Here is a 72,089-nt window from a genome sequence, read left to right as displayed (position 1 = left end):
TTGCATGAAAAGTGCTTTATAAATAAAGTTTATTATTATTATTTTGACGGCATTACAGATTCTACCATTAAAGAGGCAGGCTTGTGACCAAAAGGGTGGCCACTAGAATCCCACAGAGAGTCTTGTAATGCAGAACAAACCCACAGAGAGTCTTGTAATGCAGAACAAACTCACAGAGAGTCTTGTAATGCAGAACAAACCCACATAGAGTCTTGTAATGCAGAACAAACCCACAGAGAGTCTTGTAATGCAGAACAAACTAACAGAGAGTCTTGTAATGCAGAACAAACTAACAGAGAGTCTTGTAATGCAGAACAAACTAACAGAGAGTCTTGTAATGCAGAACAAACCCACAGAGAGTCTTGTAATGCAGAACAAACCAACAGAGAGTCTTGTAATGCAGAACAAACTAACAGAGGGCCTTGTAATGCAGAACAAACTCACAGAGGGTCTTGTAATGCAGAACAAACTCACAGAGGGTCTTGTAATGCAGAACAAACCCACAGAGAGCCTTGTAATGCAGAACAAACTCACAGAGAGTCTTGTAATGCAGAACAAACTAACAGAGGGCCTTGTAATGCAGAACAAACCCACAGAGAGTCTTGTAATGCAGAACAAACTAACAGAGGGCCTTGTAATGCAGAACAAACCCACAGAGAGTCTTGTAATGCAGAACAAACCCACAGAGAGTCTTGTAATGCAGAACAAACCCACAGAGAGTCTTGTAATGCAGAACAAACCCACAGAGAGTCTTGAAATGCAGAACAAACACACAGAGGGTCTTGTAATGCAGAACAAACTAACAGAGGGCCTTGTAATGCAGAACAAACTAACAGAGGGTCTTGTAATGCAGAACAAACTAACAGAGGGCCTTGTAATGCAGAACAAACTAACAGAGGGCCTTGTAATGCAGAACAAACTAACAGAGGGTCTTGTAATGCAGAACAAACTAACAGAGGGCCTTGTAATGCAGAACAAACTAACATAGGGCCTTGAAATGCAGTACAAACACACAGAGGGTCTTGTAATGCAGAACAAACCCACAGAGGGTCTTGTAATGCAGAACAAACTCACAGAGGGTCTTGTAATGCAGAACAAACTAACAGAGGGTCTTGTAATGCAGAACAAACTCACAGAGGGTCTTGTAATGCAGAACAAACTCAGAGTCTTGTAATGCAGAACAAACCCACAGAGGGTCTTGTAATGCAGAACAAACTCACATAGAGTCTTGTAATGCAGAACAAACCCACAGAGAGTCTTGTAATGCAGAACAAACCCACAGAGAGTCTTGTAATGCAGAACAAACCCACAGAGGGTCTTGTAATGCAGAACAAACCCACAGAGAGTCTTGTAATGCAGAACAAACTAACAGAGGGTCTTGTAATGCAGAACAAACCAACAGAGAGTCTTGTAATGCAGAACAAACCCACAGAGAGTCTTGAAATGCAGAACAAACACACAGAGGGTCTTGTAATGCAGAACAAACTAACAGAGGGCCTTGTAATGCAGAACAAACTAACAGAGGGCCTTGTAATGCAGAACAAACTAACAGAGGGCCTTGTAATGCAGAACAAACTAACAGAGGGCCTTGTAATGCAGAACAAACTAACAGAGGGCCTTGTAATGCAGAACAAACTCACAGAGGGTCTTGTAATGCAGAACAAACTCACAGAGGGTCTTGTAATGCAGAACAAACCCACAGAGAGTCTTGTAATGCAGAACAAACCCACAGAGGGTCTTGTAATGCAGAACAAACCCACAGAGAGTCTTGTAATGCAGAACAAACTAACAGAGGGTCTTGTAATGCAGAACAAACTCAGAGAGTCTTGTAATGCAGAACAAACCCACAGAGGGTCTTGTAATGCAGAACAAACTAACAGAGGGTCTTGTAATGCAGAACAAACTCAGAGAGTATTGTAATGCAGAACAAACCCACAGAGGGTCTTGTAATGCAGAACAAACTAACAGAGAGTCTTGTAATGCAGAACAAACTAACAGAGGGTCTTGTAATGCAGAACAAACCCACAGAGGGTCTTGTAATGCAGAACAAACTCACAGAGGGTCTTGTAATGCAGAACAAACTCACAGAGAGTCTTGTAATGCAGAACAAACTCACAGAGGGTCTTGTAATGCAGTACAAACTAACAGAGAGTCTTGTAATGCAGAACAAACCCACAGAGGGTCTTGTAATGCAGAACAAACTAACAGAGGGTCTTGTAATGCAGAACAAACTAACAGAGGGCCTTGTAATGCAGAACAAACTAACAGAGAGTCTTGTAATGCAGAACAAACTAACAGAGGGCCTTGTAATGCAGAACAAACTAACAGAGGGTCTTGTAGAGGAGAGCGGAGAAATACTTGAAGGCAATGATAATGAAAATAGGGAGCTGAATGAATGAATGAATGAAAACTTTATTTAACAGATTGCAGAATGGGTACAATACAGTACGGCTCAATACATACAATTGTTAAGGGGATGCAGACCTGAGAAAGACGTTTGTCTTGTTTCCATCAGGGTCCCCCATTTTCAATTCATATAGACATTTATGACATACACAACATACATGACATTTATGGCATAGGGACATATAGGTATTTAGTACTGATACATTTGTGACATAGGCGGTATTCAAATATACAGTACTGTTACCCCTAGATCCTGACAGAGTATATACATATGATGGGGAGGGGACTGTACATTAGGAGGGGGTGGGTGGGTGGGAGGGAAATATACATACGGCGGGGAGGGAATATATACATGCGGTGGGGAGGAGACTGTCTATTAGGAGGTGGTGGGGGTTTTGGGCATTTACGGTGGCCAGTTTCGAATTGCAGCCTCCCGTAGGTGCTCTTTAAGGGCGGTTTTGAATGTGGGCAGGGATTCACATTCCTTTACAGCTTTAGGTAGGGCGTTCCACATTGTTGTGGCATAATTGCGAAACGTGTTTAGTCCCTTGTTTGAGCCGAATCTGGGTTTAACATGATTTGTTGAGCTTCCTCTGGTGTAGTGGTTGTGGTATTCACTGACCTTTGGGAAGTATTTTGACATGTACATGGGCACCCCGGTCGTATAGTGTATCTTGTAGACCAGGCCCATTGCAAGTTGCTGTACTCTGTCGTCTACTCTAAGCCATCCTAGGTTGGCAAAGTGGGCAGGGGTGAGGTGGGTTCTGGGGTTCAGGTCAAGTAGTAGTCTGACCAGTTTGTTTTGTGATGTTTGTAATTTTGTTTTAAGCGCCTTTGAGGTGCTTTGGTACCATGAGGTGCACGCATAGTCATAGTACCCTTGAATGAGTGCTCCTGCCAGAGTCTTCAGGGTATTCTTGTTTACCAGAGAGGAGATCCGGTACAAGAATCTAGTTCGTTGGTTGACTTTTTTTATTACATTGGATGCCATTTTGTCACAGGAAAGATTTGCCTCTAGGATGGAACCCAGGTAGGTAATTTCGTCTTTCCTTGTGACAATATTGTCACCCACTGTAACTGAGAAGCCGTCGGTCTTGCTGAGTTTGTTATTTGAACCGAAGAGAATGGACTCTGTTTTGCCCATGTGTAATGATAGTTTGTTATCAGCGAGCCATATGCAGATTTTGCCTAGTTCCGTGCTGAGGGTTTTTTCAACCTGCAATTTGTTCTTGTCAGAGACCAGCAGGGCTGAGTCGTCCGCAAACAGGAACAAGTTGCAGTCACAGGCTGACGACATGTCATTTGCATAAATTAGGAAGAGTAGCGGTCCTAGTATGCTTCCTTGTGGAACACCACAGCTCACTGTGAGGGGGGGGGATAGAGTACCGTTTACCTCTACCATCTGTTCTCTCCCCTCCAGGTAGGATTGCATCCAGCTCACTGATAGGCTATCAAAACCAATTGCTTTTAGCTTGTCCATTAGAATGGAGTGATTGACAGTGTCGAAGGCCTTTTGTAGGTCCAGCATGACCATGCCGCAGTATTTGCCAGCGTCCACCTCTTGTTTGATGTGGTCGTTCAAATAGAGGAGGCATGTGTCAGTGGAGTGGGACGTTCTGAAGCCAGATTGGAATTCGTAGATTAGGTTTTTTTCCGCCAGGTACTTTTCGACCTGTTCGTAGACTATTTTCTCCATGACTTTCGAGATGGAGGTAAGAATAGAAACAGGGCGGTAGTTGCCTGGGTCTAATTTGCTGCCCTTTTTGTGTAGAGGGGTCACTCTCGCAATTTTGAAGTCCTTGGGGACGTGCCCCTGTCTTATAGAGAGGTTTATTATGTGTGTGATGACTGGGGTGATGGCGGCTGCTGCGTCTCTGAGGAATTTGGAGGGGATGTTGTCATGGCCAGTGGCCTTGTTAGGTTGGAGGGCGCTCAATTTTTTGAGTACCTCATCGGTTGTTACCATTTCAAGTTTGAAGTCGTCTTTGTGGACCCCTAGGTTTTTGTAGTATGCTACTATGTGTTCTACCCCATAATGCCCTGAGTGGGAGGGTAGTTTGTTTACCAGTGTTGTGGCTATGTTTGTGAAGAAGATGTTTAAGTAATTGGCTACATCCAGCTTGTCTGTGATGAGCGTGTTGTCCGTCTTTATGTTTATGTTTGAGAATCTGGTTTTAAGTTTTTTACTGCAGCCTAGTTGATTATTGAGTAATTTCCAAAGTTCGCGGGGTTTGTTTTTGTTTTCCTCAGTTTTGCCGTTGATGAAATTTCTTTTTGCGGTTCTGATCATGGTGTTTACGTCATTTCTTAGTCTGTTTCTTTGGATTTTTAGTTCAACCACGTGGGCTTGGAGTTCACTGTTTGAGCTTTTGGAAAGCTTTGTCTGACTTTTATGAAGTTCAGAGCATTTTTTGTCTCTGGTTTTCATAGCGGCCAGTATTTCAGTGTGCATCCATGCCTCAGCGCGATTTTTAACCCTGGTGGTTCTTATCGGTGCCATGTTGTTGAGTATTGCTGTGAATTTGGTTTTGAATCCAAGCCATGTTTCTTCAACCTGTGTACCACTGAGCTCATCTGACCAGTCCAAGCTCCCCAGTTCTAGGTTAAAGGCCTCTCTAAAGTAAGTTTTGAGGTCTCTAGATGTGACTGTTTTGTGACAGCCGGCCTTCTGTTTTAGCTTTTTGCGGGTACAGAAAATCATATAATGATCACTTAACCCGCATGCTATCACCCCTTTACTGGAGATCATGGACTTGTCAGAGGTCAAAATGAGGTCAATGGTGGTTTGTGTCGAATCGCATACCCTTGTGGGTTGTGTGATTAGCTGGCTGAAACCGTGCAGGTCAGAAAATCTACTGAAGGCCTTGAAGACGGGTGCTGATTTACGCAGCATATCCGTGTTCCAGTCCCCAATAAGAATTTTTTCTACCCCCTCCACCCCAGCTAAACACCCATCGAGTGTGTCATAAAAGCCACTCTGTTCTGGTGGTCTATAGATTGTGCCTACTAGTACTGGTTTCGCCCTGTCTAATAAGATTTCAATCCAAACAGTTTCAATTTCATCATGGTTAAGGTCAGTACGGTTGATGTATTTGGTATCCTTGTGTATATACACACAGACGCCACCTCCATACTGGTTCCTATCCCTCCTGACTATTGAGTAGTTTTCAATTTCAATCTCTGGATCCTGTACAGATGAGTCTAATTTTGTTTCTGTGAAACACAATATGTTAGCCTTACCGTTTAAAAACAACTGTTTGATTTCAGCCAGTTTCGGTCTCAGGCTATTTGTATTTAGATGAAATATGTGAAGTCCATTTTTGCTTGTAATAAGATTGACGTCGTCACAGTTGAGGTAACTCTGTTCAATTGTGTCCTGTCCTGTGGTGGGGGGAGGGGGGGCGTTGTTGCTGTTTGTGCCGTGGGTGGGGAGGGGGGGAGGGGGTGATGCTTTGTCCTTTGCTGGTGTCTGTATTCCTTTGTGTGAAAGCCCGCGATGTGGGGGGGGGGGGCTGGTTGATTACAGATATGTCTGATTGTACTCCATTGTGGGGGAGGGGGGGTGCCTTTTGTCCTGGCCTCGGCCCGGGTAGACTAGCTGGCATGCCGGCCTTGGCGGGGCCAGCCAAGCTAACCGTCGGGTCCTTGGTGGTCTCGATGTCCCGCGCCGCTCTCCCTTTAGCCACTCGCCGAGTCCGCTGGGGCTTCTGTGAGGGTATGTCGCCGCTTGCTGGTCGGCTGGTGCAACTGCTGGCTGAAGCGTCAATTGCGTGGATGCTGTTGATCTCCGGCGCCGGTGTGAGGAGCGATGCCTCGCTGTTTTGTCCCCGCGACGTGCTGGGCGCCTCGGTTGTGAACCCCGGTTCCTTCCCTCTCGCTGTGGCCTCTCGTGGGTTCTTTTGCAGAGGTGGCAGAGGAGGAATGTTGCCGTTGATCATGTCGTTAGCCGCAGTATGTGTGGGTAGCCGTTGATCTGTTGTGCTGGCTGCTGCTTCTTGGGTCAGCAGATTTGACTGTAGTCTCTGGTTCCGTGTCATTACGGGACCAGGGTTCTGATGAATGTCACCCGACATGAGCAGGTATAATAAAAACATTGATCTCTTATTACACTTGCCTGCCGGGGGTAATTTCTTTCGTTCCGGATTTGCAGTAAGTACTGTGTGGATGGTCGTGGCTCCGAATGCTGGATGTTTCCTCTCCGAGCCCGTTAACAAATAGAAGTCGCAATGGGACTGCTGTTTTACGTTTTCGCTACCCTCCACTTCTGTCTGGAGTTGCTGCTTGAGTTGTGAATTCAGGTACAAATCCATAATCCACAGGAGGGAAAGTAGAAAATGCGCAAAGTACTTTTTTGTTGTTGCTCTGTTGCGTTGGTTACGGGAGCTGCGTAAAATGCGACCGTCCATGTTGAAGCCGGATGTATATATGGTGGGTGAAGGTTTTTCAGGAGTTATATCATTTTGTGTCCTGTATTTAAGCATTACATCACGCGCAGGAGTGGTTTGTGACCAATAAACCATGCCTAGGGGTGGTCGTTAGGCCCGAGGCGCAGCCGAGGGTCGTTAGACCCCCCTAGGCATGGTTTATTGGTCACAAATCACGACTGCAAGTGATGTAAAGCTTTTATACAACTGCCAGATTCATCCAACCTTATTTCTATACAATAAACACACATTAATCGAAGATTTATTGAAAAAACCATCCGCCAGAAAAAGTAGTTCCCACAACTACAAAAAAGACAAGTTGCCTCCATGTGGAAGCAGCTTGAAGTGCATCCAACCAAACTAACACATCCAACTGTGTATTATTGGAATGATTGAGAGAAGTTGCCTCATGTGGAAGCAGCTTGAAGTGCATCCAACCAACTAACACATCCAACTGTGTATTATTGGAATGATTGATTGAAAATTGTATTACCAGATGCAGAATGGGTACAATACAGTACGGCTCAATACACACAATTGTTAAGGGAATGCAGACCTACTTTCCATAGAACTTCATTCTTAGATGCTTCTATATAAAGTAGGTAAAACAAATTAAAAAGTCTTCTTTGCCCTATAGGAAAAAAACGTTTTCTTCGCCCTATTCTTTTATTTATTTTTTTAAACCTACTGTAGAGGGCCTAAACTTAACCAGTTGGAAACCAAGCGTACAGTAATAAAATTAGCAATCAATCAATCAATCAACTCAATAGGCCATGCTCACTTAGAACAGCGCAGCACCCAGCTCTCTGACTATCCCCCGCGTTGCAGGCAGAGTGTGTGTGTGTGTGCGTGCGTGTGCGTGCGCGCGCGTGTGTGTGTGTGTGTGTATGTGTGTGGGGGGGGGGGTGTGGCGGTGGGTGGAGACTAGAGCGAGCGCTGACAGTCGAAAGGAAAAAGAAATTGAAAAAAAAATCGCGAATTAATCCATCAATCAATCCGCGATTTTTCTTTTGTTACAGAATGATTCAAGACCCATCAATTACATCATCCAACATTGTTTAAACGACTAAGACATTCGCTGTGACAGAATCGCTTGATATTTAGTCGTTTAGTCGCCATCAACATATCCATTTGTAAAGATTATTGGCCACCTTCTTGTGATCCGGCGGAGTGATGTGATGTGGGTCGGTTGTGGGCGGGTCCTGGGCCAGCAGCGTGGATTGTTGCCAATAAAGACGTGTAAAATGACTGTTTCAGCCAATCAGAATCGAGAAATTTGCATGCCGTTGTATAATGTGTACTTACAGTCCTATGCCACTAGGGTGAATGCAGGACAGTGGTAAAACAGTAGCAGAGTAACAGGGTGATACTGGTATAGTAATGAGAGGTGGTGGATGGATGGGGTACTGGATAACACCCTGGTACTTAATATACTCTGCTGGCCCAAAACGGAATCCTACCAGAACCCTCTCTCATCTGCCTCATTCCCCTACAAAGAAATATCATGAGTTGATTGTCATTTCAGTTTTACCATGCAACCAGCCATTGTATGAATAATTTACTGTGGTACTGCCATGGTCAAAATAACCACTTTGCACTTATGGTATATACTGGAATCCCATTTTAACCACGATACCAATGGTAATATCATGCTATTTAATACTGTTTTGGGAAATACCACAATACCTCTTTGTAAGCTGCGGTGTCATCATTCATTCAGCATTCGTAATGCAGCATTTTCCATCTACCAGTACAATCTAAGTAGTTGAAACTGCAGTGGAGTGCACTTTACCCCCCCCCCCCCCCCCCCCCCCCGTAGAACCAAGCGGTATAGGACCCCCAGTGACTTCACGATGCTACAGAGAAGCAAGGTGTTCTACGTGGAAAGTGCAGTCTTATCTTCACACCAGGATCTGAAGGTGTATTTGTGGTGGCAAGTCTAAAGAGGTGTGGGGAACCTTTGCAACAGTGACTCACAGTCTTATCAATGTTACCAATCTTCATGGAAATAGCCTAATTACTGCATGTCTGAAGGTCCCACAGTGCAATGCATGGTATTAATACATAAAGTGAGAATCATGACAGACTCTTTAGACGGCAAAGACCAAGGGCAGAGCAGTTGAGTTTATAGGACTAGATATTACAATCCCTTAGATAATCAGCACTTTTTTGAATGGGGTAGTGGTAAAAGCTTCACTGGGGTCTTCAGGTGGGCACCCTCCTTCATTGGTGTTTCGTTGACAGGCCCACGACACCTCCGAAGGGCTCAACGGCAACAGTACTGTACACACATTAAGGCCGCCAGAGTCGGGCGTACCATGAGCGGACTGCATGGTTGACTGTATATGGTCTACGGGGCTTTGCTCTTCTCCTAATGAAAGAAGTAATTAATGGAATAATAAGCCTATACTGCGTTCATTCATTACGCGAGTAGGCTATACAGTACTGCGCGCGCGCACGTGTGTGTGTGTGCGCGCGCGCTGCGGCAGGTGCACCGAGCTGTATATGATGCCAATACATTAATCTAATCTAATTTCGATGGGTCGCAAAGCGCTTCCGCGTCCATTTTCACACGACTGCATCATTAGTTGCCTTATAAGGAGCTCTGGAGGCGTTGTTTTGTATGCAAATTACCTGAACGGGGACATTCGCGTTTGAGACATGGTGCCATTCCCCAACGCAGATATCACAGGTGCGACCGTTTGAGCCACTTAAGACATATTCCCAGCACGTGACAAGAGTGAACTTGTCATTGATTCTGTCTCAGTCGGTTCCAAGATAAGTCTTCCAAGAGAACTCTTTGGAAAATATTCGGGAATGAGACCCAGTGTGCATGAGCATTACACTAGATGTTCCAGTAGTGGGCAGCTTGAATTGCCAGGTCCAAAAACCAACGCTTTAAGGAGATATTTTATTTTTAGAGCATTAACTCTTTGGAATAACCTGCCTCAAAACCTCTGCTGCATTTACAGTAGATTCACTTTTAAAAATAATCTTAAATTGTATTTAACACTGTAAAGTATTTTCTTTTGTTTTTTTTGTTTTCTGTTTCTGTGCTTGCATGTAAGTTTAGCCATCTTAATTGTTAGTTTCATTATGCATTGTGTGTTGAGTACTGACTTTTAATAATTTTGTTCTGCAATAATAATTGTTTTTGTATGTTTTTTTTGCGTGGACCTCAGGAAGACTAGCTGGTTGCTATGGCACCAGCTAATGGGGATCCCTAATAAAATAAAATCAAATCATGTGAACTATGAGTGGCCCTTGCACTGCAGGTATGGTACAGTATGTTAGATTAGGGCCCTAAAGCAGAGGGACATTCTTTTAAGATTAGACATTTGCATGTAATAAGTCACCTCAATATCATCCTAAACAATCAAAACAAATATGTAAAATGTTGACATTTTATATATGTTTTATACAGTTAAAACAGCCTGGGGTCAATTTGACCCCAAGGAACACATGCATATAAGTGTGTACAGGACATTGAAAAACACATCATCATGTTAATTTTATGTTTACCCATGCGTCCTCATTAAATTCGGAAAAGTCATGAAATAATGAGCAAAAGAATTACAATATTAACCATTTATTTAGATATGTTAAACGTTGAATGGAATTGACCCCATGAGGATAACGTTAAAGGAAATTATAAACAAGTATACATAGAGGTCATAACACATCAGTTATTGTGTCTTTTATTGATGCTACCAAAGCCTTTGATAGTGTTGATCATAGAACGTTTTTGTTAACCCTTTCACTATTGCACTACCAAATGGTTAACCCTTTCACTGCAACAATACAGAAGGTAAACCCTTTCCCTGCCACACGACAAAGGGTTAAATTGAGTCAAAGAGCGGTGCCCAAATACATTGTGAGAATTCTGGTTTACTGGTATAGAATATGCAAGTAAAATGGGGCACTCTGCACTCTGGTTAGATGCCAACTTAATTGTGTGTACTGTACTTGTGCTGACAATACATTGAATCTAATCTAACACCAATGATAGTGATGATGATGGTGATGATGATGTGAGTATTTGGCCTATTAGAAGGCTAATCCCACAGTCAATACTGGACAGCAACTAAACTAGCAGGACACAAAAACATTTAATAATACATAGCCAAAACAGCTTTTCTAAAATGGTTATATATACATATATACATATATACATAATGATGACATAGGGATGATGCAGACAATGTAGGCTACCAAACTCAGTACAAGATGGAAAATCTGCATTATTAGTAAAGATTTAGGGTCTATGATTAGAGCAACAATAAAAGTGATTCTAATAACTAACATGGTACCGTTAGTTAGTACCATGGTAAGACAGTACCACGGTCTGTTCCTCAAGTTTACTCACCCTTTAGGGACCCTTTCAGGTTTGATTGCATGATTTATTTGTAGTTATTGCATTACGTTTTCTCAAAATTCTATCTTGGTGTAGCACCCTGAAAATATGGCTATTATTCAGAAGTGCTGACTTGCCTTTTTATCTCCCCTGGTGCACCAAGACATACTAATTTCCATTAATATTCCCTCGAACAATGACGCAGGCTCCTCCTTGTTCTACCCGCTGGAATATGGATTATGAACAGTATCACTGGACCATATTCACTCACCCAGTTTTCCTGTGTGGCTAGTTGGCGACCAGCAGGGGGCGGTGGCAGGCAGAGAGCGTACGAGGGAGCCGGGGAAGCAAGTAAATGGAGACGGAAGAGGGAAGACGAGCCTCTTCGAGTTTGGACTTTGTTGTGATCAGACGTGTCTCGGAGAGCCCCCGTTTTGGAGCACATGGGCGGACGAACTGAACTTGAGTATGTGACGGGTTATTTTAGAAAAGTAATCGTAGTGGAGCATTGCATGTTTTCCCCACTGAATAACCCTAGTGATATACAACGAGTTATCCTAGAAGAAAGGCGGTGTAGCCAAGTGTGGCTTAAGTTAAAGATATTCCCTCTAGTGAGGTGCCCCGCCAGCGTGGCTTGAAGAAGACCGGTGTTTAGAGACACCCTGCGTCATTATATATCACGGCTAGCAGGAGGGCTGTTTGGAACCCAGAGTGTAGCTTCAGTGTCAGTGAGGGCAAGTGTATGGATGCGCGTCGACCCAGCACCGGCTGTCTACAACCAGTCTTCGCCGGCGTCAACGTCGGCTCTGCACCGCTTGCTAGCGCCCGCAACGAGAGCGTTCGACGCCATCTTGCTACCTGAACGGTGGTGGCGCGGCGAGGCCGCCATTTTGGTTGAGTACAATAAGAGCGTCGATGCTCCGGTTCTATTACACAATACACAGAGTGGTGCGGCCTATGGGCGAAGCTAATGGTTGCTAACTGCAGTTCATAGGGGTACCCCATATACATTCTATGCCGGCATTAGTATAGGACTATTGTTTTGGTACAGTGGGCCCACATTTTTGATTTCCTTTGAGTGTGATAACGTGTTGTGTCTTTAATAATAATTTCCCATCTAATTCCCCCTTTCCCAGTGGGGAGGTTACAGACTAGAGGTCTTATACATGGTACTGACCCAGACGTGGGCGATGAGTCAAATGCATTAAAGTATATTATTCCTGGCACTAACACAGAGGTGTGTGTAGAATATACGTGGACATAAGGTATTGAGTTACAAATTGGGTAATAGTAAGATTTCATTCTATTTGCCCCAGTGCCTTTATATTGTGTGTGTACATTGTGTCCTATATGTTACTTTATGTTTATAGTGTCCATTATGTTACTTTATGTTTATATTAGATATTTTTATATACACCGTGGGAAGGGGGGGGGGTCTTGCACATGAAGGAAAATGACAATAAAGTTGACGTTGACTTTGACTTAATCCAGAGCGGCTTCTAGAACGATGCCGGGTCCCACAGATCAGGAATACTATCTGGTATAATGGCTCACTTTGGTTGTTGAGGACGGACCCCCCACCCGGCCCCCCCCCTGGAACCCTGCCAGGGACCGCCCTTCTTGGGCTATCAGAGCCCCCCCCCCCGCCCCCCCTGCAGCAGGAATGAGCGGTTGTTTTGATGAGGAACGCCCGTCCCAGCGGTCTGCAGAGGCAACATGACCTCCTCCGCTGCACGCAGCCCTGAGACCAGCTGCACCCTCCGTGTTCCAGGAGGAGGAGCGCAGAGCGGCGTGTTCTACAACACGGTTAGGGTAATAATATAATAATAATAATAATAATAATAATAATAATAATAATAATAATAATAATAATAATAATAATAATAATAATAATAATAATAATAATAATAATAATAATAATAATAATAATAATAATAATAATAATAATAATAATAATAATAATGAGTCTGACGTGGACAGAGAACAGGTCTATAGACACTGAGTCTGATGTATAACAGAGAACAGGTCTATAGACACTGAGTCTGACGTGGACAGAGAACAGGTCTATAGACACTGAGTCTGACGTGGACAGAGAACAGGTCTATAGACACTGAGTCTGATGTGGACAGAGAACAGGTCTATAGACACTGAGTCTGACGTGGACAGAGAACAGGTCTATAGACACTGAGTCTGACGTGGACAGAGAACAGGTCTATAGACACTGAGTCTGACGTGGACAGAGAACAGGTCTATAGACACTGAGTCTGACGTGGACAGAGAACAGGTCTATAGACACTGAGTCTGACGTGAACAGAGAACAGGTCTATAGACACTGAGTCTGACGTGGACAGAGAACAGGTCTATAGACACTGAGTCTGACGTGGACAGAGAACAGGTCTATAGACACTGAGTCTGATGTATAACAGAGAACAGGTCTATAGACACTGAGTCTGATGTGGACAGAGAACAGGTCTATAGACACTGAGTCTGACGTGGACAGAGAACAGGTCTATAGACACTGAGTCTGACGTGGACAGAGAACAGGTCTATAGACACTGAGTCTGACGTGGACAGAGAACAGGTCTATAGACACTGAGTCTGATGTATAACAGAGAACAGGTCTATAGACACTGAGTCTGATGTATAACAGAGAACAGGTCTATAGACACTGAGTCTGACGTGGACAGAGAACAGGTCTATAGACACTGAGTCTGATGTATAACAGAGAACAGGTCTATAGACACTGAGTCTGATGTATAACAGAGAACAGGTCTATAGACACTGAGTCTGATGTGGACAGAGAACAGGTCTATAGACACTGAGTCTGACGTGGACAGAGAACAGGTCTATAGACACTGAGTCTGACGTGGACAGAGAACAGGTCTATAGACACTGAGTCTGACGTGGACAGAGAACAGGTCTATAGACACTGAGTCTGACGTGGACAGAGAACAGGTCTATAGACACTGAGTCTGATGTGGACAGAGAACAGGTCTATAGACACTGAGTCTGACGTGGACAGAGAACAGGTCTATAGACACTGAGTCTGATGTGGACAGAGAACAGGTCTATAGACACTGAGTCTGATGTGGACAGAGAACAGGTCTATAGACACTGAGTCTGACGTGGACAGAGAACAGGTCTATAGACACTGAGTCTGACGTGGACAGAGAACAGGTCTATAGACACTGAGTCTGACGTGGACAGAGAACAGGTCTATAGACACTGAGTCTGACGTGGACAGAGAACAGGTCTATAGACACTGAGTCTGATGTATAACAGAGAACAGGTCTATAGACACTGAGTCTGACGTGGACAGAGAACAGGTCTATAGACACTGAGTCTGACGTGGACAGAGAACAGGTCTATAGACACTGAGTCTGACGTGGACAGAGAACAGGTCTATAGACACTGAGTCTGACGTGGACAGAGAACAGGTCTATAGACACTGAGTCTGACGTGGACAGAGAACAGGTCTATAGACACTGAGTCTGATGTGGACAGAGAACAGGTCTATAGACACTGAGTCTGATGTATAACAGAGAACAGGTCTATAGACACTGAGTCTGACGTGGACAGAGAACAGGTCTATAGACACTGAGTCTGATGTATAACAGAGAACAGGTCTATAGACTGAGGGAGGAAGACATTCAGAACAAAGACAATGTTATTCTGAATCAATCTTGAGAGGAAAACAATGAGACACATTTTAGGGTAAAAAAAATGTTTCATAAGAAACAAAAAGGCAACAAAATCATTGTTTGAGAGGAAGTTAGTCTGACAGCCCGGGAATGTTGGTCCCCTGTGTTTTTACGCCTAAACATCAGGATGAATGAGTCAGAGGCTCCCACACTTTAACCCTCTAACACACGTTAACCCTCTAACACACGTTAACCCTCTAACACACGTTAACCCTCTAACACACGTTAACCCTCTAACACACGTTAACCCTCTAACACACGTTAACCCTCTAACACACTTGATGTTTAACCTCTCTCTCTCTCTCTCTCTCTCAACAGGTATCACTGTCATCAGTTGAATTCATCTGAACATCAGAAAGCAGCCTGTCCCAGCCATGTTATTTATGAGATAATTTATGACATCATGATTGATTGTCCCCACAATGCAAAATGTTCAGCCTATGAAACTCAAAGAATGCTGATGTGACATGCTGAGCAGAATAATGGTGATGTCACATGCTGAGCAGAATGAAGCATGTGATCTCCAGGAAGAAGAGGCTCAGCTTCAGTCAAAGTGGGTTACATCAGCCAGCAGACAAAGAGAGAAGGGGGAGGGGTGGAAAGAGAGAGAGAGAGAGAGAGAGAGAGAGAGAGAGAGAGAGAGAGAGAGAGAGAGAGAGAGAGAGAGAGAGAGAGAGAGAGAGAGAGAAAGGGGGGGGAGAGGGGGGAGAGAGATAGAGACAGAGAGAGGGGGGAGAGAGATAGAGAGGGGTGGGTGAGAGAGAGGGGAGAGAGATATAAAGATAAAGAGATAGGGGGGAGAAAGAGAGAGAGACAAACAGAGAGGGAGAGGGGAGAGAAAGAGAGAGAGAGAAAGAAAAAGAGAGAGAAAGAGAAGGGGAGAGAGAGAGAGAGAGAAAGAAAGAGAGGTTAAACATCAGTGCTACAGGGAACTTCAACCAAGCTGTGAACGACCTGAGAGACAAAGCAAGAAGGGCTTTTATGCATCAAAAGGAACATCAAGCTAGACATTCCAATTCAAACCTGGCTCAAAATATTAGACTCAGTCATAGAAGCCATTTCCCTGTATGGTTGTGAAGTCTGGGGCCCACTTGCAAACCAAGACTTCACCAAATGGGACAAACACCAAATTGAGACTCTGCATGCAGAATTTTGCAAATCCATTCTCCACACCCAACGGAAAACGCCAAATAATGCATGCAGAGCAGAACTAGGAAGATACCCACTAATCATCAAAATCCAAAAAAGAGCATTTAAATTCTATAATCACCTAAAGGAAAGTGACCCAGACACACTCCACAACAAAGCCCTCACCTACAGAGAGACCCTCGATAGATGCCCACTCAGCTAGATGGTTCTGGGACTCTGCTCACAAACACAAGCAGAGCCACCAGACAGAAACCACACTGGACTAAACCAAATTATAAGAAAACTAAAATAAATATAAACTATACTTCCCACAAATTGCAAACACAAACAAAATATGGCAAATAACTCAAAACTCCCATACCTACTGGGAGAAATACAACAATGTGCAAACACAGCAGCAAGATTTGTGAGCTGCTGTGACAAGAAAAGGACATCCAATGGAATACAACCACCATAAAGACTGTCAATCACACAAAGAATTTCTTCTGTACTGTACTGATTTCTTCTGATTACTCTGTTTGATTGTTTTGTTTGGCTTTGGCAATATAAACGTATGTTTTCCATTCCAGAGGTAAGACTGCTAGTCTACTAGTAGATTACTTTACATAGAGGTAAGACTGTTAGTTTAATAGAATATGACTTTACATAGAGGTAAGCAGGGAACAAAATAACTACACGCCATTCGCCAATGGCCTGTAGATTTACCATCTGGCGACTAAAAATAATAGCTCTGCCCGCCATCTGGCGTGTAGTTCATATCGATACTCTTATTTTGAAAATCCTGTGCGGGTCTCATTGCCGCCCCAAGCGCAGCTCCAGTCATAATATCTGGGCTCCGGTAGCTAGCAACGTTCAGGTTCATATGATACTCTTATTTTGAAAAACCCTGTAGCAACTCCGCGAGTCGTATGATATCCGCCCACTCCGTGTTTCTTGCAGAGCAGCGTTAACACAGCAGCGTTAACACAGCAGTGTTATTAGCATTGAACAGCTAACCGAAAACTAGCGTTAACTAACGTTAAAGGTTTAGCCATAACGTTACCTTGGCTAAAGTTGGGGCTATTCATAATCCAGAAATAATGGCTGCAGACCTGCAAGCAAAGTACAGCAAGTTGGCAAAGAAGTATTCCAACGTAAATCACATTTTCACCAGTAACGTTACTAGTCTTTCCATCTGCCGGTAGCTCATGCTAGCTAACAAGTCAAGTCAAGTCAAGTCAAGTCAAGAGTTTTAATTGTCACGGCATACAGGTATACAATGAAATGCGGCTGGTCTTGCCCGCGACGATGTGCAATACAGTGGTACAACATATAATAGAATCCAATAAAATACAGTGGTACAACATATTAATAGAATCCAATAAAACAGTGCAATAAACAGGTACATGGTGTGCCATCTCGGTATCTGTACATTAGTATTTACAGAGCATATAGGACATGCTAGGTAGCTAGGTAGCATCTATTTAACCTAGCTCACGTTAGCGTCGTCACTGAACCACCTCGCGTACACAATTAATGACATGTTGCGGACAGCCATATTGGTGACAATGTTTAGCTTTTAGTGCCAAATGATAAGAGTCTGAGGCGGAGTCTCAAAAGAGAATGTTGAATATTTATTGTGCAAAAATCACAACAGATCCTCTGCTACTTCAACGGAGCCTTGTAGACTGAGTAGGGTATATCTGCAGAGCCACTGGGTAGCGAGTGCAAAGCGAGTGGATCATTGGAGTAGGGTATATCTGCAGTGCTGCAGCCCCATACTCATTGATTAATGATACTAATACAAATATATACAATCACCTGTTGTTGAATAAATACCATTACTTTCTAGTTATTACTAAAAAACAGTATATATAAAACAGTAGCTGTATAAAAAAAATAAAAATAAATTATAATTTATATAATTTTTTTTTAAATGTTTATTTCTGTACCGAAAAAATACCGAACCGTGCCTTCAAAACCGAGGTACGTACCGAACCGTGGATTTTGTGTACCGTTACACCCCTAATATGTAATAATAACACATGGCGATATACTAAAAAGCTATTTATAATTTTTGGCTGGTAAAAAATCTGCCCGGCTGGTAGTTTTTAAAATGTACCAGCCAAATGGCTGGTAAGTCAAAAAGTTATGTTTGTTCCCTGGAGGTAAGACTGCTGGTTTACTAGTAGATTACTTTACATAGAAGTAAGACTGTTAGTTTAATAGTAGATGGCTTTACATAGAGGTAAGACTTAGTTTAATAGAAGATGACTTTACATAGAGGTAAGACTGTTAGTTTAATAGTAGATGGCTTTACATAGAGGTAAGACTTAGTTTAATAGAAGATGACTTTACATAGAGGTAAGACTGTTAGTTTAATAGAAGATGACTTTACATAGAGGTAAGACTGTTAGTTTAATAGAAGATGACTTTACATAGAGGTAAGACTGCTGGTTTACTAGTAGATTACTTTACATAGAGGTAAGACTGTTAGTTTACTAGTAGATGACTTTACATAGAGGTAAGACTGTTAGTTTAATAGAAGATGACTTTAGATAGAGGTAAGACTGTTAGTTTAATAGTAGATGACTTTAGATAGAGGTAAGACTGCTGGTTTAATAGTAGATGACTTTAGATAGAGGTAAGACTGTTAGTTTAATAGTAGATGACTTTAGATAGAGGTAAGACTGTTAGTTTACTAGTAGATGACTTTACATAGAGGTAAGACTGTTAGTTTAATAGAAGATGACTTTACATAGAGGTAAGACTGTTAGTTTAATAGTAGATGACTTTACATAGAGGTAAGACTGTTAGTTTAATAGTAGATGACTTTACATAGAGGTAAGACTGTTAGTTTAATAGAAGATGACTTTACATAGAGGTAAGACTGTTAGTTTAATAGAAGATGACTTTACATAGAGGTAAGACTTAGTTTAATAGAAGATGACTTTACATAGAGGTAAGACTGTTAGTTTAATAGAAGATGACTTTACATAGAGGTAAGACTTAGTTTAATAGAAGATGACTTTACATAGAGGTAAGACTGTTAGTTTAATAGTAGATGACTTTACATAGAGGTAAGACTGTTAGTTTAATAGAAGATGACTTTACATAGAGGTAAGACTGTTAGTTTAATAGAAGATGACTTTACATAGAGGTAAGACTTAGTTTAATAGAAGATGACTTTACATAGAGGTAAGACTGCTGGTTTAATAGAAGATGACTTTACATAGAGGTAAGACTTAGTTTACTAGTAGATTACTTTAGATAGAGGTAAGACTTAGTTTAATAGTAGATGACTTTACATAGAGGTAAGACTGCTGGTTTACTAGTAGATGACTTTACATAGAGGTAAGACTTAGTTTACTAGTAGATGACTTTAGATACTGCCTTGTTCTCTCTGTGGATGGCTACTCCATCTGCCCCTCCACGGAGGTAAGGAACCTGGGCATAATACTGGACTCAACTCTCTCATTTCACCCTCACATCAAGTCTGTCACCAGGTCCGCCTTCTTCCATCTCAGAACCATCTCTGCCTCCGCCCCTCACTCTCCGACACCTCAGTTCATGCCTTCGTCACTTCCCGCCTTGACTACTGTAACGGAATCCTTCTTGGTGCTTCCAAAAAGGTTCTGGATCGCTTACAGTACGTCCAAAACTCTGCTGCGAGGGTCCTCAACACGCACCAAACCCTGGCAGCACATCACCCCCACCCTGCAAAAACTCCACTGGCTCCCCATCAACTACCGAATCCCCTACAAGATCCTCCTCCTCACCTACAAATCCTTGCACGGGTTGGCCCCTTCCTACCTGAACAACCTACTCTCCACCCCTACACTCCAGCCCTACACACCATGATCAAAACCGCAAAAAATAATTTCATCAATGACAAAACAAAGGAAAACAAAAACAAACCATGTGAACTTTGGAAATGACTCAATAATCAACTAGGCTGCAGTAAAAAACGTAAAACCAGGTTCTCAAACATAAACATAAAGACGGACAACACGCTCATCACAGACAAGCTGGATGTAGCCAATTACTTAAACACTTTCTTCACAAACATAGCCACAACACTGGTAAACAAACTACCCTCCCACTCAGGGCAGTATGGGGTAGAACACATAGTAGCATACTACAAAAACCTAGGGGTCCACAAAGACGACTTCAAACTGGAAATGGTAACAACAGATGAGGTACTCAAAAAACTGAGCGCCCTCCAACCTAACAAGGCCACTGGCCATGACAACATCCCCTCCAAATTCCTCAGAGACTCAGCAGCCGCCATCACCCCAGTCATCACACACATAATAAACCTCTCGATAAAAAAGGGACACGTCCCCAAGGACTTCAAAATTGCGAGAGTGACCCCTCTGCACAAAAAGGGCAGCAAATTAGACCCAGGCAACTACGGCCCTGTTTCTATCCTTACCTCCATCTCGAAAGTCATGGAAAAAATAGTCTACGAACAGGTCGAAAAGTACCTGGCGGAAAAAAATCGAATCTACGAATTCCAATCTGGCTTCAGAACATCCCACTCCACTGACACATGCCTTCTCTATTTGAATGACCACATCAAACAAGAGGTGGACGCGGGCAAATACTGCGGCATGGTCATGCTGGACCTACAAAAGGCCTTCAACACTGTTAATCACTCCATTCTGATTGACAAGCTAAAAGCAATTGGTTTTGATAGTTTATCAGTGAGCTGGATGCAATCCTACCTTGAGGGGAGGGAACAGATGGTGGAGGTAAACGGCACTCAATCCCCCCCCCCCCTCACAGTGAGCTGTGGTGTTCCACAAGGAAGCATACTAGGACCGCTACTGTTCCTAATTTATGCAAATGACATGTCGTCAGCTTGTGACTGCAACTTGTTCTTGTTCGCGGACGACTCAGACTTGCTGGTCTCTGACAAGAACAAGTTACAGGTTGAAAAAACCCTCAGCTCAGAACTCGGCAGAATCTGCACCTGGCTTGCTGATAACAAACTATCATTACACCTGGGTAAAACAGAGTCCATTATCTTCGGATCAAATAACAAACTCAGCAAGACCGACGGCTTCTCAGTTACAGTGGGTGACAATATTGTCACAAGAAAAGATGAAATTACATACCTAGGTTCCATCCTAGAGGCAAATCTTTCCTGTGGCATCCAAGGTAATAAAAAAAGTCAACCAACTAACTAGATTCTTGTACCGGATCTCCTCTCTGGTAAACAAGAATACCCTGAAGACTCTAACAGGAGCACTCATTCAAGGGTACTACGACTATGCTTGCACCTCATGGTACCAAAGCACCTCAAAGGCGCTAAAAACAAGATTACAAACATCACAAAACAAACTAGTCAGACTACTACTTGACCTTACTCCTAGAACCCACCTCACCCCTGCCCACTTTGACAACCTAGGAAGGCTTAGAGTAGACGACAGAGTACAGCAACTTGCAATGGGCCTGGTCTACAAGATACACTATACGACTAAGGTACCCATGTACATGTCAAAATACTTCCCAAAGGTCAGTGAATACCACAACCACTACACCAGAGGAAGCTCAACAAATCATGTTAAACGCAGATTCGGCTCAAACAAGGGACTAAACACGTTTTGCAATTATGCCACATCAATGTGGAACGCCCTACCCAAAGCTGTAAAGGAATGTGAATCCCTACCCACATTCAAAACCGCTCTTAAAGAGCACCTACGGGAGGCTGCCATTCGAAACTGGCCACCGTAAATGTCCAAACCCACCCACCCCCTCCTAATAGACAGTCTCCTCACCACCGTATGTATATTTCTCTCCCACCCCCTCCTAATGTACAGTCTCCTCCCCATAATATGTATATATTCTCTGTCAGGATCTATGAGTAACAGTACTGTATATTTGAATACCGCATATGTCACAAATGTATCAGTACTAAATGTCCCTGTGCCATAAATGTCATGTATGTTGAGTATGTCATAAATGTCAATATGAATTGAAAATGGGGGACCCTGATGTAAACAAGACAAGCGTCTTTCTCTGGTCTGCATCCCCTTAACAATTGTGTGTATTGAGCCGTACTGTATTGTACCCATTCTGCAATATGTTAAATAAAGTTTTCATTCATTCATTCATTCATTCATTCATTCATTCATTCATTCATGGTAGTAAGTCATACTGGCCAGCAGTGTAACTAGTAAGAGTAGGTAAGAGATATGTACAGATATAGATATAGTATTAATATGTACAGTGATACAGGTATAAAGACACTATGGTAGTAAGTCATACTGGCCAGCAGTGTAACTAGTAAGAGTAGGTAAGAGATATGTACAGATATAGATATAGTATTAATATGTACAGTGATACAGGTATAAAGACACTATGGTAGTAAGTCATACTGGCCAGCAGTGTAACTAGTAAGAGTAGGTAAGAGATATGTACAGATATAGATATAGTATTAATATGTACAGTGATACAGGTATAAAGACACTATGGTAGTAAGTCATACTGGCTAGCAGTGTAACTAGTAAGAGTAGGTAAGGGATATGTACAGATATAGATATAGTATTAATATCTACAGATGTGTAAAAAAGATTACATGCATGTTGCAGAGTTTAAAACCTTGATCTTTATCAATCAAGTTGTACATGTTTTAATTTATTTTGTTATCCTTGCTTTTTGCCTTGTTGTCTCTTTGTTATGATTTTATAAGCTGTGTGATTTTATTAAGCTTGTTTGCTTCTCTCTGGTTGTACACTCGAAATAAAGTCCCCTGGGGTTCCATCGCTGTCTATATCCTACTATTGAGGAGAAAACAGCGGAGAAAGTTAACCCTCTGATTAGAAACGTCACTCTCATATTGATTGATTGATTGATTGATTGATTGATTGATTGATTGATTGATTGATTGATTGAAAACTTTATTAACAGATTGCAGAATGGGTACAATACAGTACAGCTCAATACACACAATTGTTAAGGGGATGCAGACCAGAGAAAGACTTTCGTCTTGTTTACATCAGGGTCCCCCATTTTCAATATCATATGCACTAACTTCAAGTGAATGAGACGGCGAAAATAAACTACTCCCCGTTTTTCCTGGGAACCCCCTGTATTCCCTCAATGACCCCTCAATGACCCCTCAGATGATGCTGCATGCCAAACTCAGCCCAAGTGTCCCGTCGCTCGAATGCTTTGATTGAAAAGTTTATTAACAGATTGCCTAGTTTGCCTACCATCCTCAACTAATAATATCCTAAATGATGTAATTTTCTTGAGCTAGATCCGTAATTGTGATTATTATGGATAGGAGTTTGTCACGGCTAACCTATCTGCATTCAATCTGAGGGTGTTTGATCTGATGGGTTATGACATCAGAACACAGGAATGCGCGTTGACCGGTCATTTCCAGGACGCTTCATTGGAAGCGGGTCCGGGGGAGGGGCGGGGGTCCAGGGGAGGGGATCCAGGGGGGGGGGGGGGGCGTTCCGGGTCGTGGCTATAATGAAAACAGTCTGTCGTGTCGTCGCAGAGTCTGTGAGGGAAACGAGACGGAGCTAAACATTTTGTGATCATACGATATTTGAAGTCTATTTTTCCCCTCTCTCTCTCTCTCTCTCTCCCGATGGATATAGTTCTCTAACAATAAGGACAACAACAATCTGTCGGCCTACAATGTCTCTCAAAACCGTTCTGTTACTTCTAGTGTGCGCGCGCACTGCCTCCGCCGCAGTGTACAACAGTAAGTGGACTTGATTACAGTACTCGCTGTTACAGTACAGATAAACGCATGATACATATTTGCAGCAGTTTGGTTTAAAGGCTTTAGTTCAATGTGTATTGGCTATAAGGGTAGCATAAAAATAGGAGGGGGGTAATAATATCTATTCTAAATACAAAATAATGCATTGTTTCAGAGTACACACTGAATTCTTGAAAACATTTGTTCTGAGTTTATTAGGATTAACACGTTGAAAACGTTTTTTTATATGACAGGAACAAAAAAATAAAAACTACTTCGTAGTATTGTAGTACTTCGTTACAATACTTAAGTACTGTTTTGGGGGATTTGTACTACTCGAGTATTATTATGGTTGTATACTTGTACTTTCACTCAATTACATTTCAGAGGAAAAAAAACATACTTTGTAGGTCTGCATTTTAAATGTAAGGAGTAAAAAGTCTGTTTTATTTCTCTGAAATGTACAAAGTACAAATCAAGTTTCAAGTTTCTTTATTAGTTGTCATACAAAAATACAGTACTTTTATATAAAATGCTTCTTTCTGTTTTGCTCCAGAGATTGTGCTAGATAAAAATAGATAAGTATAATAAGTATAAAATAGAAGTCGAGTACGTAGACAAAAGTGTTCAATGTAGGGGAGAACGGGGATCGTTGTCACACTTTTTACTCTAGTGTCAATTGCTCATCATCAAAACATCTTTAATCTTTTTTTTTATCCACTTTTTCTCCTTATTTTCTATTTTTCTCCCATCCCAATTTTCGCATTGCCAATTCTCCCCTCCAATTCTCCCCTCCCCTGTCTTGAACATTGCTAGACTATGCCTCCCACTGGTCGGCTGTAGTGAGGATAGAAGCCTTGCATCACGTGTCCCCTCCGGTACACGAGGAGGCAGCCTGTCGCATCTTTTCACCTGACAGCGCGGACTCTCAGTGGCGAGGAGTAACGCATGGGAGGCTCACGCTGCCCCCGATACTTCCTGTCTCTGCTGTGCAGGCGTCACCCAACCGACCTGTAGGAGTCGCTGTCCACAACGTCCAATCCCCACCCATCGACTTTCCACCCGCTACCTCTGCCAATTGAGATAGTATGACGACTGGCCCAAGCCACAGGCAATGCTGACTCGGGGAGTCGAGACCGGAGTCTCTTGCATTGGTGACGAGCGCAATCTCCGCTACGCCACCCATCTTTCAATAGTCATTCCTACATTAAATTGAAGCTTAAGATGTTGGCTTTAAATGTGTATCCCTCTCATTTTCCAACGTATTGTAACAAAGAGTTAATATCAAAGACACTCTGACACATTGTGACAACCAACCCCATCATGGGGAAGGTTGTCACACACCTTGGGGTTGGTTGTCACCATGTGTTTTAATGGGAAAATCTTAAAAAGAAGACAAGAGGGCAGAACTAAATTTGAACGTTGAATTGCATTGACAAGTTGACAAATACATAACTTAATGCATCTTAATGAACATAAACAGGAAACACATCTTTAGGCCATCCTATATAACAAAATAAGAACACAATAAATCGGCCTAACAATAATAGCATACACAACATGTGACAACCAACCCCAAATAAAATGTGACGACCAACCCCAACTGGAATGTCTTGATAGCATCAAGGCTAACAGCCATCTAACAACTAGTTAGCTAGCTAACAACAATCTAAACTATCGCTATCCCTTCACACTTTTTAAGGGTAATAATTGTTTCATTATAAACCAATTGTGTAAAAGCCTAGAAGAGAAATACTGAGGAGCAGAATATTTACAAATGGACATGAAAAACACAAAAAGTCCTCTCACCTCAAATGCAGCTGTTTCACTCCAAAGATGACAATGTAGGTGAACTCTGACCCCAATTCTGTACATTTAAATACCAAAGTATGGGAGACAGGACCCTCTGGTGGTGAAATATAATGAATGTGACAACGTCCCCCGTTCTCCCTACATATATACAATATACAATGCAGAGTATAGAAAAGTAACTGAGGTCCAAATCTCGCAGGTCCAACCATTTGTATTAGTATATTTCTTTCTCTGGCCGAACTAACATTAAAGTTATTAATCCTGCAACCGCACTTTATTTAAAAACAGCCAATCAAATCCCCATCAATGGAAAATGAACCCGCCCATATCCATGCTGATTGGTCCTTGTGCCAGACTGGAAAGCGGGGATCTTTGATTAAACACCTGCTATCAGAAGAATATGTGTTTGTAGCCAGATACTCTTTTGAGACGGTACCCATACTTTCACTTAAGTATAATTTCTGGGTACTTTTTACACCCCTGCACCCCCCCCTCTCCCCCAGAGAGACCCCACCTCTCCCCCAGAGAGACCCCACCTCTCCCCCAGAGAGACCCCACCTCTCCTCCACCTCTCCTCCACCTCTCCCCCACCCCACCTCTCCCCCAGAGAGACCCCACCTCTCCCCCAGAGAGACCCCACCTCTCCTCCACCTCTCCTCCACCTCTCCCCCAGAGAGACCCCACCTCACGTCTCTCTTCTCTCCCCAGAGAGACCCCACCTCTCCCCCACCTCTCCCCCAGAGAGACCCCACCTCTCCCCCAGAGAGACCCCCCCTCTCCTCCACCTCTAACCCTAACCCTCTCTTCTCTCCCCAGACAGCTCCATCGTCAGGACCTTCGCCAGGAGGAACCAGCTGGTCACCGACGAGCCTCTGGACCTGAGCGAACTGTTTCCGGACGACCTGCGGGACGATGAGCGGTCCAGCCTCAGTGACGGATCAGCCGCGGTCAGGAGCAACCTCAGCCGCGGGGTCAGAGTGGACCAGGTGATCTCGGACGAGGCCCGGCTGTTCCTCACCAGCCCGCTGTCCACCGTGCTCATGCCCTCGCTCTACGCCCTGGTCTGCCTCGCCAGCCTGTCTCTGAACGGCCTGGCGCTGCTCCTGTTCGCGCGGCGCGTCCGGCCCAAGAAGCCGGCGGTGGTCTACATGATGAACCTGGCCTGCGCCGACCTGCTGTTCGCCCTGGTGCTGCCCTTCAAGATCTTCTACCACTTCAACGGCAACGACTGGGTGTTCGGGCCGGCCATGTGCCGAGCCGTGACGGCGGCCTTCTACTGCAACATGTACTGCTCCGCCCTCCTGATCGCCTGCATCAGCGCGGACCGCCTCCTGGCCGTGGTGTACCCCATCGACTCGCTGGCCTGGCGGAGGCCCCGGAACGCCGCGCTGGCCTGCGCCGCCATGTGGGTGCTGTCGGTGTGCGGCTCGGTGCCCCTGGTCCTCTCGGAGCAGACCGTCTACCTGCCGGACCTGGGCATCACCACCTGCCACGACGTCCAGGACCTGGCGGAGCTCCGGGACTTCTACCTGATCTACTTCCCCGCGCTGTCCGGCGCCCTGTTCTTCCTGCCGCTGCTGGTCACGGCCGCGTGCTACTCGCGGGTGATCTGGGCGCTGAGCCGGGTCCCGCGGGGGGCGGTGGGACACTCTCGCAGGAAGGCGCGGGCCGTGGTGATGGCGCTGACGGTGTTGGTGTTGTTTGTGATCTGTTACGCCCCGACGAATGTCCTCCTGCTGGCGCACTACCTGCAGTTCAGCCGGGGGGCGGCCGGCTCCGGGGCGGACGGCACCTACGCTGCCTACCTGGTGTGTCTGTGCGTGGGCAGCCTGAGCTGCTGCCTGGACCCGCTGCTCTACTACTTCGGCTCGTCCCAGTGTCAGAGGCAGCTGGCCGCCGTGTTCGGCTCTCGGCAGAGAAGGACGAGTGGGAAGACACTGTATTCGTCCTCCGGTTCCTCCAGGAGCAGCAACACAGCCGTTCTTAAAGCCGGCCTGAAGACCAGCCTGAAGACCAGCTCTGCGGAGAAAACTCCCATCGCCAAGATGGACTCGTTCCACGCCGGCCTCGCAGGCCAGTACAGGAAGCTGCTGGTCTGAGAGCGACACGAAGACACTGACTCAGATACACGGCTTCATGGATAACCTGCGACTGAACTGTGTCACCGCCTCTGTAGGGCAACCCTAACACTAACACCAACCCTAACAATAACAATAACCCTAACACGGGAAATGTTTTCCTTATCTACAGAGGATGTTTATGTACGCAGTGATTACGTGTTTTTCACTGTTGAGGGTTGAGAGATGGTAAAGATGGTCAACAGCCAAGAGAGAGAAAGAGAGAGAGAGAGAGAGAGAGAGAGAGAGAGAGAGAGAGAGAGAGAGAGAGAGAGAGAGAGAGAGAGAGAGAGAGAGAGAGAGAGAGAGAGAGAGAGAGAGAGAGAGAGAGAGAGAGAGAGAGAGGGAGAGGGAGGGAGAGAGAGAGAGGGAGAGAGAGAGAGAGAGGGAGAAGGAGGGAGAGGGAGGGAGAGAGAGATAGAGAGAGATAGAGAGAGAGTGAGAGGGAGAGAGAGAGAGAGTTGAAATGGAGACAGACTGTCCTTATCCCCCAGAAGATACTAGTGCTTGAATGGTAATCTAGTGCCACCTACTGGGGAAGAAAGGTCTTGACTAGAGCTCAAATATAAGCACATTGCTTACATTGCTAACAGCTCTTCTGTTTCTATGTTTTTGTCTTTTACAATACAAGCATAGTCAACCACGAGACCTACCATGAATGGAAAATCTATTTGACAGATTTAAGTAGCCTATACGCTTTAGACACGAAGCGATTCAAGACTTTGGAATAGTCCTGTGTGTACAGGGTGTCACGAGAAACACGCTCAGCTGTAGATGAGTTATATGGTCAGGGTTAGCACTATTATCATTACAGGTAAGAGCACAGAAGGTCCTGGTTTGTTGAGTATTGTCCCTCACTGACCCCCCCCCCCCCCCCCCCCCCACTGTGTTACATTAACACACCCTACTGGACTATATACTTGCCCACTGTATTGTTACTTCATTCTAACTAGTGTATATAATTGTATAATTGACCACATCTGCCCAGTTGCACAGTCCTGACCTACTCCTGTTTTATTTTGACTTATAATTGTACCATATCTATCTATTGAGCTATCTTTAATTTAGTTCAGTTGTGTTCGAGTCCTCAGATGTGTTTCTGGGCGGGGAGGAGCTTGAACTTGTGTCAGAGTTCAAGTACCTCGGGGTCATGCTAGACTCAACCGTAACCTTCAAAAAACATGTGAAGAACACAGTCAAATTCAACCTTCAAAACTTCAAACATATTAGACCCTTCCTGCCAGTCAGCGCTGCTAGATCCTATCTTCACTGCATGATTCTATCACACATTGAGTACTGCTTCACAAACTGCTCTTGCACAGGTGTGACGATCCTCAAACCCATAGAACAGCTATACAAGAGTGCACTTAAAGTGTTCCATAAGAAACCTCACTCATATCACCACTGTCACATTCTTCAGAGGTACAATTTTTTTTGGAGTTTTGCCAATTTTAACGTTTTTAAACAGGCTATTGTTATATACAATACCCTGCATGGTCTGTGCCCGCCCCCTCTGAGGGAATTCATAGAAAGGAAGCCCGATAGAGGAATCAGCACTAGAGCAACCACTAGAGGGGATTTGCGAAGTGCCCGGCCGGCAAACCGCTTTCGGTAAAAACACCATCTCAGTCCAGGGCTGTTTAATCTGGAATGATCTACCTCTGACCATACGAGATTGTACATCATTTCCATCTTTTAAGTTCAATCTAAAAAAAAAATGTTACTCGACAACCAAACCTGTGACCATGTATAGTCAAATAGTATAGTATTGCACCCTGACAACATCCTACAACTTTATACCTTGTACTTTGTTTTTTGTATGTTTTTATGCTTTGTCTCGTAGCATGTTATGCTTCGCTGCCTGCCTGTTTCGTTTTTATGTTTTGTGTGAGGACTGCGGATGAAAACTAGCATCCTTGCGGTGTATTTACACTGCATTTATTTGTAGTGTCCAAGCCATTAATATGCTCTGTCCCGTCTAAATAAACAAATAATAAAATAAATTGTTTATATCCCACATAATTTTATTCAACCTCTTATACAGTCGTACAGGCCTGGCCTATATTTTATTTCATAAATAAGATAAGAGATAAGATAAGATATTCCTTTATTGATCCCCTTGGGGAAATTCAGGCATCATAGCAGCATGGGGGAAGGGGGGGGGGGTACAGGTAGTAAAAACAACACAAGCAGTGTAAACAAATAAGTCAATATAATTTACTATCTAACTAACTGAAATATACAGTATTCACAGTGTCACATAAGGTGCAGTATGCATAAGGTATATATACTATACTATAAATATATTATTAGATTGTGCTTAACTTAGCTCATATTTCATTTTTTCCCGCTAATGTCGCACCAGTAACGTCCAAAGCAAATGTCTTGTATGTGAAAAGTATACTTGGCAATAAAGACCTTTCTGATTCTGATATTATTGTTTAGCCAAATCTCTTATTATTATCATAGGTCTATTTAACATTGTATTTTGTCCACATCCTCTCAGTAGTATTACAAGCTTACAAACTGTAAACATCTTAGTTACACATGTATTTGAATATTCATATTTTCACATGTAAAAATACAAAAGACATTATTATGTATTAAGATATTCCTTATACAAAAGACCAAGGCAACAAACTCACCTGTGAGCTTATGAATGTTAATACATTTTTGTGATTCTGTTCTTAGGTTCTTAAGTTTCACATCAGATGATTATTAATTGATTCTGTTCTTAGGTTCTTAAGTTTCACATCAGATGATTATTCATTGATTCTGTTCTTAGGTTCTTAAGTTTCACATCAGATGATTATTAATTGATTCTGTTCTTAGGTTCTTAAGTTTCACATCAGATGATTATTCATTGATTCTGTTCTTAGGTTCTTAAGTTTCACATCAGATGATTATTCATTGATTCTGTTCTTAGGTTCTTAAGTTTCACATCAGATGATTATTCATTGATTCTGTTCTTAGGTTCTTAAGTTTCACATCAGATGATTATTCATTGATTCTGTTCTTAGGTTCTTAAGTTTCACATCAGATGATTGTTCATTGATTCTTCTGAATATCAATACATGCTGTGTCGGTGAAGTTTAAGTTATAATTCATTCATACACCTTTATTTAAACTCTGAGGTTTCCCTCATTTACAGTGACGTTGAGTGAACAACTAAAAGAGATAGAATAACACAAAGATAAAACATAAAATCAAGCAATTATAAAAAGGGGTACAATGGTTATTAATTAAAGCTATAAATTGTCCAAAGGCTAGAAGAATATCAAGCTTTAAAATGCATTGAAGGGCGTTCCAAGAGTACGGAGCGCCAACAGAGCAGGGCGTTCCAAGAGTACGGAGCGCCAACAGAGAAGGGCGTTCCAAGAGTACGGAGCGCCAACAGAGAAGGGTGTTCCAAGAGTACGGAGCGCCAACAGAGAAGGGCGTTCCAAGAGTACGGAGCGCCAACAGAGAAGGGCGTTCCAAGAGTACGGAGCGCCAACAGAGAAGGGTGTTCCAAGAGTACGGAGCGCCAACAGAGAAGGGCGTTCCAAGAGTACGGAGCGCCAACAGAGAAGGGCGTTCCAAGAGTACGGAGCGCCAACAGAGAAGGGTGTTCCAAGAGTACGGAGCGCCAACAGAGAAGGGCGTTCCAAGAGTACGGAGCGCTAACAGAGAAGGGCGTTCCAAGAGTACGGAGCGCCAACAGAGAAGGGCGTTCCAAGAGTACGGAGCGCCAACAGAGAAGGGCGTTCCAAGAGTACGGAGCGCCAACAGAGAAGGGCGTTCCAAGAGTACGGAGCGCTAACAGAGAAGGGCGTTCCAAGAGTACGGAGCGCTAAAAGAGAAGGGCGTTCCAAGAGTACGGAGCGCCAACAGAGAAGGGCGTTCCAAGAGTACGGAGCGCCAACAGAGAAGGGCGTTCCAAGAGTACGGAGCGCTAACAGAGAAGGGCGTTCCAAGAGTACGGAGCGCTAACAGAGAAGGGCGTTCCAAGAGCATGGAGCGCCAACAGAGAAGGGCGTTCCAAGAGCATGGAGCGCTAAAAGAGAAGGGCGTTCCAAGAGTACGGAGCGCTAACAGAGAAGGGCGTTCCAAGAGTACGGAGCGCCAACAGAGAAGGGCGTTCCAAGAGCATGGAGCGCTAAAAGAGAAGGGCGTTCCAAGAGTACGGAGCGCTAACAGAGAAGGGCGTTCCAAGAGTACGGAGCGCTAACAGAGAAGGGTGTTCCAAGAGTACGGAGCCCGACAGAGCAGGGCGTTCCAAGAGTACGGAGCGCTAACAGAGAAGGGCGTTCCAAGAGTACGGAGCGCTAACAGAGAAGACAGTTTTCCCAAAAGTAGAACAAGCTCAGAGAACCTTAAGTTTAAGCAAATCACTTGAGCGAGTTTGATAGAATCCAACATTCTAATCCAACGTGGTTGTAATGTGAGGGGGTTGCTGACCAGCTAGAGCTTTGAAAATAAACAAAAAAACAACGTTTATTACGCCTCTCTGCAAGACAGAGCCAACCAACCTTATCATACAGGAAACAGTGGTCAGTGTCATAGCTGTCACCGGGAATAAATCACTTTGTTGTAAAAACAAAAACAGTTTTTGTCTTGCGATTATAAAGAATGGTTGAAAATGGACCAATTATTTTGTCAGAAGGTGCTAGAAGATGACCTTTAGCCAGACCTGTCAAACTAATGCTTAGAACGATGGATGAAGGTTCTGTTTGACCAGGATGGGAGCCCAACCTGAGGACCTAGCTCCTTGTATTGAAGGGAACTGAGTGAAGAAGGTTCTGTTTGACCAGGATGGGAGCCCAACCTGAGGACCTAGCTCCTTGTATTGAAGGGAACTGAGTGAAGAAGGTTCTGTTTGACCAGGATGGGAGCCCAACCTGAGGACGCAGCTCCTTGTATTGAAGGGAACTGAGTGAAGAAGGTTCTGTTTGACCAGGATGGGAGCCCAACCTGAGGACCCAGCTCCTTGTATTGAAGGGAACTGAGTGAAGAAGGTTCTGTTTGACCAGGATGGGAGCCCAACCTGAGGACCCAGCTCCTTGTATTGAAGGGAACTGAGTGAAGAAGGTTCTGTTTGACCAGGATGGGAGCCCAACCTGAGGACCCAGCTCCTTGTATTGAAGGGAACTGAGTGAAGAAGGTTCTGTTTGACCAGGATGGGAGCCCAACCTGAGGACCCAGCTCCTTGTATTGAAGGGAACTGAGTGAAGAAGGTTCTGTTTGACCAGGATGGGAGCCCAACCTGAGGACCCAGCTCCTTGTATTGAAGGGAACTGAGTGAAGAAGGTTCTGTTTGACCAGGATGGGAGCCCAACCTGAGGACCCAGCTCCTTGTATTGAAGGGAACTGAGTGAAGAAGGTTCTGTTTGACCAGGATGGGAGCCCAACCTGAGGACCCAGCTCCTTGTATTGAAGGGAACTGAGTGAAGAAGGTTCTGTTTGACCAGGATGGGAGCCCAACCTGAGGACGCAGCTCCTTGTATTGAAGGGAACTGAGTGAAGAAGGTTCTGTTTGACCAGGATGGGAGCCCAACCTGAGGACGCAGCTCCTTGTATTGAAGTGAACTGAGTGAAGAAGGTTCTGTGTGACCAGGATGGGAGCCCAACCTGAGGACGCAGCTCCTTGTATTGAAAGGAACTGAGTGAAGAAGGTTCTGTTTGATTAGGATGGGAGCCCAACCTGAGGACCTAGCTCCTTGTATTGAAGGGAACTGAGTGAAGAAGGTTCTGTGTGACCAGGATGGGAGCCCAACCTGAGGACCTAGCTCCTTGTATTGAAGGGAACTGAGTGAAGAAGGTTCTGTTTGACCAGGATGGGAGCCCAACCTGAGGACCTAGCTCCTTGTATTGAAGGGAACTGAGTGAAGATTAATTATGCTTCATGACGGCCCTTCTCTGCAAACCATTATTTTGTAGTTATTTAATAAAAAGCATTGTTGCAACTTGAGCCTAATACATTTCTTTCTTTAAAGAACCTGATCAAAATCAGATTTTAATAGTTTCTTTTCTAGCTCTTTCTTCCCGTGTATTGAGCACTGTAGTAAATTATACAAGATACAGCATAGTACAGCTTACTGTTTGACGTCTTCTTTCAGGCAAATCATACAAGATACAGCTTACTTGTTGACGACTTCTTTTTTCTTTCGTTCCGCGAAAAGTTCCTTTTTCCAGTCAGGCCTGTCCAAATCCAGGTTCCGTTTTTAATGAGCAAGTTTTTAGACAAAATGTAGTATCCAAAACTCGTTGATGCCATTAAGCTTCAGACGCTCTCAAACTTTGAATCCTCCCGTTCCATATCCACCCACAAGAAAGCACTGACCACGACGTAGTATCAACTATTTAATGTCCAACTCGGGTTACACTTTCTTGTTTCCTAATTATATATAGAGCAGCGAGATTAACAAAGTTTATCCAGGGAAATAGAGAGAGGTCTAAAAACTGTCTGGCTCCACTCTCTCATCACTTGGCCTGACCACCAGTACAATCTGCGTTGTTTTCTTTCTAAACCCAAGCTGTCACCTTGCCGCAGCTGACAGTAATCAATGACATCACCGTTATCCTGTCAAACTAAAAGTCCCTCGGCCTATCAGCCAAATATCCTGTAAGAAACAAACTAACAACAAAGAAAACATTCTTACTGATAGACATGGATTGTCTTAGATATTACTTCTGTAATAATAATATCTATCTATTTATCCTATGAAATACAGGGCCAAAATGCTTTTCTATTAACTGCTATTAACTGAAATTACTCTTAATTACCAGACTAGGCATTTAGGCACCTACAAGCACCATGTTTGGAAATGTTTAGCAAACACCACATTATGTTTATTAATGATGCCTCTCCTGCCTGGGTTAGGGTTAGGGTTATACATTATGTTTATTAATGATGTCTCTCCCTGCCTGGGTTAGGGTTAGGGTTAGGGTTAGACATTATGTTTATTAATGATGTCTCTCCTGCCTGGGTTAGGGTTAGGGTTATACATTATGTTTATTAATGATGCCTCTCCCTGCCTGGGTTAGGGTTAGGGTTAGGGTTATACATTATGTTTATTAATGATGTCTCTCCCTGCCTGGGTTAGGGTTAGGGTTAGGGTTAGACATTATGTTTATTAATGATGTCTCTCCTGCCTGGGTTAGGGTTAGGGTTATACATTATGTTTATTAATGATGCCTCTCCCTGCCTGGGTTAGGGTTAGGGTTAGGGTTAGACATTATGTTTATTAATGATGTCTCTCCCTGCCTGGGTTAGGTTAGGGTTAGGGTTAGTTTATTAATGATGTCTCTCCCTGCCTGGGTTAGGGTTAGGGTTAGGTTATTAATGATGTCTCTCCCTGCCTGGGTTAGGGTTAGGGTTATACATTATGGGTTAGGGTTAGGGTTAGGGTTATACATTATGTTTATTAATGATGCCTCTCCCTGCCTGGGTTAGGGTTAGGGTTAGGGTTATACATTATGTTTATTAATGATGTCTCTCCTGCCTGGGTTAGGGTTAGGGTTAGGGTTATACATTATGTTTATTAATGATGTCTCTCCCTGCCTGGCTCCTCCACAGCCGAGCGTGAACATGTTCACCAGCTGGGCAGGACATTAGCTGAGCCGTGTTCCTGAACGCTCCAGAAAGCACAGCTGGTTGATTAATCAAAGCTAATGTATCCAGTTGTGACCATCGAGGGCGGAGCTGAACAGCTCGGTTGGGCTCGTTAAACTGAAGACTTCAAATCGTGGGCAAACTAACTTGCCATGTTTCCCAGCACCTAAATAACATTTCACACGTTCAAATCCATACAAAGACATGGCCAAAAACCCATTTTCCATAATATGCCCCCTCTAAATATATTATGTAGCACTTATGGCTTGATTGAAAACTTTATTAACAGATTGCAGAATGGGTACAGTACAGTACAGCTCAATACACACAATTGTTAAGGGGATGCAGACCAGAGAAAGACTTTCGTCTTGTTTACATCAGGGTCCCCCATTTTCAATTCATCAAGACATTTATGACATACATGACATACAGTACTGTGTAAGAAAAAGAGATCATAAAAAAATATATACTGTACATCCGACATTTACCGGGGCAAGTTTCTAATTGCAGCCTCCCGTAGGTGCTCTTTGAGAGCGGTTTTGAAGGATGGTGGGGATTCACATTCCTTTACGGCTGTGGGGGGGGGGGGGGGGCGTTCCACATTGTTGTGGCTCTGACTGATAACGTGGTTGACTGTGCTTGTATTTTAAAAGACAAAAACATAGAAACAGAAGAGCTGTTGGCAATGTAAGCAATGTGCTTATATTTTAGCTCTAGTCAAGACCTTTCTTCCCCAGTAGGTGGCACTAGATTACCATTCAAGCACTAGTATCTTCTGGGGGATAAGGACAGTCTGTCTCCATTTCATCTCTCTCTCTCTCTCTCTCTCTCTCTCTCTCTCACCACACACACATACACAATACTGATCAACAAGATGTGAAAGTGGAATTTCTGCATCCCCATGGTCCAACAGAAAAGGTTCTGTTTCTTCCCAGTTCAAGACATCATAGTGAAACTAATCGGACATGCAGAAGGAAACGAAGAGGAGAAGTGAGTGAGAAAGTAGAGATCAGGAAGTGGTGTAGAAGAGGTAGATGAAAACAGGGACGGGAAGAAGGGGTCCTGGTCTCCATTACTGTTTTTGTTGTTGGAAACAGTGCATTTTGTAATAGTTGGAAATAGTTGGATTACATTTAGTACAATTTACTGAACATTACTGTGACGATGACGCGTCGGTCCTTGTTGTTGTTGTTCTTGCTGGTTTGCGCGGAGCTGCGTGCGTGTTGGTCTGAAGGTAAGGGTTAGGGTTAGGGTTAGGGTTAGAGCTGCGTGCGTGTTGGTCTGAAGGTAAGAGCTGCGTGCGTGTTGGTCTGAAGGTAAGAGCTGCGTGCGTGTTGGTCTGAAGGTAAGAGCTGCGTGCGTGTTGGTCTGAAGGTAAGAGCTCCTCTGTGTCGTCATCACCCAGGGTTAGGGTTAGAGCTGCGTGCGTGTTGGTCTGAAGGTAAGAGCTCCTCTGTGTCACCATCACCCAGCGCACTGAATGATGAATGATTGATTGAAAACTTTATTTAACAGATTGCAGAATAGGTACAAATACAATACAGTACGGCTCAATACACACAGTTGTTAAGGGGATGCAGACCAGAGAAAGACTTTTGTCTTGTTTACATCAGGGTCCCCCTGATGGATCGGCTTCTTAGTTTCATTGTATTAATATGTTTATGCAAGTTCTATTACATAAAAACAAATATATATGAGGAAATGAAACAAAAGAATGTTATTTTTAAAACGAACAAAAAAGACACATGGGGGCTGTTTTTGTTTTGTTCTGTTTTTTGTTGTTTACACTGTAAAACGTCTTTGAGCACCTTTTAAAAGCGCTATATATAAATTGAATATATTAATATTATTATTATTATTATTATTGTATATCTTGTTTACTTGACTATAAGCCTATATCTCAATTCCTATTCTTATAGCATTTTTCTTTTAATCTTGATTGCTTTTGTGATACAATCTTTGTTAGAATCTTGGAAGATTTCGACCATTTACCCCTTTCACTACCACACTACAGGTTAACCCTTTCACTACCACACTACAGGTTAACCCTTTCACTACCACATTACAGTGGGTGACAATATTGTCACAAGGAAAGATGAAATTACCTACCTGGGTTCCATCCTAGAGGCTAATCTCTCCTGTGACAAAACGGCATCCAATGTAATAAAAAAAGTCAATCAACGAACTAGATTCTTGTACCGGATCTCCTCTCTGGTAAACAAGAATACCCTGAAGACTCTGGCAGGAGCACTCATTCAAGGGTACTACGACTATGCTTGCACCTCATGGTACCAAAGCACCTCAAAGGCACTAAAAACAAGATTACAAACATCTCGAAACAAACTGGTCAGACTACTGCTTGACCTGACTCCTAGAACCCACCTCACCCCTGCCCACTTTGACAACCTAGGATGGCTTAGAGTAGACGACAGAGTACAGCAACTTGCAATGGGCCTGGTCTACAAGATACACTACACGACGAAGGTACCCATGTACATGTCAAAATACTTCCCAAAGGTCAGTGAATACCACAATCACAACACCAGAGGGAGCTCCACAAATCATGTTAAACCCAGATACGGCTCAAACAAGGGACTAAACACGTTTCGCAATTATGCCACATCAATGTGGAACGCCCTACCTAAAGCTGTAAAGGAATGTGGATCACTACCCACTTTCAAAACCACTCTCAAGGAACACCTACGGGAGACTGCAATTAGAAACTGGCCCCTGTAAATGTCCTAACCCAACCCCCTCCAATGTACAGTAATTTACCTAGTATGGTTTTGTCAATATTCCAATGTACAGTTTTGCTTGTTTGTACAGTGTTCCCCCCCCCCCCCCCCCCCCCCCCCAACCCCCTCAAATGTAAATTACCTAGTATGGTTGTCAATATCCCAATGTACAGTTTTGCTTGTACAGTTGTACAGTGTTTCCCCCCCAAACCCCTCCTACCCAACCCCCCCCCCCCACACACACAACCCCACCCAACCTCCTCCAATGTACAGTTTTTACGTCAAATGTATATACTCCCTTTTCTGGACTATTTTTGTATCACAAACAGTACTGTATTTGCAAATCTGGTATGTCATAAATGTATAGATGTAGCAGTACTGACTATCTGTATGTCATATATGTCATATATGTTATGGTGAATTGAAAATGGGGGACCTTGATGTAAACAAGACTAAAGTCTTTCTCTGGTCTGCATCCCCTTAACAATTGTGTGTATTGAGCCGTACTGTATTGTACCCATTCTGCAATCTGTTAATAAAGTTTTCAATCAATCAATCAATCAATCAACCAACCCTTTCAATACCACACGCAGGTTACCCCTTTCACTACCACACTACAGAAGGTTAACCCTTTCACTACCACACTACAGAAGGTTAACCTTTCACTACCACACTACAGAAGGTTAACCTTTCACTACCACACTACAGAAGGTTAACCCTTTCACTACCACACTACAGAAGGTTAACCTTTCACTACCACACTACAGAAGGTTAACCCTTTCACTACCACACTACAGAAGGTTAACCCTTTCACTACCACACTACAGAAGATTAACCTTTCACTACCACACTACAGAAGGTTAACCCTTTCACTACCACACTACAGAAGGTTAACCCTTTCACTACCACACTACAGAAGGTCACTGTCTTGTCGCAGTGAAAGGGTTAACCATTTGGTGGTGTGGTAGTGAAAGGGTTAAAACGTCATAGAAGAGGAGACGCACAACACTGAAGCTGAATGACATCATCAACATGGGGGCTACTGTGTCATTTCCTTGCAGTGATTCATACTTGTTTTCTTCCAGACCCGCTGGAGGCCGGAGGCTTCCCAGGTATAGAGACCCAGGAGGGTGAGGTGGTGATCAGCCGTACAGCCATGAGGGTGTTGGACAGCAGCCTGACCACGGTCTTCCTCCCCATCATCTACATCATCGTCTTCGCGGTGGGGCTGCCCACCAACCTCCTGGCCCTCTGGGTGTTCCTCTTCAGGACCAAGAAGAAGCACCCGGGCTCCATCTACATGGCCAACCTGGCTCTGTCCGACCTGCTCTTCGTCATATGGACCCCCATGAAGATCGCCTACCACTTCAACGGCAACGACTGGACCTACGGAGAGGCGCTGTGCAAGGTCCTGGTGGGCTTCTTCTACGCCAACATGTACTGCTCCATCCTCTTCATCACCTGTATCAGCGTCCAGCGGTACTGGGCCATAGTGCACCCGCTGTCCCAGCAGAGGAGGGACAACCGCGTGGCCGTGGGCGTCTCCGTGGCCGTGTGGGTGGCGGTCTGGCTCGTCACCGCGCCCCTGTACCTGTACGACCAGACAGCCAAGGTGGCGACACTCGGCATCACCACCTGCCACGACGTCACCCGGTACAGCCAGAGGGCCACGGCGGCGGGGTACTTCCTGACCATGGGGACGCTGGGCTTCCTGGTTCCCAGCGCCGTGTGCGTGGTGTCCTACGCGCTGATGCTCCGCTCTCTACGCAGCTCCATGACCGACGACGCCATCGCCAAGCAGCGCCGCAAGGCGGTGGTCCTGATCATCACCGTCCTGGTCATGTTCCTGGTGTGCTTCGCCCCCAGCAACGTCATGCTCCTGGTGCACTACTCGCTGCTCCTGGCCGGCAAGGGCACCACGGGCTACGGCTTCTACATCACCACGCTGTGCCTGGCCAGCCTCAACAGCTGCATGGACCCCTTCATCTACTACTACGTCTCCGAGGAGTTCCGGGAGCACGTGAGGAACATGCTGATCTGCAGGAGCGAGCGGACGGCGCAGAGGATGAGGGTGTCGTTCAACGCCCTGAAGTACAACAAGAAGAGCAGCGCCTACGTGTCGGACTCCACGGGCAACACGCAGAGCACCAGCTGCTCGGACTCCAAGGGCAACACGCAGAGCAGCAGCTGCTAGCGAGCCCCTCCCCATCCTGAGAACGACGGAATGATTATGTTTTAACTAAAGTAACTGTTTGGTTGTTAAGTCTGACGTATATATTCATGTCCAGGGCCAAACGCTCCTCTTCAGACAGCAGGAGATACTAGGAGCTTAACCCCCACTGTGACTCCTTAACCCCCCCACTGTGACTCCTTAACCCCCCCACTGTGACTCCTTAACCCCCCCACTGTGACTCCTTAACCCCCCCCCCCACTGTGACTCCTTAACCCCCCCACTGTGACTCCTTAACCCCCCCACTGTGACTCCTTAACCCCCCCACTGTGACTCCGTAACCCCCCCACTGTGACTCCTTAACCCCCCCACTGTGACTCCTTAACCCCCCCACTGTGACTCCTTAACCCCCCCACTGTGACTCCTTAACCCCCCCACTGTGACTCCTTAACCCCCCCACTGTGACTCCGTAACCCCCCCACTGTGACTCCTTAACCCCCCCCACTGTGACTCCTTAACCCCCCCACTGTGACTCCTTAACAACCCCCACTGTGACTCCTTAACCCCCCCACTGTGACTCCTTAACCCCCCCACTGTGACTCCTTAACAACCCCCACACTGTGACTCCTTAACCCCCCCACTGTGACTCCTTAACCCCCCCACTGTGACTCCTTAACCCCCCCACTGTGACTCCTTAACAACCCCCACACTGTGACTCCTTAACCCCCCCACTGTGACTCCTTAACCCCCCCACTGTGACTCCTTAACCCCCCCACTGTGACTCCGTAACCCCCCCACTGTGACTCCTTAACCCCCCCACTGTGACTCCTTAACCCCCCCCACTGTGACTCCTTAACCCCCCCCCCCACTGTGACTCCTTAACCCCCCCACTGTGACTCCTTAACCCCCCCCACTGTGACTCCTTAACCCCCCCACTGTGACTCCTTAACCCCCCCCCCCACTGTGACTCTTTAACCCCCCCACTGTGACTCCTTAACCCCCCCACTGTGACTCCTTAACCCCCCCACTGTGACTCCTTAACCCCCCACTGTGACTCCTTAACCCCCCCACTGTGACTCCTTAACCCCCCACTGTGACTCCTTAACCCCCACTGTGACTCCTTAACCCCCCCACTGTGACTCCTTGTTTAGGTGAGCAGAGTGACAGTAGCTACAGTACTAAATACCTATATGTCCCTATGCCATAAATGTCATGTATGTTGTGTATGTCATAAATGTCTATATGAATTGAAAATGGGGGACCCTGATGTAAACAAGACAAACGTCTTTCTCTGGTCTGCATCCCCTTAACAATTGTGTGTATTGAGCCGTACTGTATTGTACCCATTCTGCAATCTGTTAAATAAAGTTTTCATTCATTCATTCATTCATTCATTCATTCATTCATTCATTCATTCATTCATTCATTCATTCACACAGTCTGACCTGGACGCGCCTCAAGCCTCGGACTGCATTCGTTGCGTACGACGTAACATTTCTTCAGAGTTCAAACGAGTGAGAAACCTAAGATCCTGTTCTATACAAGTTGCCTGATTTCAGCCCATTTTCCATAATATGCCCCCTCTAAATATATTATGTTTACCGGGGCCAGTTTCTAATTGCAGCCAGCCAGCCACCCGTAGGTGCTCTTGCTCTTTGAGAGCGGTTTTGAAGGATGGTGGTGATTCACATTCCTTTACGGCTGTGGGGGGTGGGGGGGGGGGGGCGTTCCACATTGTTGTGGCTCTGACTGATAGCGTGGTTGACTGTGCTTGTATTTTAAAAGACAAAAACATAGAAACAGAAGAGCTGTTGGCAATGTAAGCAATGTGCTTATATTTTAGCTCTAGTCAAGACCTTTCTTCCCCAGTAGGTGGCACTAGATTACCATTCAAGCACTAGTATCTTCTGGGGGATAGGGACAGTCTGTCTCCATTTCAACTCTCTTTCTCTCTCCCTCTCTCTCTCCCTCTCTCTCTCTCTCTCTCTCCCTCTCCCTCTCTCTCCCTCTCTCCCTCTCCCTCTCTCTCTCTCTCTCGCTCTCTCTCACCACACACATCATGTACCTACAGTATGTTCATGTCATTACAAGATACACAGGGACATGCGATAGAGGTGTGGTGGACACACACAGACGTTACATGATACAGGATGATACATGATAAAGGAATGAATGCATATTAATTGGCCTGGGAGATCATGGGTTAGGGTTAGGGTTAGAAAATGGCCTGGGAGATTATTTCATTAAAAAAAAGTCTCAAAGGACCGAATTATTTACTAAGTTGTTCACAACCCTTTTCAGGTCAAGGACCCCCAAACTAATACACACTAGTCAACCGATATAATTTGATAACATTTTGTCCCAGGGAAACAGATAGTGAGAAGATAGTTATATGATTTAGTCCAGAATCCCTTAGCTGTCTATACTGTAGACTAGTTGAGTATTATATCAGTTGTGAAAGAGTACAGCAACTTGCAATGGGCCTGGTCTACAAGATACACTACACCACTCAGGTACCCATGTACATGTCAAAATACTTCCCAAAGGTCAGTGAATACCACGATCACAACAACAGAGGGAGCTCAACAAATCATGTTAAACCCAGATTCGGCTCAAACAAGGGACTAAACACGTTTCACAATTATGCCACATCAATGTGGAACGCCCTACCCAAAGCTGTAAAGGAATGTGAATCCCTACCCACATTCAAAACCACTCTTAAAGAGCACCTACGGGAGGCTGCAATTCGAAACTGGCCACCGTAAATGTCCTAACACAACCCCCTCCAATGTACAGTAAAAATGACCAAGTATGGTCTCGTCAATATTCCAATGTACAGTTTTGCTTGTACAGTTGTACAGTGTCCCCCACCCACCCTCCTACCCCCCCCCCCCCCCCCCCCCCCCCATCCCCACACTCCTACCCAGTCATGCCACTGAACTTAGAAGCAGGCCAGGCCAGTGTTTCTAGTTGCGGCAGCGCGATAGTTAGATAACCTAAATGGGGAACAACCAGGAGATCACTGTGACAGAGAGTAATGCAGTCTAAACATTCATAAATCTTTTATTCAACTTCAACCCCAGATTTCTATATTTTTTTTGTAATCTGAAAAGAGTGGTTGTTAAATCTGACATTACAAAAAACTAAAAATCCATCAAAATCAGTGTTGTTGCTAATCATTGACACATGCTAGCCTGTAATAACCCCCCTCAGAAAAATCGACTTTGCATTTGATCCATTTTTTTTTTTTACAATAATGTGTGATGGCCATCACAAACACTTGCATTTAAAGGGTAACATTTCAAAAAATCCTGCACCAGAATGCAGGAAATTAAGTCTTTGTAACAAGAAAATCCTGGTCAGTCTGAATCAGCATTCTCTGCCTCATTGAATTCTGAAAATGGGAGTAGTCACCACTCACCAACTTCCCCATCTTCTCTAGTCACCCCACACTTTCTATTTGACCCATGACTTCTCAGCAGAGCCCAGACAAAACTTCCCTTTTCCTATAAACTCTGCTAATACTGAGTGACTATTGAGAACACGAGAGAGAGAGATTAACAAGTAAAGCGTCTTTTATAGACAAACTGAAATATATCTTACCTTGCCGTTCAAAAGTTACGTTTTCACTGACTCTCTTGATTTCTGGGTAAAAATTATGTCATGTGGTACATATGTTGTAACCGGAATCCTCGCGGTCGAGGATTACATGAAAAAGTGTGTGTTTGAATTAAGTACATTTGCTGAAAATCAGTTCTTAATTTTCTCACTTGCTATGTGAGAATGTTAGTTAATATGTCCTCAATACCTCTTGCATTGTATGAGAATTGTGTGGAAGAGTTTGCTAGTTCTAGTGCTACCCCTTTGTACATTGTGGCTGTGTCTGACTAAAGTTAACAATAAATAATGTTATTAGGAATACATTTGCCTGTGTGAACTGTACATAGCTGAATAGACTGTATTTTAACGTCGGTCATGTGGTGGTACTTGGAGAGCCAGCTACGTTCTCAGGTGGTATTTGGTGTAAAAAGGTTGAGAACCACTGCTGTACTAGTGTACCCATTCTGCAATCTGTTAATAAAGTTTTCAATCAATCAATCAAATGTCCAAACCCCCCCACCCACCCACCCCCTCCTAATAGACAGTCTCCTCCCCACAGGAAAGATGAAATTACCTACCTGGGTTCCATCCTAGAGGCTAATCTTTCCTGTGACAAAATGGCATCCAATGTAATAAAAAAAGTCAATCAACGAACTAGATTCTTGTACCGGATCTCCTCTCTGGTAAACAAGAATACCCTGAAGACTCTGGCAGGAGCACTCATTCAAGGGTACTACGACTATGCTTGCACCTCATGGTACCAAAGCACCTCAAAGGCACTAAAAACCAAATTACAAACATCTCAAAACAAACTAGTCAGACTACTGCTTGACCTGACTCCTAGAACCCACCTCACCCCTGCACACTTTGCCAACCTAGGATGGCTTAGAGTAGACAACAGAGTACAGCAACTTGCAATGGGCCTGGTCTACAAGATACACTACACGACCAAGGTACCCATGTACATGTCAAAATACTTCCCAAAAGTCAGTGAATACCACGATCACAACACCAGAGGGAGCTCCACAAATCATGTAAAACCCAGATTCGGCTCAAACACGTTTCGCAATTATGCCACAACAATGTGGAACGCCCTACCCAAAGCTGTAAAGGAATGTAAATCACTACCCACCTTCAAAAACACTCTCAAAGAACACCTACGGGAGACTGCAATTCAAAACTGGCCCCTACAAATGTCCTAACCCAGTTGTACAATAAAGACCAAGCATGGCTTTGTCAGTATTCCAATGTACAGCCCCACCCAACCCCACCCCACCTACCCAACCTCCTCCAATGTACAGTTTCCATGTCAAATGTATGTCAGTATTCCAATGTACAGTGTGTCCCCCCCCCCTACCCAACCCCCCACCTCCAATGTACAGCCCCACCCCACCTACCCAACCTCCCCCAATGCACAGTTTCTATGTCAAATGTATATACTCTTCTTCTGGATTTTTTAGTATCACAAACAGTACTGTATTTGAAAATCTGGTATGTCATAAATGTATAGATGTAGCAGTACTGTCTATCTGTATGTCATGTGTGTCATATGATGAATTGAAAATGGGGGACCCTGATGGAAACAAGACGAAAGTCTTTCTCAGGTCTGCATCCTCTTAACAATTGTATGTATTGAGCTGTACTGTACTGTACCCATTCTGCAATCTGTTAATAAACTTTTCAATCAATCAATCAATCAACCGTATGTATATGTCTCTCCCACCCACCCACCCACCCCCTCCAAATGTACAGTTTTGTTTACAAAAGGTGTTTGCAAGAAGCACCACATTGACACCGTAACCAACCAATAATTACCAGCTGATAAAGTAAATAGATTCTCCTCGGGAAGAAAAGCGCCGACCTGCGGTCAGTTGCTGTGGATGAAGAATACCGGAAGAGCCTCCTACAGGTGAGTCTGTGGGCGTCAACACCCAGAGCGCGTCACATGACGCGTCACATGACGTCAACAACCTGTCAGGTATATAGTTGAACGGAGAGCCGCTCGCTCGGGGACACTCCCGCTCCCGTCGACACGAAGCGCTACCTGCTCATCTGCTTTTAATTAAACACCTGGATTACATTTAGTACAATTTACTGAACATTACTGTGACGATGGCGCGTCGGTCCTTGTTGTTGTTGTTCTTGCTGGTTTGCGCGGAGCTGCGTGCGTGTTGGTCTGAAGGTAAGAGCTCCTCTGTGTCGTCATCACCCAGCTCACTGAATGAATGATTGATTGATTGAAAACTTTATTTAACAGAATGCAGAATGGGTACAATACAGTACGGCTCAATACACACAGTTGTTAAGGGGATGCAGACCAGAGAAAGACTTTCGTCTTGTTTACATCAGGGTCCCCCTGATGGATCGGCTTCTTAGTTTCATTGTATTAATATGTTTATGCAAGTTCGATTACATAAAAACAAATATATAAATGAAACAAAATAATGTTATTTTTAAAAAAGACACATGGGGCTGTTTTTGTTTTGTTCTGTTTTTTGTTGTTTACACTGTAAAACGTCTTTGAGCACCTTTTAAAAGCGTTGAATATATTAATATTATTGTATATCTTGTTTACTTGACTATAAGCCTATATCTCAATTCCTATTCTTATAGCATTTTTCTTTTAATCTTGATTGCTTTTGTGATACAATCTTTGTTAGAATCTTGGAAGATTTCGACCATTTACCCCTTTCACTACCACACTACAGGTTAACCCTTTCACTACCACACTACAGGTTAACCCTTTCACTACCACACTACAGGTTAACCCTTTCACTACCACACTACAGAAGGTTAACCCTTTCACTACCACACTACAGAAGGTTAACCCTTTCACTACCACACTACAGGTTAACCCTTTCACTACCACACTACAGGTTAACCCTTTCACTACCACACTACAGGTTAACCCTTTCACTACCACACTACAGGTTAACCCTTTCACGACCACACTACAGGTTAACCCTTTCACTACCACACTACAGGTTAACCCTTTCACTACCACACTACAGGTTAACCCTTTCACTACCACACTACAGGTTAACCCTTTCACTACCACACTACAGGTTGATCAAAATTACATACAATACCGGTACACAACATTTACAGCCATCACATATAATCTAAAATCGTCGAGGATTAAAACACAATAAAACCTTACGGTTTATTTCCATTTGTGGTCCTCACAATGGACAATGGACAAGATGACTGATGACTGGACACTAGTATCCACCATGCACAAATAAGACATATAAATACAATACAAAATAAATGCAAGAACATAAACAAAACACAGTCTACAGCACACCCCCATATATCATCATCCTACGTGACTAAGCCATTTCTTCATATCTTTTAAAAAAATTATTTCTGAGACAATCATTTTTATGGACCCCGGCAGTTTGTTCCACTCACAGACTGCAGAGCACCGGAAGGTATTTTCCCCATTGAGCTCCTGAACACGCACAGTTTGATGTCAGTTAAACTGCCCCTCGATGTATAGGAGTGGGCAGGCATGAGGGGACCCTATTATACATTATTTTATGGGTAAGGCCCAACTTGATTTGGTTAACCTTTCACTACCACACTACAGAAGGTTAACCCTTTCACTACCACACTACAGAAGGTTAACCCTTTCACTACCACACTACAGAAGGTTAACCTTTCACTACCACACTACAGAAGGTTAACCTTTCACTACCACACTACAGAAGGTTAACCCTTTCACTACCACACTACAGAAGGTTAACCCTTTCACTACCACACTACAGAAGGTTAACCTTTCACTACCACACTACAGAAGGTTAACCTTTCACTACCACACTACAGAAGGTTAACCCTTTCACTACCACACTACAGAAGGTTAACCCTTTCACTACCACACTACAGGTTAACCCTTTCACTACCACACTACAGAAGGTTAACCCTTTCACTACCACACTACAGACGGTTAACCTTTCACTACCACACTACAGAAGGTTAACCCTTTCACTACCACACTACAGGCATAGAAAGGGTTAACCTTCTGTCTTGTCGCAGTGAAAGGGTTAACCATTTGGTAGTGTGGTAGTGAAAGGGTTAAAACTAGGGATGCACCGATATGAAAATTTGCCACCGATACCGATTGTTCAACTAACACAATCGGCCGATACCGATATTTGTGGCAATTTTTTTTTCTTCTTTTTGTAATATATATATATTTTTTTATGAAACTACTGTATATTTGTGTTACAAATTGTGCTCACCGATATGAACATAGGCCTCTTTACTTACTTAAAAAAGGAAACATCAAGAAATAGCACTATCTCTCTCCCAGTATGTTCTGCAGGGCTGCAGCTAGTTACTAGTAGTTCTCCCAGTATGGTCTACCGGCTGGGCTGCAGCTGGATACTATTGTCTCAACCAATGAAATTTTGATTGACAGTCGATTCTGCCAATTACGTCACATACCGCTTGCACCCGCCTCTGCTGTTACCACCAATCGGCAAGCGCGTATACATTTTTTACTTCCGCTTTTGTCCGCCATTGATTTTGACGAGAGCGAGAGGTATTCTACAACAACAACGGCGGCGGCGCGGCCGACGTTTAGCTTTTAGCTCCGCGGGATGACTTAAACGAGGCATAATGATTTTACTGCAACGAATGTTATAATAAAACAAAGCCTTTCTATACATGTGTTTTGATTGATTGATTGAAAACTTTATTAACAGATTGCAGAATGGGTACAATACAGTACAGCTCCATACACACAATTGTTAAGGGGATGCAGACCAGAGAAAGACTTTCGTCTTGTTTACATCAGGGTCCCCCATTTTCAATTCATCAGGACATATATGACATACATGACATACAGATAGTCAGTACTGCTACATCTATACATTTATGACATACCAGATTTGCAAATACAGTACTGTTTGTGATACAGAAGGAGTCAAGAAAAGGGAGTATATACATTTGACGTAGAAACTGTACATTGGAGGAGGTTGTGTGGGGGGGTTGGGTACATTGGTATATTGACAACCATACTGGGTAATTTACATTGGAGGTGGTTGGGGGGCGGGGGGGGCACACTGTATATACAAGCAAAACTGTACATTGAGGGGGGGGGGGACACTGTACAAACAAGCAAAATTGTACATTGATTTGATTTTATTAGGGATCCCCATTAGCTGGTGCGATAGCAACCAGCTAGTCTTCCTGGGGTCCACACACAAAAAAACACAAAAACAATCACCATTGCAAAAAAACAAAATTATTAAAAGTCGGTACACACAATGCATAATGAACCTACTGTAACAATTAATATATCTAAAATTACATTAGTGTAAAACAAAAACAAAAAACCACTTTACAGTGTTAAAAACAATTTAAACACAATTTAAGATTCTTTTTAAAAGTGAATCTACTGTAAATGCAGCAGAGGTTCCGAGGCAGGCCATTACACAGAGTTAATGCTCTAAAAATAAAAGATCTCCCCAGAGCGCTGGTTCTAGGACCTGGCAATTCAAGCTGCCCACTACTGGAACCTCTAGTGTAATGCTCGTGCACAGTATTACTAAAAACAATCTGATTATGTATAAAAACAGGAGTCTTACTGCTCATGACCAACTTGAACAGCACAAGTATATTAAAAGACAATCTATTTTCAACGTTAAGCCAAGAGAGGCGGGCATGCATACGGCTCACATTAGACCTTAGTGAGCAGCCCAGTACCAACCGTGCTGCCCTGTTCTGGACCACCTGGAGCTTCCTGAGGTCACCACTGGCAGCAGATGACCACATCGCAGAGCAATAGTCAAGATGACATAAAACTAAACTTTGCACTATCTGACATAAAAGGGGACGGGCAACAAAAGAAGCACATTTCCTGGAAATACCAATTGCTCTTCCCATTTGGACTATTGACAACCATACTAGGTAAATGACTGTACATTGGAGGGGGTTGGGTTGGGACATTTGCAGGGGCCAGTTTTGAATTGCAGTCTCCCGTAGGTGTCCCTTGAGAGAGGTTTTGAAAGTGGGTAGTGATCCACATTCCTTTACAGCTTTGGGTAGGGCATTCCAAATTGATGTGGCATAATTGCGAAACGTGTTTAGTCCCTTATTTGAGCCGAATCTGGGTTTAACATGATTTGTGGAGCTCCCTCTGGTGTTGTGATCGTGGTATTCACTGACCTTTGGGAAGTATTTTGACATGTACTGAAAACTTTATTAACAGATTGCAGAATGGGTAAAACTCAGGGCTCTATGAGCAACGGAAGGAACTGAGCTAGTATGAACGCATAATGCTTGCTACGTTCGGGGAAATAATATGCTGATGTTATTGAACGTGTAACACTAACTATATAACGTTAATGCCACAAAACGAATGCCTAAGTGGTAACTTTGATGCAGTAGCTCGTGTGTGTGTGGGCCGGGGGCGGCGTTGTGCAGGTAGGTCACGAGTGAACTTTTTTTGTCTTTTGACGCTACACAAATTGATGGATATTTATCGGCTACTGCCATCGGCACATTCAAGCTTATCGGCAGATAGGCCGATTGCAGTCAACAAGGCACTTATCGGCCGATACCGATACCCGACCGATGCATCGGTGCACCCCTAGTTAAAACGTCATAGAAGAGGAGACGCACAACACTGAAGCTAAATGACGTCATCAACATGGGGGCTACTGTGTCATTTCCTTGCAGTGATTCATTGCATACTTGTTTTCTTCCAGACCTGCTGGACGGCAGAGGCTTCCCGGGTCTAGAGACCCAGGAGGGTGAGGTGGTGATCAGCCGTACAGCCATGAGGGTGTTGGACAGCAGCCTGACCACGGTCTTCCTCCCCATCATCTACATCATCGTCTTCGCGGTGGGGCTGCCCACCAACCTCCTGGCCCTCTGGGTGTTCCTCTTCAGGACCAAGAAGAAGCACACGGCCTCCATCTACATGGCCAACCTGGCTCTGTCCGACCTGCTCTTCGTCATATGGACCCCCATGAAGATCGCCTACCACTTCAACGGCAACGACTGGACCTACGGAGAGGCGCTGTGCAAGGTCCTGGTGGGCTTCTTCTACGCCAACATGTACTGCTCCATCCTCTTCATCACCTGTATCAGCGTCCAGCGGTACTGGGCCATAGTGCACCCGCTGTCCCAGCAGAGGAGGGACAACCGCGTGGCCGTGGGCGTCTCCGTGGCCGTGTGGGTGGCGGTCTGGCTCGTCACCGCGCCCCTGTACCTGTACGACCAGACAGCCAAGGTGGCGACACTCGGCATCACCACCTGCCACGACGTCACCCGGTACAGCCAGAGGGCCACGGCGGCGGGGTACTTCCTGACCATGGGGACGCTGGGCTTCCTGGTTCCCAGCGCCGTGTGCGTGGTGTCCTACGCGCTGATGCTCCGCTCTCTACGCAGCTCCATGACCGACGACGCCATCGCCAAGCAGCGCCGCAAGGCGGTGGTCCTGATCATCACCGTCCTGGTCATGTTCCTGGTGTGCTTCGCCCCCAGCAACGTCATGCTCCTGGTGCACTACTCGCTGCTCCTGGCCGGCAAGGGCACCACGGGCTACGGCTTCTACATCACCACGCTGTGCCTGGCCAGCCTCAACAGCTGCATGGACCCCTTCATCTACTACTACGTCTCCGAGGAGTTCCGGGAGCACGTGAGGAACATGCTGATCTGCAGGAGCGAGCGGACGGCGCAGAGGATGAGGGTGTCGTTCAACGCCCTGAAGTACAACAAGAAGAGCAGCGCCTACGTGTCGGACTCCACGGGCAACACGCAGAGCACCAGCTGCTCGGACTCCAGGGGCAACACGCAGAGCAGCAGCTGCTAGCGAGCCCCTCCCCATCCTGAGAACGACGGAATGATTATGTTTTAACTAAAGTAACTGTTTTTGTTGTTAAGTCTGACGTATATATTCATGTCCAGGGCCAAACGCTCCTCTTCAGACAGCAGGAGATACTAGGAGCTTAACCCCCACTGTGACTCCTTAACCCCCACACTGTGACTCCTTAACACTTTCAGTGCCACCAGGGGGCGCACGACTTAGTGCTTGAATGCCACCATCGGCGCCAATGTTAACGTTAATATCGCCTAATCTATGTTTTAAATTATGGCTGTGTCTAATCTGCCCGTCGCTTATCAAAGAATCATTTTCCAGTCAGTGCTGTCAAGGCAGATTGGTTTTTTATCGCTTCATTTCCGTTTGAGAGCATTTTGAAAAGCACTCGTTTTCAGGTGAAAAACAGCCCATTCTGTGATAATCGCCTTTTACTGGAATATTCCAGAACGTTGATATTTGTCGGCCTATTTATGAATCGTTTTCAAATAAACGCTAGATGATCAATAGTATACGTGCACGCATGCACGTTCAAGCCGCGCGCTGATAATAGCTGATTTCATTTCCTCATGGATTTTACAGTGAAACAGATAGAGCACATATCACAAAAAAGCTTCTATATCCTCGAAAACGAGTCTGATTATCCTAACACTGATAACATAGATTCCTTACGTGACATCAGATGGTATCCAAATGGTATATTCCAATTCCTGATCACCATTCGAAAAAATCGATAAGTGTATAGATCTAACGTGTATACAGAATGAACTCTGGTAACCCCGGCTGCATCAGTGGACTGGAAAATGTGGACTGGAATATTTTTTTTCATTGACTCTATTCCAAAAGGGTGATTTACCATCTGGGAGACGATAGGGGGCGTTTTTTTCACATCTGAGCGCCGGCGGCCCTTGGGTAAGCTTGCGTGATGCAATATGATTTCAGATCGCAAAAAAAAAAAAATCAGAAATCTCGTGAGTGGCTTTCAACGTAACTATCGTAAACACGAGATTAGCCGTGAGTGGCTCTCAAAGTGTTACCAACCCCCCACTGTGACTCCTTAACCCCCCCACTGTGACTCCTTAACCCCCCACTGTGACTCCTTAACAACCCCCCCCACTGTGACTCCTTAACCCCCCACTGTGACTCCTTAACCCCCCACTGTGACTCCTTAACCCCCCACTGTGACTCCTTAACCCCCCACTGTGACTCCTTAACAACCCCCCCACTGTGACTCCTTAACCCCCCCACTGTGACTCCTTAACCCCCCCACTGTGACTCCTTAACCCCCCCACTGTGACTCCTTAACAACCCCCCCACTGTGACTCCTTAACCCCCCCACTGTGACTCCTTAACCCCCCCACTGTGACTCCTTAACCCCCCCACACTGACTCCTTGTTTAGGTGAGCAGAGTGACAGTAGCTACAGTCTGACCTGGACACGCCTCAAGCCTCGGACTGCATTCATTGCGTACGACGTAACATTTCTTCAGAGTTCAAACGAGTAAGAAACCTAAGATCCTGTTCTATACAAGTTGCCTGATTCAGTGATCTGCCTCGTGCTATTTTAGTAGATAACGTTTGTTTTATTGACCGATAACGGTTGAAGCAGGTGGGTGTCAAATTGTCTAATGATCCGATGTGTTTACACTTGTAGTCGTATCAAGTTATCTTTTGTTTTTTATGGCACTGAGTTCTTTGTCGCTGCTCACTTTGTTCCTGAGTTGCCCTGTCATCACGTTACTTGTTACTGATTATCAACTAAACACAACTTGACTTAGACTACGGGTTGAACGACCACCTAAACTATACCTAATATGTATATATTGTAAATACTTTTTATACTTTGAACCATTCTTGTTTCATGTGGTAGGATTACTTACAGCTTTTATTTGCAATAAATATTGACGCACAATTCCTCACAAAGTTTCAAGTTTGTTTATTAATTGTCATACTAAAATACAGAATACTTTATCACGAAATGCTTTTGTCTTTATGAGACCCTGGGAGTGTGTACGTAAACAAAAAGTGTTCAGTCAATATACATACTATATACCAGGGGTGGCCAACCAGTCAGAGACCGGGGGATGGGGGGGAGCGTTCTCACTAGAATGAATGAATGAATGACACACCCTTTTCTGGTGCGATCCGGCTCCGATTCGACCCCGAATGGTGAGTGAGAAAGCACCCTTAAGAGCCACAAAAATGACTGTGGTACCACAAAGAGCCACACCATATACCAGCGTTTCTCAACCTTTTTTTTCAGTCACGGCACCCTTCATGTGTTTATAGGTCTCACCCTCTGGCCTCTGAAGTTGCTAATGTCTTTTTTATTTGGGCCTCACAGGGTTAAAAGTACCCTGTGAGACCCACGGTTGCAAAATTACAAAATCACTTTTAGCCATTTAAAAAAAATAATGTTTATTTAAAAAGATTTAAGCACATGTATAGTCAAGTGGTCCTGTTGTTCAGCCTCACAATGCTATTTGATAGTAAATGTGTTTATATGTCCCACCCTCTGGCCTCTGAAGTTGCTAATGTCTTTTTAATTTGGGCCTCACAGGGTTAACCTCTTAAGCCCGAGATATACAGTAAAAGTGTATATTTTCAACATTACGTTTGTTTACCAATTATTTTAACTGTTATTAGTGAAATATAAGATTATAGAAATCTAAGGGCATTGAGTCGGAAACTGGCGCATATTGACAGGAGGAAGTGGCACATCCAAAAGTGAGTGTAGTCTTTTGAAGGAAGAGACTCAGGGCTTTCAAATTTCGAAAAAACTACCCTACCCAGCTCACACCAGCCCCTGTCAATCATCTGACTTCTGGATAAACTTTTTTATTTCTCCTTATTTTTTGGGATTATCTCCCACAAACCTGAACGTTATTGCCATAAAACAGAACGCAGTTAGTTTCTCTACCTTTCTGTGAACGTCTTGCAAAAAAACGGTGTTGCAATATGATGAAAAATTGGGGAGAAATTTACATTATAAAAAAGATGGCAGAATTCAGTACTGTATCTACAAAACCTTCTGTTTAATCATCTTCCCTTTATTCATTTGCTTAGATTTTTCAGGTCTGGTAAATTTTAGCATTTAGTGTTATTCACAGTCAAAGATAAAAAAAAATTTTAAATAGAATTGATATTCTCCTTTGGTTCATTACAATTTACTCAAGCCTATAAAAATAATAATTTAGGACCTGCTCAGAGGTCATCAATCGGCACGAATGCGATGCATGCATGCGATTCGTATCTGCGATTAACCCATCCCGTCGTCCTTCCCCCCCAAGGGCAGCCGGGAGCAGACAGGCGTCAACGTGAGCCGCGCCAGGGGACCAATCCAAGTGCTCCTGTCCGTCTTCGTCAAGGACGCCACAGCGTTAGCGATCTGTTGTTGTGCATGTTTTTCCATTGGGTTTCTCTTATCGGGGGGAAACCCTTGCGAGCACGGGGAGAACATGCAAACTCCACACAGAAAGGCCTGGGAGATACCCCACCTGGGTACCTGGCATCATGGAAACATGGTCCCCAAGCGGGAATCGAACCCTGGACCTTCTTGCTGTGAGGCGACAGTGTTAACCACTACACCACCGTGCCGCTTAGTAACAGACACACTATTTCTGACACTGATCCATATATTTCCCTAGATTCAGATACCAAGAACATGCAAATGGATCATTTACATTTTTTTTTATGTTTATTCTACGTCCTTATGGAATGAGTGACATAAAAAAAAATTACAAACAAAAAAAAATTTAAAAAGAAAAATTAATTATAATTCTTTTTTTTTTTTTTTTTTTTATGGATGGAAGAGCCGCACATTGACGGGCAAAGAGCCGCATGCGGCTCGGCCACCCCTGCTATATACAATACAGAGTAAAAAGAGTAACAGTTAGGTACAATGAAGACATGGGATGCGGTACAGCGGTGGTGACGGTACAGATGGTCAGTCTCCGTCAGTAACCTTGGTACGAGCCAGTGAACTGATGCGTTCTGGGTAAGTATCTTATAATAATCACCGTCGGAGTGGTCTGCACACATGCAGCCGGGCTGTAGCGCAGGTGGGTGGTCTGTAGCGCAGGTGGGTGGTCTGCACACATGCAGCCGGGCTGTAGCGCAGGTGGGTGGTCTGTAGCGCAGGTGGGTCGTCTGCACACATGCAGCCGGGCTGTAGCGCAGGTGGGTGGTCTGCACAGTTATCATTGGTGTCGAGGAATCAACCCTTCTGCAGACGGCCACACAGTCAAGTCAAGAGTTTTAATTGTCTAGTACAGTAATATTAATATAGAGCTACAGTACCAGAACTAACTAGTACAGTAATATTAATATAGAGCTACAGTACCAGAACTAACTAGTACAGTAATATTAATATAGAGCTACAGTACCAGAACTAACTAGTACAGTAATATTAATATAGAGCTACAGTACCAGAACTAACTAGTACAGTAATATTAATATAGAGCTACAGTACCAGAACTAACTAGTACAGTAATATTAATATAGAGCTACAGTACCAGAACTAACTAGTACAATAATATTAATATAGAGCTACAGTACCAGAACTAACTAGTACAGTAATATTAATATAGAGCTACAGTACCAGAACTAACTAGTACAGTAATATTAATATAGAGCTACAGTACCAGAACTAACTAGTACAGTAATATTAATATAGAGCTACAGTACCAGAACTAACTAGTACAGTAATATTAATATAGAGCTACAGTACCAGAACTAACTAGTACAGTAATATTAATATAGAGCTACAGTACCAGAACTAACTAGTACAGTAATATTAATATAGAGCTACAGTACCAGAACTAACTAGTACAGTAATATTAATATAGAGCTACAGTACCAGAACTAACTAGTACAGTAATATTAATATAGAGCTACAGTACCAGAACTAACTAGTACAGTAATATTAATATAGAGCTACAGTACCAGAACTAACTAGTACAGTAATATTAATATAGAGCTACAGTACCAGAACTAACTAGTACAGTAATATTAATATAGAGCTACAGTACCAGAACTAACTAGTACAGTAATATTAATATAGAGCTACAGTACCAGAACTAACTAGTACAGTAATATTAATATAGAGCTACAGTACCAGAACTAACTAGTACAGTAATATTAATATAGAGCTACAGTACCAGAACTAACTAGTACAGTAATATTAATATAGAGCTACAGTACCAGAACTAACTAGTACAGTAATATTAATATAGAGCTACAGTACCAGAACTAACTAGTACAGTAATATTAATATAGAGCTACAGTACCAGAACTAACTAGTACAGTAATATTAATATAGAGCTACAGTACCAGAACTAACTAGTACAGTAATATTAATATAGAGCTACAGTATCAGAACTAACTAGTACAGTAATATTAATATAGAGCTACAGTATCAGAACTAACTAGTACAGTAATATTAATATAGAGCTACAGTACCAGAACTAACTAGTACAGTAATATTAATATAGAGCTACAGTACCAGAACTAACTAGTACAGTAATATTAATATAGAGCTACAGTACCAGAACTAACTAGTACAGTAATATTAATATAGAGCTACAGTACCAGAACTAACTAGTACAGTAATATTAATATAGAGCTACAGTACCAGAACTAACTAGTACAGTAATATTAATATAGAGCTACAGTACCATAACTAACTAGTACAGTAATATTAATATAGAGCTACAGTACCAGAACTAACTAGTACAGTAATATTAATATAGAGCTACAGTACCATAACTAACTAGTACAGTAATATTAATATAGAGCTACAGTATCAGAACTAACTAGTACAGTAATATTAATATAGAGCTACAGTACCAGAACTAACTAGTACAGTAATATTAATATAGAGCTACAGTACCAGAACTAACTAGTACAGTAATATTAATATAGAGCTACAGTACCAGAACTAACTAGTACAGTAATATTAATATATAGAGCTACAGTACCAGAACTAACTAGTACAGTAATATTAATATAGAGCTACAGTACCAGAACTAACTAGTACAATAATATTAATATAGAGCTACAGTACCAGAACTAACTAGTACAGTAATATTAATATAGAGCTACAGTACCAGAACTAACTAGTACAGTAATATTAATATAGAGCTACAGTACCAGAACTAACTAGTACAATAATATTAATATATAGAGCTACAGTACCAGAACTAACTAGTACAGTAATATTAATATAGAGCTACAGTACCAGAACTAACTAGTACAATACTATTAATATAGAGCTACAGTACCAGAACTAACTAGTACAGTAATATTAATATAGAGCTACAGTACCGGAACTAACTAGTACAGTAATATTAATATAGAGCTACAGTACCGGAACTAACTAGTACAGTAATATTAATATAGAGCTACAGTACCAGAACTAACTAGTACAATAATATTAATATAGAGCTACAGTACCAGAACTAACTAGTACAGTAATATTAATATAGAGCTACAGTACCAGAACTAACTAGTACAGTAATATTAATATATAGCTACAGTACCAGAACTAACTAGTACAGTAATATTAATATAGAGCTACAGTACCAGAACTAACTAGTACAGTAATATTAATATAGAGCTACAGTACCAGAACTAACTAGTACAATAATATTAATATAGAGCTACAGTACCAGAACTAACTAGTACAATAATATTAATATAGAGCTACAGTACCAGAACTAACTAGTACAGTAATATTAATATAGAGCTACAGTACCAGAACTAACTAGTACAATAATATTAATATATAGCTACAGTACCAGAACTAACTAGTACAGTAATATTAATATAGAGCTACAGTACCGGAACTAACTAGTACAGTAATATTAATATAGAGCTACAGTACCAGAACTAACTAGTACAGTAATATTAATATAGAGCTACAGTACCAGAACTAACTAGTACAGTAATATTAATATAGAGCTACAGTATCAGAACTAACTAGTACAGTAATATTAATATAGAGCTACAGTATCAGAACTAACTAGTACAGTAATATTAATATAGAGCTACAGTATCAGAACGAACTAGTACAGTAATATTAATATTATTGAGTAGTCTGTTAGTTAGGCCACTCCCCCTCTTCTCTTCCATTCCCTCTGACACCTTGTCAGGCCGGTATCTCATCATGTGATCTCTTTGCTTACCTTTAGAGAGGGAGGGGGAGGGAGAGAGAGAGGGAGGGAGAGAGAGAGGGAGGGAGAGAGAGAGGGAGGGAGAGGGAGAGAGAGAGGGAGGGAGAGAGAGTACAAGAAATTCCGTCTGTAATGTACTGATTTCTAATGTACTGATTTATTTTGTTTTCTCTGTTTGATTGTTTTGTTTTGTTTGGCTTTGGCCATGTAAACGTATGTTTCCCATGTCAATAAAGCCCATTTGAATTGAAATTGAATTGAGAGAGAAAGAGAAGGAGGGGGAGGGAGAGAGACTGAGGGAGAGAGAGAGAAAGAGAAGGAGGGAGGGCGTGGGAGAGAGACTGAGGGAGAGAGAGAGAAAGAAGGGGGGAGGGCGTGGGAGAGAGACTGAGGGAGAGAGAGAGAAAGAAGGGGGGAGGGCGTGGGAGAGAGACTGAGGGAGAGAGAGAGAGAGGTATGCAGGTATACACTCAGGAATGACGCTCTGCAGGTAACTTGACTCCATGGTGGTAGTTAAGGTGCGTCCTCCCTTCACGGGTTTTGTTTGGGCAGCAGTCAGAGCAGGTATCAGTATCAGTTAGACTGTGGAGAGTTTGTTCCAGTGAGGTGGGTTAGGGTGGCACTAGATCCTGTAACAGAGTTTGTTCCAGTGAGGTGGGTTAGGGTTAGGGTGGCACAGTGAGATCCTGTAACAGAGTTGTCCCAGAGACGCGCCGAGTTGACAGACAGACAGACTGACAGGCACACAGACAGACACACAGAGGACGAAGTTCACAGACATGTCGCGGTTTGAAGCCCTGTTGCTGTTGCTGTTCGCCTGGATCACTGCGTCAAATGCAAATTTTTCAGGTACAGTGTGTTTTAATTTCAAATGCAATTTCAGGTACAGTGTGTTTTAATTTCAAATGCAATTTCAGGTACAGTGTGTTTTAATTTCAAATGCAATTTCAGGTACAGTGCGTTTTAATTTCAAATGCAATTTCAGGTACAGTGCGTTTTAATTTCAAATACAATTTCAGCTACAGTGTGTTTTCATGTCACACCGCAACACACCGCGTCAACATCCAACATAATGATCGTCTTGTTGTTGTTGTTGGATCGATAGTGTCGCCAATTTGACCGCAAGCCATTGAACCATTTCTAACGTGTGACCTAGTTTACATTATAATTATCACCGTGATCACATCACCGTCAACGTGTCGCCTATAGCCTTATTGATTGTTATTTCATCATAACCTATTGTTTCATAGCAGGGTATACAAGCGAATGAAAACGCTGGTCGCATTAAATAGAGTTTTGATTGTATAGTTTCACACTCGGAGATAAGTAACGGCACAGATAAGAGATAACAACAACATAGCAACTCCATGACATCATCGTTGCAGACATCTTGGTAGGCAAACAAAAGCTGCTTGTAATGAAATGACCAGGGGTGTAAAGTACTAGAGTAATTGTACTTTGTTACAATACTTAACTACTGTTTTTGGGGATTTGTACTTTACTCGAGTATTATTAGGTTTGTATCCTTAATAATAATAATAATAATAAATCAAATTTCTATAGCGCCTTTCAGGAAACCCAAGGTCGCTTCACAATCAAGAGGGCTGGGGAAAGGGGGGATGAGGGCAGGTAAAGGGATAGTGAATCTAATCTAATCTAAACTAATTGGGGAAAGCCTTGGTGAAGAGGTGTGTTTTGAGAGCAGATTTGAAGGTGTCCAGGGTTGGGGCGTTGCGGATTTCAGGGGGGAGAGAGTTCCAGAGGGTAGGGGACGCCACGCTGAAGGCTCTGTCCCCAAAAGTCCGTAACCTGGTGCGAGGGATGGAGAGGAGACCCAGATCAGAGGATCGTAGGTTCCGGGATGGAGTGTACTGGTGGAGGAGATCAGACGGGTATCGGGGGGCGAGGGCATGGAGGGACTTGTAGGTGAGGAGCAGGAGTTTGAAGATTGATTGATTGATTGAAAAGTTTATTAACAGATTGCAGAATGGGTACAGTACAGTACAGCTCAATACACACAATTGTTAAGGGGATGCAGACCAGAGAAAGACTTTCGTCTTGTTTACATCAGGGTCCCCCATTTTCAATTCATCATAACATATATAACATACATGACATACAGATAGACAGTACTGCTACATCTATACATTTATGACATATCAGATTTGCAAATACAGTACTGTTTGTGATACAAAAGTGTCCAGAAAAGGAGTGTATATACATTTGGCGTAGAAACTGTACATTGGAGGAGGTTGGTTGGGTGGGGTGGGGTTGGGTGGGTTGGGTGAGGGCTGTACATTGGAGGTGGGGGGGGGGGGGGGGGGGGGGGGGTTGGGAAGGGGACACACACACATTTTACACTGTACATTTGAATATTGACAAAGCCTTACTTGGTAATTTACTGTACAACTAGGTTAGGACATTTGTAGGGGCCAGTTTCAAATTGCAGGTGATGTGGAACTTGACTGGGAGCCAGTGGATGAGGGTGGGGGTGGATGAGGGTAGGGGTGGATGAGGGTGGATGAGGGTGGGGGTGATGTGCTGCCAGGGCTTGGTGTGAGTGAGAACCCTGGCAGCTGAGTTCTGGACATACTGGAGCCTGTCCAGGGCTTCGCTGGGTCCCCCGAACAGGACTCCATTACAGTAGTCCAACCGGGAGGTGATGAATGAGTGGATCAGGGTCTCAGCCACAGAGTCTGAGAGTGAGGGTCGGAGACGGGAGATGTTCCTGAGGTGGTAGAAGGCAGACTTGGTGACAGATTTGATGTGGGAGTGAAATGAAAGTGTGGAGTCGAGGGTGACGCCCAGGTTACGGACTTGGAGAGACGGGGAGATGGAACAGCCGTCAGCGTGGAGGAGGAGATCTCCACTTGTATCTGCTTGTACTTTTACTCAATTACATTTCAGAGAAAAAAAACATACTTATACTCCTTACATTTAAAATGCAGACCTACAAAGTACAAATCTCGCAGGTCCAACTATTTTAATTAGTATATGTTTCTCTGGCCGAACTAACATTAAAGTTATTAATCATGCGGCCGCGCTTTATTTAAAAACAGCCAATCAAATCCCCATCAATGAAAATGAACCCGCCCATACCCCATGCTGATTGGTCCTTGTGCAAGACTAGAAAGCGGGGATCTTTGATTAAACACCTGCTGTCAGAAGAACAGACAGTCAGAAAAAAAGTTAGTACTTTTACTTTTTAGTACTTAACTACATTTAAAAGTAGAAACTTTTTTACTTTGACTCAAGTGTGTTTTTAGCCAGATACTCTGACTTTTACTTGAGTACGATTTTGAGACGGTACCCATACTTTCACTTCAGTATAGTTTCTGGGTACTTTGTACACCCCTGCATAGATATGACGGGTGCCATGTTTGTAGTTTCTGGGTACTTTTTACACCCCTGCATATGACAGGTGCCATGTTTGTAGTTTTTACACCCCTGCATATGACAGGTGCCATGTTTGTAGGAAAGGCATGACGACGTCACGAGGATGTGGATTGTGACTCGTTCTTGTGTGTCTCTCGCAGGGAAAGGACGTGGTTTCATCGGGCTTGTGGACCCCGAGGATGACGGCCAAGTCATCGTGGACCAAGCCACAGCCGACACGCTGAAGAGCGGCCTGACCACGGTCTTCCTCCCCATCATCTACATCATCGTCTTCGCGGTGGGGCTGCCCACCAACCTCATGGCCCTCTGGGTGTTCCTCTTCAGGACCAAGAAGAATCACCCGGCCTCCATCTACATGGCCAACCTGGCTCTGTCCGACCTGCTCTTCATCATCTGGACCCCCATGAAGATCGCCTACCACTTCAACGGCAACGACTGGACCTACGGAGAGGCGCTGTGCAAGGTCCTGGTGGGCTTCTTCTACGCCAACATGTACTGCTCCATCCTCTTCATCGCCTGCCTGAGCGTCCAGAGGTACTGGGTCGTGGCCCACCCTCTCTCCCAGCAGAGGAGGGACACCAAGGTGGCCATCAGCGTCTCCGTGTCCATCTGGGCCTTCGTCTGGCTGTGCACCACGCCCCTGTACCTCTACACCCACACCGCCAGGCTCAGGGACCTGGGCATCACCACCTGCCACGACGTCAACGTCATCCACGACCTCGACGACCCCTTCCCCGACGTCAAGTACCCGTACTACTACTTCATCTTCATGGCGATGGTGGTGTTCCTCGTGCCGTGCATCGTGATCGTCGTGGCCTACGTGCTGCTCCTGCGCGCCCTGGGCGGCATGGTGGACAGCACGGCGTCCAAGAACCGGCAGAAGGCCGTGGTGCTGATCGTGACGGTGGTGGTGACCTTCCTGGTGTGCTTCATCCCCAGCAACGTCATGCTGGTGGTGCACTACTCCCTGCTGAAGGACGGCGTGGTGAACAACGGCTACGCCTTCTACATCACCACGCTGTGCCTGGCCAGCCTCAACAGCTGTCTGGACCCCTTCATCTACTACTACGTGTCCGAGGACTTCCGGGAGCACGTGAAGAACACGCTGCGCTGCCGCAGCAACCGCACGGTGAAGAGGATGCGGGTGTCCTTCAGCTCCATGAAGTACTCCAACAAGAGCAAGGCCTACGTGTCGGAGTCAGGGAACACGCAGAGCAGCAGCTGCTGACCCACGACGGACGAGGACCGACACTGGAGCAGCAGCAGCTGCTGACCCGACACTGGAGCAGGAGATAAGAACGTCCGGAACTATCTTTTTTATTGCGCTGCGCTCAAACTATTGTATTGTACTCGCGTCCTGCCTTGTGGACAAGAGGCGTCTGTATCGGTCATAACCAGGTCACCTAACCATCTAACCCGTGCCATAACCAGGTCACCTAACCCGTGCCATATGAAGCGGGTCATAACCAGGTCACCTAACCCGTGCCATATGAAGCGGGTCATAACCAGGTCACCGCAAAGCATCAGGTAACAATCGCCACAGAAAGAGGAACCTGTTTCCACCACCTGTGCAACAACAATGATTATGATGGAGTTCTTATTCTAGGTTCAAAGTGATGCATTGACAGACCTGGATTCCTAAATTAAAAACTTTAGGGCGATGTTGGAATGCCTGATTATTCACCAGGAGCTGCTGTATGGTGTCAAACTGTGAAGGTTGCATAATAATATATGATGTTCACCGTGAGAGAGAAAATGTTTGACTAGTTTGCAGAGGTAAGAGACTATTGACTTATCTTAATTGAAATGCCCAAATCAAATTCTGGTACTCTCAGAGAGGAGTCCTTCTAGTCTTGGATGTCTTTCAGATGTCCTTCAGATGTCCTTCAGATGTCTTTCAGATGTCTTTCAGTGCTTGTCTTGCCTTGAAGAACATTCATGGTGTACCGGTGTGGCCTTGGTCAGGTCAAGAATTCCAAAGTGCTCTCTCCGTCTTGTCTGTATACTTGTAGCTATAGACCTTCATTATCATCTGTTCACTCATTGTAGCCATATAGCGTTGATGCTCTTTTGTGTTAACTTAAAGGTGCTGTAAGTGGTATTTTCCTCTTCAAATAAGTGGTGTTAAAAAATAGCTCATACACTCAGACAGCCACCACAGTGTCTGGTCAGTAACATGGGTCTCCCAGTCCCTCCACTCTGCAGTAAACAGCCATCACTGATATAGAGTGTCTGGTCAGTAACATGGGTCTCTCAGTCCCTCCACTCTGCAGTAAACAGTCATCACTGATACAGAGTGTCTGGTCAGTAACATGGGTCTCCCAGTCCCTCCACTCTGCAGTAAACAGCCATCACTGATACAGAGTGTCTGGTCAGTAACATGGGTCTCCCAGTCCCTCCACTCTGCAGTAAACAGCCATCACTGATATAGAGTGTCTGGTCAGTAACATGGGTCTCCCAGTCCCTCCGCTCTGCAGTAAACAGCCATCACTGATATAGAGTGTCTGGTCAGTAACATGGGTCTCCCAGTCCCTCCACTCTGCAGTAAACAGACATCACTGATATAGAGTGTCTGGTCAGTAACATGGGTCTGACAGCCATCACTGATACAGAGTGTCTGGTCAGTAACATGGGTCTCCCAGTCCCTCCACTCTGCAGTAAACAGTCATCACTGATATAGAGTGTCTGGTCAGTAACATGGGTCTCCCAGTCCCTCCACTCTGCAGTAAACAGTCATCACTGATATAGAGTGTCTGGTCAGTAACATGGGTCTCCCAGTCCCTCCACTCTGCAGTAAACAGTCATCACTGATATAGAGTGTCTGGTCAGTAACATGGGTCTCCCAGTCCCTCCACTCTGCAGTAAACAGTCATCACTGATACAGAGTGTCTGGTCAGTAACATGGGTCTCCCAGTCCCTCCACTCTGCAGTAAACTGACTATCCCTTCCCACTTTATCCAATCAGGAGAGGGAACTCCTGACTCTCTCTCTCTCTCTCTCTCTCTCTCTCTCTCTCTCTCTCTCTCTCTCTCTCTCTCTCTCTCTCTCTCTCTCTCTCTCTCTCTCTCGCAAAAATGGTCTGACCAAAATAAGAAGTACACCTTAATTTGAAGCAAATATGTGTTTGAAACAAGTAAAAGAATCTGCCAGTGCAGTAAGCTAATTTAACTATTTAATACTTATTTAAATCAAGAAAAGAACACTTAAAGCATCTTTAAAGTTTTTAATATGATGAGGCTGGTGTATCTAGTTTGTTTGAATGTTTTCCTAAATAAATATCAAAGCAACAGGTTGCAGTTTCTATGAAACCTTCCCCCCCCCCCTTGTTGCGTAACCCGTCACATTCCTCTGTTAGCGGGTCGAGTGAGTGAGTGCCTCCACCCCCCCCCCCCCCAGGTGAGTCACCGAGTGAGTGAGTCCCTCCCCCAGTGGAAGATTACATAGAGATGAGATTCATCGTGGGGGGGGGGCAGCATTCTCTATGCCTTTGTGGAAAATACAAGTTGTTGGGAATTCCTGGAATGTTGTGGTGGTGATTTTGAGTCTGGATGGATGTTACTGGAGGTTTAGTTTATTTGTTTATTGTGGATCACCGTTAGTCCTCACCACGGTGGAGAACACTCCTCCTGGGCTCCAGACATACAAGTATAACATTAAAAACATTATCCAGCACACGAATATCTAAAAAGCATCACATAAAACTATATAAAAAAAAATCATTATCCTTAACATCCACAGTATTATAAGATATAATATTACAAATATTGCAAAAGTGCATATTATAAAATACAAATGACATATCCCAAAATTCAAATCAGTATAGTACAAATCTGTATTAAAATCAGTATAGAATCAGTTTATTATTTTCCTTGATGTACTTCTCAAATGTGTATTTGCTTGATGTGAGATTTTGTGGAAGCCTGTTCCAGTATGTTATAGCTCTATAATATTATAAATGATGTTCTTTTAAATGCATTCGTTTTTGGGAGAGGAGTTAAAGCTGGTTGTGTTGTTTTCACGTCAGAACAGCAGATTCTTCTTTAATATTTTCCTATGGAACACCTCTGACGACTGACTCTCGTCTCGAGTCCCGTGAGGCAGGGTGGGGGACGTTTCAGAGCGTGACGCAACAGGGTGGGGGACGTTTCAGAGCGTGACGCAACAGGGTTAGGGTTATAGTCATAGATATCTATATAGATATGAAGATATCTATGGTTATAGTCCCGTGAGGCAGCATGGGGGATGTTTCAGAGCGTGACACAACAGGGTTAGGGTTATAGTCCCGTGAGGCAGGGTGGGGGACGTTTCAGAGCGTGACGCAACACATCCTGACGGGTGTCTGCAGAAACACCTGGAGGCTGTTCACCCCAGATGACTAGACTGATCTTGTTCTAACCCTATAGATCGCTAACTGCTAACATGTAGGTAGACAAAAACAAACGTCATAAATAAGAATAAGCCTAAGAATAAAATATGGTCTGGGATATACATTTCCTATGTTACATTCTAATATAAAATATACAATAAAAATATACAGAATATACAGTAAGTGTAAAATTGTACTATTATGTCGGACTAAAAGTAAAAGTCCAGAAAGATGGTACCGTCACCCTGTGCTCAGTGATGCGTTATAAAGTCTGATGGCCGTCGGAATCAAGGACTTCCTGTGCCGTTCAGCGCTGCATCTCGGGAGTCTAGCATTGAACCTGCTCCCTCTGTCGCCGGGCGGAGCAGCTCCAGGACTGACCTCTCCATGGTCTTCATTATATGACCAGCCCGTGGGAGAGACTAAGTAAACACTACAGTAACTAGGAGCTGACCAGACCGTGGGAGAGACTAAGTAAACACTACAGTAACTAGGAGCTGACCAGACCGTGGGAGAGACTACAGTAACTAGGAGCTGACCAGACCGTGGGAGAGAGACTAAGTAAACACTACAGTAACTAGGAGCTGACCAGACCGTGGGAGAGAGACTAAGTAAACACTACAGTAACGAGGAGCTGACCAGACCGTGGGAGAGAGACTAAGTAAACACTACAGTAACTAGGAGCTGACCAGACCGTGGGAGAGACTACAGTAACTAGGAGCTGACCAGACCGTGGGAGAGAGACTAAGTAAACACTACAGTAACTAGGAGCTGACCAGACCGTGGGAGAGAGACTAAGTAAACACTACAGTAACTAGGAGCTGACCAGACCGTGGGAGAGAGACTTAGTAAACACTACAGTAACTAGGAGCTGCCCAGACCGTGGGAGAGACTAAGTAAACACTACAGTAACTAGGAGCTGACCAGACCGTGGGAGAGACTACAGTAAACACTACAGTAACTAGGAGCTGACCAGACCGTGGGAGAGAGACTAAGTAAACACTAAAGTAACTAGGAGCTGACCAGACCGTGGGAGAGACTAAGTAAACACTACAGTAACTAGGAGCTGACCAGACCGTGGGAGAGACTACAGTAAACACTACAGTAACTAGGAGCTGACCAGACCGTGGGAGAGACTAAGTAAACACTACAGTAACTAGGAGCTGACCAGACTGTGGGAGAGAGACTACAGTAAACACTACAGTAACTAGGAGCTGCTCAGACCGTGGGAGAGACTAAGTAAACACTACAGTAACTAGGAGCTGACCAGACTGTGGGAGAGAGACTACAGTAAACTCCAATGTACAGTTTCTACGCCTAATGTATATACTCTTTTCTTTCTGGACTCTTTTTGTATCACAAATACAGTACTGTAATTGCAAATCTGGTATGTCATAAATGTATAGATGTAGCAGTACTGTCTATCTGTATGTCATGTATGTCATATATGTTACGATGAATTGGAAATGGGGGACCCTGGTGGAAACAAGACGAAAGTCTTTCTCTGGTCTGCATCCCCTTAACAATTGTATGTATTGAGCTGTACTGCACTGTACCCATTCTGCAATCTGTTAATAAAGTTTTCATTCATTCATTCATTCAAACACTACAGTAACTAGGAGCTGACCAGCCCGTGGGAGAGAGACTACAGTAAACACTACAGTAACTAGGAGCTGACCAGACTGTGGGAGAGAGACTAAGTAAACACTACAGTAACTAGGAGCTGACCAGACTGTGGGAGAGAGACTAAGTAAACACTACAGTAACTAGGAGCTGACCAGACCGTGGGAGAGACTAAGTAAACACTACAGTAACTAGGAGCTGACCAGACCGTGGGAGAGACTAAGTAAACACTACAGTAACTAGGAACTGACCAGACCGTGGGAGAGAGACTATACAACAGTACAGTAACTAGGAGCTGACCAGACCGTGGGAGAGACTAAGTAAACACTAAAGTAACTAGGAACTGACCAGACCGTGGGAGAGACTAAGTAAACACTAAAGTAACTAGGAGCTGACCAGACCGTGGGAGAGACTAAGTAAACACTACAGTAACTAGGAGCTGACCAGACCGTGGGAGAGACTACAGTAAACACTACAGTAACTAGGAGCTGACCAGACCGTGGGAGAGAGACTATACAACCGTAGCCTGAGGAGTTCTGGAAGATCTACGAGGTGGTCCCTAACCAGTCCTCGCCCAGCAAGTGTGTTTCTACATCCCCCGGTCTCTCTCGATCCCTCTCTGATGGTTTCAACCCCCCCGCCCCCGCGCTCTTGTAAGTGCATTGACACCTGAGGAAGTTTCAACTGAGCTGAGTTGGAATAATAATAATAATAATACACTTTATTTAGCACCTTTCATACAGGAATTGCAGCTCGTTTGCTGTTGTGAATTGTGCTTCACAGCAGTAAAAAAGACACGGGCATAAAATGAGCACACAATTGGCAGATCAAGAGCAATGCATAAAGCGCAGACACAAGATTTGGCATAAAATAGACGGCAGAAAAATAGACAAAGTCAACGAATTAGCAGACACACGTAAAATAGACATATCAACCCAGTATTTCACATGTTTACACAATACTTTATAAGAAAAGGTTAAAAAACAAAGTGCTTCAGCACAGCAGTATTTTAGATGTTTAGTTCTGTCAGAGCCACAGGTCTTTCTCATAATACTCCACCCTTTTCCCCGTTCTAAGGTGCATTATAGAACAATAACAGTTTTTATTTTTATTTTTATTTATCCTTTATTTATCCAGGAATGTCCCATTGAGATACAAGATCTCTTCTTCCAGGGAGTCCTGAGTTCTGAATGACTTCACAGAACCGTTCTGAGTTACAACAGCAGTACGTTAAAGTTGTATTCGTTTTTGCGCACAATAAACAACAAGAAAGCCCAGAGCAGTACTCCCATCTTAATACTTTGAGTTTCATTACAAAGTTCACACGGCAGGAAATATATTCAATCAACTCAATGGTGTCTGACAGATCCGTGGCCATTTGAGATGTTTAGTACCGTCGGAGCCAAAGGTCTCTCTCACACACTGCACCCTGGAAGACCTGCCTGTTAACTACGCCTATCTGGTCCAAGAAGCACAATCAAGTGTAGCGTGAATGAAAATGTAACAAGCGTCAGTGGAGATAAGGGTCTATTGTTGCACCGGCCAGCCTCGTCTTTTATCTGGAGATAAGCAGGATAACCTAGTGATCTCTTGTTGACCAACAACACTGAAATGTCTGCGCTATTCCAACTATGTGAAGCCCTGGGCCGCCATTTCCTTATTGCACGTGCACGTGCACGCCCCCACACACATCACTTCCTTATCACAGGTGCACGCCCCCACACACACACACCATGAATGTCCATCAGCTTTTGTCCTCAAAATGGTGGGTTGGCCCGATGCTCAAGGCTCTTTCCGTGGTCAATAATTGCCGTGTGTCAACTAACCTATTGTCAGCGCTTCTTCTGCCGTGAGGAGAATGGCTTCCTTTCAAAGCGGGCGGGCCACTCCCTGGTCCCGTCACTCCCACCAGAGCCTTGGAACACAACACAAGGCATGGTGTCACTGCACGGGGGGTAGATGTTTCAACAGCGTAAACAAAAGAAAACACATGTTGTGTTGTTCAGCCGAGTCACCGGGAGTATAGTGACTTCATTTCAGATTCTATTCCAATTTGATTTTATTACCTATATTTATGTCTTTCTACTATTACCCTGCCCATACCTGTACATCCCCTCCCCCCTCTCCCCCAGTAGATTAGTTTAGTTTTAGTTTACTCAGTTTATTTGATCAGGGACAGTGCATATCAATCAACAGTTATACATTTATAAATGAATACAAATAAAAAAAAAAAAAAAAAATATGCCAACATTAGCAGGGTTGCTAGTTTTCAGTTGTAGTCCCTGGGCTGGATGTTTAAGTCAGAAAAGAAACGGAAACAGATTCAAATGTATTGTCGTCATACACAGCACAAGTACAGTACAACTAAAAGAAGTTTGGCATCCAACCAAGTCAAGAGTTTTATTTGTCACGGCATACAAGTATACAATGAAATGCGGGGGGTCTTGCCTGCAACGATTGTGCATAATACAATAGTAATATATAATAATATAATAAGAATCCAATAGAACGGCATTGTGGAATAAAACAAGTAAACAAAGTAGGGCATATCGGTATATGTACATGAGTTATTTACAGAGCATGGTAGGACATGCTAGGTAGTGCAATACACTGTTGGCTATGGATGAGGCACTGGGTCTTTATGTACACTACTATACAATGCTATATTATACAATCTCAAGTTATACTATACTATTCTTAAAGTGACCTTTCCTTTTGTAAAGTGACCATAAGTGTGAGCATGTGCAGCATGAGTGTGTGTTTGCTCATGTTAAAGTGGCTGCTAGTGTGTGAGCGTGTGCAGTGTGTGTGTTGTGTGTGGAGAGTTCAGTGTTCAGGACTCTGATGGCCTGGGTTAGGGTTCTGATGGGGGAAGAAGCTGAGCCGAGTGCAAATGTAAGACTAAAGTGCAATAGAAATATACAATGTACAGGTGATTAAACTGGGTATAAAATATATAAATTAGTACTACTGAGTGCTAATCAGATAATGTACAGAGTTGCAGTATTAATATGTACAGTGATACAGGTATAAAGATATAGTATTAATATAGATATAGTATTAATATGTACAGTGATACAGGTATAAAGACACTATGGTAGTAAGTCATACTGGCCAGCAGTGTAACTAGTAAGAGTAGGTAAGAGATATGTACAGATATAGATATAGTATTAATATGTACAGTGATACAGGTATAAAGACACTATGGTAGTAAGTCATACTGGCCAGCAGTGTAACTAGTAAGAGTAGGTAAGAGATATGTACAGATATAGATATAGTATTAATATGTACAGTGATACAGGTATAAAGACACTATGGTAGTAAGTCATACTGGCCAGCAGTGTAACTAGTAAGAGTAGGTAAGAGATATGTACAGATATAGATATAGTATTAATATGTACAGTGATACAGGTATAAAGACACTATGGTAGTAAGTCATACTGGCCAGCAGTGTAACTAGTAAGAGTAGGTAAGAGATATGTACAGATATAGATATAGTATTAATATGTACAGTGATACAGGTATAAAGACACTATGGTAGTAAGTCATACTGGCCAGCAGTGTAACTAGTAAGAGTAGGTAAGAGATATGTACAGATATAGATATAGTATTAATATGTACAGTGATACAGGTATAAAGACACTATGGTAGTAAGTCATACTGGCCAGCAGTGTAACTAGTAAGAGTAGGTAAGAGATATGTACAGATATAGATATAGTATTAATATGTACAGTGATACAGGTATAAAGACACTATGGTAGTAAGTCATACTGGCCAGCAGTGTAACTAGTAAGAGTAGGTAAGAGATATGTACAGATATAGATATAGTATTAATATGTACAGTGATACAGGTATAAAGACACTATGGTAGTAAGTCATACTGGCCAGCAGTGTAACTAGTAAGAGTAGGTAAGAGATATGTACAGATATAGATA

The 72,089-nt window shown here is 43.9% G+C and overlaps 4 protein-coding genes across 4 annotated transcripts; all 4 read left to right on the top strand.

Moving 5' to 3' along the window:
* The first annotated feature begins 23,520 nt into the window (after window positions 1-23,520).
* Window positions 23,521-28,004, top strand: LOC311237325 (proteinase-activated receptor 1-like). The gene is made up of 2 exons (XM_084325143.1): window positions 23,521-23,739; window positions 26,368-28,004. The coding sequence occupies exons 1-2, from the start codon at window positions 23,673-23,675 to the stop codon at window positions 27,648-27,650; spliced, it is 1,350 nt and encodes a 449-aa protein (XP_084181269.1). The 5' UTR covers window positions 23,521-23,672; the 3' UTR covers window positions 27,651-28,004.
* An 11,123-nt stretch (window positions 28,005-39,127) lies between these two features.
* On the top strand, window positions 39,128-40,367 carry LOC311236655 (proteinase-activated receptor 2-like). The gene has a single exon (XM_084324363.1). It carries the CDS (start codon window positions 39,154-39,156, stop codon window positions 40,189-40,191), a length of 1,038 nt encoding a protein of 345 aa, XP_084180489.1. The 5' UTR covers window positions 39,128-39,153; the 3' UTR covers window positions 40,192-40,367.
* A 5,417-nt stretch (window positions 40,368-45,784) lies between these two features.
* On the top strand, window positions 45,785-53,509 carry LOC311236520 (proteinase-activated receptor 2-like). Its single transcript, XM_084324200.1, has 2 exons — window positions 45,785-45,949; window positions 50,484-53,509. The coding sequence occupies exons 1-2, from the start codon at window positions 45,880-45,882 to the stop codon at window positions 51,590-51,592; spliced, it is 1,179 nt and encodes a 392-aa protein (XP_084180326.1). The 5' UTR covers window positions 45,785-45,879; the 3' UTR covers window positions 51,593-53,509.
* Window positions 53,510-59,345: 5,836 nt separating this feature from the next.
* f2rl1.2 (coagulation factor II (thrombin) receptor-like 1, tandem duplicate 2) lies at window positions 59,346-64,445 on the top strand. Its single transcript, XM_084324059.1, has 2 exons — window positions 59,346-59,618; window positions 62,306-64,445. Exons 1-2 carry the CDS (start codon window positions 59,549-59,551, stop codon window positions 63,391-63,393), a joined length of 1,158 nt encoding a protein of 385 aa, XP_084180185.1. The 5' UTR covers window positions 59,346-59,548; the 3' UTR covers window positions 63,394-64,445.
* Window positions 64,446-72,089: the final 7,644 nt, after the last annotated feature.

This window comes from Notolepis coatsorum, assembly GCF_963971535.1.
Source record: "Notolepis coatsorum genome assembly, chromosome: 11".
NCBI classification, from domain to species: domain Eukaryota; kingdom Metazoa; phylum Chordata; class Actinopteri; order Aulopiformes; family Paralepididae; genus Notolepis; species Notolepis coatsorum.
Note: the sequence above shows the minus strand (reverse complement) of the source record. Positions and strands in the feature narration are given on the sequence as shown.

What these genes read in the sequence shown, in the direction of transcription:
- LOC311237325 (XM_084325143.1), top strand. Translation starts at nt 23,673, where the DNA reads ATGTCTCTCAAAACCGTTCTGTTACTTCTAGTGTGCGCGCGCACTGCC. An exon ending in CTCCGCCGCAGTGTACAACA is followed by an intron (nt 23,740 to 26,367) that starts GTAAGTGGACTT and finishes TTCTCTCCCCAG; the next exon opens with ACAGCTCCATCGTCAGGACC.
- LOC311236655 (XM_084324363.1), top strand. Translation starts at nt 39,154, where the DNA reads ATGAGGGTGTTGGACAGCAGCCTGACCACGGTCTTCCTCCCCATCATC.
- LOC311236520 (XM_084324200.1), top strand. Translation starts at nt 45,880, where the DNA reads ATGGCGCGTCGGTCCTTGTTGTTGTTGTTCTTGCTGGTTTGCGCGGAG. An exon ending in GCGTGCGTGTTGGTCTGAAG is followed by an intron (nt 45,950 to 50,483) that starts GTAAGAGCTCCT and finishes GTTTTCTTCCAG; the next exon opens with ACCTGCTGGACGGCAGAGGC.
- f2rl1.2 (XM_084324059.1), top strand. Translation starts at nt 59,549, where the DNA reads ATGTCGCGGTTTGAAGCCCTGTTGCTGTTGCTGTTCGCCTGGATCACT. An exon ending in GTCAAATGCAAATTTTTCAG is followed by an intron (nt 59,619 to 62,305) that starts GTACAGTGTGTT and finishes TGTCTCTCGCAG; the next exon opens with GGAAAGGACGTGGTTTCATC.